The sequence below is a fragment of the Prunus mume genome, linkage group LG3 (genome assembly GCF_029339155.1).
Source record: "Prunus mume cultivar Tortuosa linkage group LG3, ASM2933915v1, whole genome shotgun sequence".
Lineage (NCBI taxonomy): Eukaryota > Viridiplantae > Streptophyta > Magnoliopsida > Rosales > Rosaceae > Prunus > Prunus mume.
In genome coordinates, this window is record NC_142700.1 from 20,720,501 (window position 1) to 20,791,799 (window position 71,299).

The 71,299-nt window shown below is 38.0% G+C and overlaps 5 protein-coding genes across 13 annotated transcripts in view; 4 read left to right on the forward strand and 1 right to left on the reverse strand.

The window, feature by feature from the left end:
* The first annotated feature begins 22,701 nt into the window (after positions 1 to 22,701).
* LOC103326841 (nuclear transcription factor Y subunit A-1) lies at positions 22,702 to 27,264 on the forward strand. Of its 3 annotated transcripts, none has more exons than XM_089048207.1 (6): positions 22,702 to 22,838; positions 23,257 to 23,567; positions 23,659 to 23,774; positions 23,947 to 24,018; positions 25,418 to 25,582; positions 26,473 to 27,264. In XM_089048207.1, the coding sequence occupies exons 2-6, from the start codon at positions 23,294 to 23,296 to the stop codon at positions 26,899 to 26,901; spliced, it is 1,056 nt and encodes a 351-aa protein (XP_088904333.1). In that variant the 5' UTR covers positions 22,702 to 22,838; positions 23,257 to 23,293; the 3' UTR covers positions 26,902 to 27,264. The 3 variants fall into 3 exon arrangements, with proteins under 3 accessions (XP_088904333.1, XP_008227314.2, XP_088904334.1); XM_008229092.3 differs by having other exon boundaries at positions 22,702 to 22,834; XM_089048208.1 differs by lacking the exon at positions 22,702 to 22,838 and adding an exon at positions 22,989 to 23,116.
* Positions 27,265 to 27,707: 443 nt separating this feature from the next.
* On the reverse strand, positions 27,708 to 33,105 carry LOC103326842 (translocation protein-like protein). Its single transcript, XM_008229095.3, has 5 exons — positions 32,947 to 33,105; positions 31,236 to 31,550; positions 30,339 to 30,540; positions 28,530 to 28,758; positions 27,708 to 28,201 (listed from the first exon to the last, which is right to left on the reverse strand). The coding sequence occupies exons 1-5, from the start codon at positions 33,043 to 33,045 to the stop codon at positions 27,922 to 27,924; spliced, it is 1,125 nt and encodes a 374-aa protein (XP_008227317.2). The 5' UTR covers positions 33,046 to 33,105; the 3' UTR covers positions 27,708 to 27,921.
* Positions 33,106 to 37,728: 4,623 nt separating this feature from the next.
* LOC103326843 (uncharacterized) lies at positions 37,729 to 39,220 on the forward strand. The gene is made up of 2 exons (XM_008229096.3): positions 37,729 to 38,180; positions 38,879 to 39,220. Exons 1-2 carry the CDS (start codon positions 37,868 to 37,870, stop codon positions 39,079 to 39,081), a joined length of 516 nt encoding a protein of 171 aa, XP_008227318.2. The 5' UTR covers positions 37,729 to 37,867; the 3' UTR covers positions 39,082 to 39,220.
* A 3,911-nt stretch (positions 39,221 to 43,131) lies between these two features.
* Positions 43,132 to 47,839, forward strand: LOC103326876 (calcium-dependent protein kinase 8-like). The gene is given in 10 exon segments (XM_008229128.2): positions 43,132 to 43,567; positions 43,882 to 44,482; positions 45,178 to 45,301; positions 45,430 to 45,573; positions 45,791 to 45,943; positions 46,027 to 46,142; positions 46,275 to 46,442; positions 46,684 to 46,777; positions 46,780 to 46,913; positions 47,574 to 47,839. Coding segments are annotated over 9 exon segments (1,599 nt in total). The 5' UTR covers positions 43,132 to 43,567; positions 43,882 to 43,972; the 3' UTR covers positions 47,730 to 47,839.
* Positions 47,840 to 52,763: 4,924 nt separating this feature from the next.
* LOC103326895 (protein DETOXIFICATION 42-like) overlaps positions 52,764 to 71,299 on the forward strand; it is a 21,271-nt gene continuing 2,735 nt past the window's right edge. The window contains exons 1-10 of one of the 7 annotated variants that reach the window (XM_089047703.1): positions 52,764 to 52,974; positions 53,299 to 53,523; positions 53,654 to 53,789; positions 53,887 to 53,983; positions 54,095 to 54,195; positions 54,512 to 54,675; positions 54,993 to 55,064; positions 55,152 to 55,268; positions 55,368 to 55,466; positions 58,387 to 58,697. In XM_089047703.1, the coding sequence (XP_088903829.1) occupies positions 53,434 to 53,523; positions 53,654 to 53,789; positions 53,887 to 53,983; positions 54,095 to 54,195; positions 54,512 to 54,675; positions 54,993 to 55,064; positions 55,152 to 55,268; positions 55,368 to 55,466; positions 58,387 to 58,467 (957 nt within the window). In that variant the 5' untranslated portion in view covers positions 52,764 to 52,974; positions 53,299 to 53,433 and the 3' untranslated portion in view covers positions 58,468 to 58,697. Of the gene's footprint in view, positions 52,975 to 53,298; positions 53,524 to 53,653; positions 53,790 to 53,886; positions 53,984 to 54,094; positions 54,196 to 54,511; positions 54,676 to 54,992; positions 55,065 to 55,151; positions 55,269 to 55,367; positions 55,467 to 55,592; positions 57,176 to 58,386; positions 58,698 to 71,299 lie in introns of those variants that run through there. The other 6 variants (XM_089047704.1, XM_089047707.1, XM_089047706.1 and 3 more) reach the window with 6 other exon arrangements.

A 71,299-nucleotide genomic window follows, 5' to 3' on the forward strand; every position in this document is an offset into this window, starting at 1 on the left:
TTAACCAACTGGGTTTTCTCTCTCCAAGCTTATTCACTCCAATGTTTTCTTGCTTCCATTAAATACAACTCCTTTTCCTTCAATAGTAGGGTTTTTCATCTGGGCTTCATCAAACATCTTTGTGGGTCACCACCATACCAAGGTTTTTGTGGGTTTTACTGTTTTTATTAGATCATTCTGGTTCTGCTAATTACTTCTTCTATTGGCTGCCATGGAAAATTAGGGAAAGGCATGTTTATTGCTGGTTTAGTGTTGGTGTCTTCTTAGTATTTCTGGGTTTATTTCCTTTTTTCTTTTGGAGGATAGAATTATCTCATTTCCAGTCTCCCTGAGCAGTGGGGTTTCTTGCAGTTGTTGTAAGCTTTGGTTGAAAAGGCTTTGCTTCCAAAGGGTTGTTTGATCATTTTAGCTTTTTGCCACTTTTTCAGTCAAATTTACTTGCTTTTAAAAGCATCCAATATAGATTAGTTTTATTTTCTTCTTTCTTCCTTCTTGGCCGGCTTCAAACTCTTCCCCACTTCAACTTTGTTTCTCTTTAACTAACTCCTACCAGAGCCTGCCTCATTCATTCACTCTTATATATCCATCCATGGCTCCATCTGCAAGAACAAGAGCGAAGACAAAAACAACAACAAAGGCAAGAAGAACCAATTTCAAGAAGAAGCCCGTCAACCAAAAGGGTAAGCAAGAAATTACTCCTTCGAATTCGCCTTCGAATTCCTCCTCCGTGGTCTGCGATGATCCTCCAAAGATCGAAGGCGGCGCAGATGATGTGGAGGGTCCTGATGATGTCTCTACAAGCGCTTGCTCCACACCAAAAGGTCAGAGATTTCGGATACCGGAGATTGTGACATGTCCACCGGCGCCCAAGAAGCAAAGAGTGATATCAAACTGCTTGTTTCGGAGATCTCCCATCGCTTTCTTTGCTCCCCCGGACTTGGAGCTCTTCTTCTACTTTGCAAATGGCGGTATTTCAGTTTAAAACTATGAGTTTCATGATGATGAAGTATAAAAATAATAATTTCATCAGTTTAAGAGATGCTTAATCTTTTACCAAATATATTACTTTTAGTTTAGCAAGTTTCTTCATATCATCTGAAGACAGTGTGGGATGAGATTATTTTGAGTTGGGTTGTTTAAGAAAGCAATTATTGGGTTTGCTTTCCTTTCCTTTCCTTTCCTTTGCCAACTATCTAAGTTGGGTTTTCAATTTTCTAGGGTTATACTAATCAGTAATTAAATTAGCTGGGGCTGTCCAACTAATTAAATTTTAGCCTTTTTGTTTTAAATGTAAGCTGACCATTTGGAGTTTGGTGAGTGCAAAATGTAATGGGTGGGTTTGAGGTTTGAGGTTTGAGTGTGGTTTTAGCTTGCAACCAATCATCTCAAGGCTTTGGTTTGTTAAGTCAACTTAAAGGAGAAGCATAGAGACTTCTTTTGTGTGTAAACTCCTCTTTTCAATTTATTGAAGATTGAAAGTTATCATGTGGGAAATTATACATATATATATATATATATATATTTGCACCTATTAACTAGTTTTTTATGCAAGCGATATTAGAAAAGACAGGACATGAATCGAATTTAAGACCTCAAATACATGATAAATACTCTTAATTATCTGAGCTACGAGTCCTTTTACGTGCCCATTATAACTAGTTGATATATGGGAATTTTAGAAATGGAATTAATTTGGGGACAAATTGGTATCAGCAATGTTGCATCATGACGTACGTCTTTGAATATTGGATTCCTACACAGGCTAATTTTGGAGTACTAATTTATTTAAATTCAATTAGTGAACCCCACCATATCTAATCATATATGGTGCCACTATTTGTTGTCTAATAAAATTATTTAGTCTATATTAACGGCTAGAATTGTAAACTGAGGGTCCACCATATTCTGTTGTAGAAAATTAGTGTCCTCATCTTCAGCCTTTTCTGTAAAAGACCTCCACAAAATGCATGCCTTCCAATATCACTTTTGGGCTGAGCTTGGACTTAATTTCCAACATTTATTTATTTATTTATTTATTTGCATAATGGCCTCTTAGGAACACAGAAGGGACAGTGGGTGTGTGTGTATGGGATTATAAATTAATTTATATGAATTAGTTTTATAATCTATTTTCAAGGGTGAGAGATCATGTTGTCAGATGATGTGGGTGTCGCAGCTGAGCCCGGCATCAAACAGAGAATCCAATGTAGAGACTCGTGCGGGTTCACATTACAGAATCTCAAGAAATTTCTCATCATTTTTTTCATATTTACTGTCTTACTTTATCCTTTGTGATAAGATTGTAACTCCATTTGGACACTAACAGGGAAGGGTTTATTCTCTTCCAAATTGTTATTATTATCTTTGATGTACTTCTCTTCCACATTATTGCCAACACTCAAGTGGCACCGCACAGTAATAATATCTGGACGTTCACATAAAATAGAATAAAAAAATAAAACAAAATTTTACGGCCACATTTAGTAATTATTTCATTTTTGTGTTGGAGATAGAAGGAAAATACATGTGAGAAATAATGAACGGGGAATGATGTGAGAGATGTGGAAGAAATGTATATGAAATAGTACACAAAATGAAAACTAAAACCAAACAACCCCGTTTGATAACCATTTTAATTAATGTACCTCACTCCATTTGGACAAAACCATTTCAACCCTAAACCCTAAATCTCATCCTCACTCTCATTCTCACTCTTGTTCTCCTCTATACTTTACCATAAAAAAATGAAAACTAAAAGCTAAAATTGAAATGGTTATCAAATAGGCCCTACGTTATTTTTAGTTTCAAGTTTCTATTTCATACATTTGTCATTCACTTGTTCATCCTCCCTCCCGCCATCTTTTTTCTTTCATCATTTCCCCCCTATGTACTTTACCATATTGTTTGGGCCAAAATTGACACCCAAATTAAAAGATGGAAGCCCAAAACTGTAAGAGTCAAACCAAGGCTCATCGAGCAAACAAAGTGATTTGGGCCTCACAGCCCAATATAAAAGGAAGAGGAGCCCAGAATAGGAACAATCCCACGTGACATCTCTGGGATAAAGAAAGTTAGCAATGGCGAAGTCAAGAATGGCAACCGCCATAGAAGAAGTGATTGAAGGGTTCATGACATCAAGTTGATTCAAGAATCAAGATCAAATCCCTTTATATATGTATATTCAAAGATTTTTCTTCATCTTTCAGAGAAGGTAATTCTCCCAAGGAGATAAGCAAGTTACAATCTCGAGAGGGATAAGCAGGAAAGGAGGGAGCTGTCCAGAAAAGGAATCAAACTAACCATCACGGGTAAAATATCACAAGGGGCACTGAAATTGGGAAAGAGATTAGGTTCCTTTTCAAGAAAATCAGGGAAGTGATTGCCTATCTGAGAGCCTATCTGCCAAAACTGAAGAAGAAGAGGAAAAGGGGGGAAATATCTTTGCCGCCCAATAAATAAACACAATCACCCTACTCCAGAGAAGAAACAGTTTGATAAATACAAGAAGGAGTGACTGGGAAAGGACAACCAAAAAATCAATCAAAAACAAAAACTCAAAATGATCACTTGATCTCAAAAAACCTTCAAAACACTGAAGCAACCAAAGCTCATTGAGCCAAGACACCAACACAAAAACCTCAACAAATTTCACAACAAATTTCACAAAGTGCAAGTCTCTAGCCCACTGAAGTCCTCGAGAATACTACGCCCTTTCAGATCAAGAAGCGCGATTCGCCCACCTCGAAGCTTCACAAAGCTTAAGGTACATTGAAGCTCGCCAGAATCAACCTTTGGTATCGATTTATAGTTGAAGCTTAGCAATCGAGTTGTCAACGGTCCAGTCCACCTGTACATTCCCAGTCCAGCCCAAGCGTCTCATCCAGCCGGACATTTCCAGTCCAGAGCGTAACCTTCCATCTCGGCGTAAATGGAGTTCCAACTGTATCTTCATCTCTCTAGCATGAGTATTTATTGTTATAGTTTTGTAAAAGGCATTCGCTTAAAAACATTTAAATTCCATCAACCATTCTGGCCAGAACAACCTCTTTATACTGAGATAAATTGTTAAAGTCCTCACCAGTCTGAGGCAAGAAAAGAACTTACTTGGGAGATATTCCTCACCCAAATTCACAATCGTTTGTTTGCAGAAATCAGAATTTGAAGTAAGCTATCTATTCCAAACTAAGTCTGATAGAATTTTTATTACTAGTAGTGGCACGCTCGCACACCAAAGAAAGCTAATTTGTTGACCAGTCTATGGTTCTCAAGGCAGTGGGGAACTTTGCCCTTCCATCACAGGAGTAAACGCAAAACGGGCAAACAATTTGGCACTTGCCAAATGGGACTTTTCAGTATACATTTTCTCATTGAGTTCTTTACTAGTCCATGAATACTGGAAGCTCTAGCAGAACCCACACCACGACATGGAAATAAACCAAGTGGCCCTCGGGAAGGATCGAATCGGAAAAAGTGATGCCCGGCATTCAAAGACATGGCAAAGACAGGAGCAGGAGGTCCAGGACCGGCTGAAGGATGAACTCGACATAGGAATCGTGTTACGACAAGAGGTCACAACACAAAGGAGCCAAGATACCTAAATAATATGACAGCCATGATGCAATGGCAGGTCAACAGCAATTCAGAAGGACCGAGGTCGCCATGGCTGAATTCCCAATCGATGAGGTGGTCCGAGCAACTAGACCTTCCCTATGGTCCCCACCAGGATTGGTATGGCCATGTCAAGAGAATCCTCTCGGTGCGGTGTAGCCGGATACTGTAAGCGGGAGAAATCCAGGTGGACACAGGAAGTGGTTTTTCCTGTCCATGAACGTCTGCCCTAATACGGCCGAAGCTCTGCGCCAGGACAAGTCCCAGAATCGCCGTAACCTCACCTTGTTCCGCAGCAAGCGGCCCCACAAGATCTCCCTATGAAAATTCTGCAACAAAGCAATATTACCCTACTGTGCCCGTAGGATGGACCCCAATCCATTCCCTCCACCGCAAGAGGAAGGAGAGGCAGAGGGGGAAACTATCCTTATGCTAATAACGATGAAATAGGCAGGGGCAAATCGGAGGAACCACCCAGACTGGAAGAGCCGGAGGAGCATGGGAAGAAGTTCGCTTAGACCATATAGGGCAGAACCACGATTTGCTCGGTAAACAGGACAAAACCCCTCCCGTTAATGCTCTAAATGACGTGGGGGCATTGCAGAGGATGATCAGGGAAATGATGGAGCCTGAAGCCAGGAGGGGGGAAAGGCCCACCTATAGGAAGCCATATCCACCTTACATCGATCAGATACCCTTGTCCCCAGGTTTTAAAGTACCAAACTTCACTTTATTCAACGGAGAGGATCCTCATGCTTCATCAGTTGAGCACGTAGGCAGATTTTCCACCCAATGCATAGCCATAGAGAGTAACCCACTGTTAAAGCTAAGACTTTTTGGGAATTCTCTCTCTGGACAAGCTTTCACTTGGTACACTAACCTGCCAGCAAATTCTATTCAGACTTGGGAGCAAATGGAGAGCGTCTTCCATGACTACTATTACAGGATTCAGCCAGAAGTCACCATCGGTGACCTTGCCGCTCTCAAACAGAGTGAAGATGAACCTGCCCAAGACTTTATAAACAGTTCAGGAATCTCAAAATGAAGTGCCGAATCCCCATCGAAGAAAGACACTTCATCCAAATGGCTCAGGCTGCCCTCAAAATTTCTCTGAGGAAAAGATTTGATGGGATGTTGTTTGGAGATCTGGCAGAACTGGCAGATAAAGCGCCAAGTACGAGGAATTGCTCAGAGAGGAACAGCAGAAGAGAAACTCTTCCAAAGGCACGTATTACAAATCCCCTTCTTCCTCAATACATATGATTGAAGTGGAGTCAGAAGAAGATGCAGAGGAATCGGAGGAGAGAGAGGTTGCAGTTGCGGAAATGGCAAAATTAAAGCATCCCATCAGTTGTAAAACCCTTACAAAGCCTCCAAGGGATCAAAAGCCGCCACCATTCACAGGAGGGTTCGTTCCAAACAAACCCATGCAGAACAAAGTATATTCTTTCGATCTGACCAAAGTAGATGCTTTGTTTGATGAAATGTTGCTACAGAAAGCAATAGAGACGCCTCACAGAATGCCCAAACCAGAAGAACTCAAGGGCAGACAGTATTGCAGATGGCACAATTCTTGGAATCATTGTACCAATAGTTGTGTTATTTTCAGAGATGTTATACAGGAAGGGATAACAGGAAGGCTGAAGCTAGCAGAAAAACCTTCATCCGTCACCACAGATCCTTTTCCCCCGCCACAAGTTAATATGGTCAACCTAAATTGGCCAGAACAAAAGAAGGACAGAACAGCTATAGAGGCTGACTCCAGTAGAAGCAGAATAGTTTCAAAGGAGACTATGGAAAGACCAAAAGCAACCATTTCAGCTGGAATAGTGCTCTGCAGCAGTGCAAGTGTGAGGTGAGCTGGAGGTAATCCTGGAAAAAGCAGGATCTGCCCACCAAGTGTTTTTGACCAGATTGGAACCACGCCCAGATAAGACCAGACAGAAACTACCCTAAGCCTGTCCAATCCAGCAGAAGAATGACTAAGCCCAAGGAAGAAAAATCAATAAGAGTGCCCATAAGTGATAAACCTTTGGCGGCCATCATTGAAGGCGGTGGTATTCTTCGGGAAAAGTGGCAGACCAACAATGGAGCCGACAAGAACCCAAAGGAGGAGGGTTGAGACGATCTGCACATTACTCAATAACGAGAAAACGCATGTGCTTCAGAGGTCAATTACGCCAAAAAAGGGAAAGAGCAAATATTTCCCCGCATGAACAAGCAATCTCTCAACCACGAAGTTGAAAAAGCAGAATCCTCAAAGAAACCTTCTATCCATTCTACCTCCGCCTCAGAAAATCTACTTAAAACTCCCCGACCAGAGGAAAAAACCGATCCTATTCCAGGAGAAGGGCAAGGAGACTGGGTTGAGGAATATGAAGAGGAGCAGCTGGATTATGAACCATCTACAGATGACCAGAATGCGCTCCTCGGAATGTAAGAACTAGGAGAATGGACGGAGGAGTATGATGGAGAACAGATGGATTATGACGAGAGAATTGGATGCGAAACGAGGCCTTCGGTGCAGAATTGGAGGACTTGTTACGTGCTGACCTAGGCATCAATATGGTGTTCATTCCGCGAAAAGTTCAGGCGAGAAGGACGAAGAGCACTGGACGAGCGTATTTTCCCAAGAAAGTTTTGAATGCAAAGTTGGCGGCGGAAGAAAGACAGCAAAAGCGATCCCAGAAGGAACAACCCACAAGTTGGCTACAGATCAGCTTTGCTTCTCCAAACCAACCAAAGAAATGGCAAACCACCTCAGACCCTTGTTTATAACAGCAAACTTTGGGGGTGTTCCTATTCCCAAAACTATGGTAGATGGAGGTGCAACCATCAACCTTCTGCCTCACAGAATGCTGAGCAAAATGGGCGAACAGAAAAGATTTAATTCCAACCTACTGACCGTCACCAATTTCGCAGGAGGCATCACCAAAACCCTTGGGATCCTAGATGTGGATGTCTTAGTAGGAAGCAAGAAGCTGAAGGTTGCATTCTTTGTGGTAGAAACTACCTCTACCACTTACAATGCATTGCTTGGCAGAGACTGGATTCACTGTAGTCTATGTGTTCCTTCCACTCTTCATCAACAGTTAGCTTTATGGAATGAAGAAGGCTACATGGAGATAATAGAGGCCGATCCACGGCCATTTCTACCTTCTGCCATGTGTTGTGAGGTAAGGTATTATCATGATGACCTTGGTCCTTTCACCTTCTTTGGAGTCAACCAGAACGGCCGCCCCCATGGTGTCACGGCCCAGAGGCTCATTGAAGAAGGTCTAACCAATTCCTTGAAGGATTGGAACAGACCTTTTGTTCTAAATTTTCATAGCACTAATGTCTAGTCCCAATCAACAAGAAAAGGATCGAGCTGCAACAATCCGGTCCATTACAAAAAGATTGTTGATATACTGGGAGGAAAGAAAGTTTTTTGCGCAGAATTCAGCCATCAATATGGCAGAATTCACTCATGAAAGCACGGAAAGCCGGGAGGAAGAGGAACTACAGGAGGAAGTGCTAGATTTTGCACCACCTTTGGATGACTCTCTGCAGAGGTAGAAGATCCTTTGCAGGAAATAAACTTAGGAACAGGGGAGGATCCAAGGCCTACCTTTATCAGCGCACTATTGAAAGAGCCACTTAAGAATGAACTCGTTGCACTTCTACAAGAGTTTAAAGATTTTTTGCTTGGCATTATCATGAGATGCCAGGATTAGACAGGGAATTGGTAGAACACAAGCTGCCAATCAAAGAGGGATACATTCCGGTCAAACAGGCCAGAAGAAGGATGTCCATGGACATAGAACTGAAAGTCAAAGAAGAAATAGAAAGGCTGCTCAAGGCAGGATTCATCAGGCCTGCCATCTATGCTGATTGGCTAGCTAATATTGTACGATTCTAAAAAGGAAAAGCAGGGGCAATCAGAATCTGCGTGGATTACAGAAACCTAAATGAAGCCTCTCCCAAGGATGAGTACCCTATGCCAATGGCAGACATGCTAGTAGATGGAGCTGCCCACAACCAGATGCTATCTTTTATGGATGGCAACGCAGGTTACAATCAGATCATGATGGCAGAAGAAGATATCCACAAGACAGCCTTCATGTGTCCAGGGCATATAGGTGCTTTTGAATACACTGTAATGCCTTTTGGCTTGAGAAATGCAGGGGCTACCTATCAAAGGGCAATGAATTCTGTTTTCCACGATATGATTGGACATTCCCTGGAAGTTTATATTGATGATGTTGTGATTAAATCACCAGAGGAGGGAAACCACATGACAGATCTAAGAAGAGCATTCCTAAGAATGAGGCAACATAAACCGAAAATGAACCCAAAGAAGTGCGTTTTTGGAGTTCAAGCGGGAAATTTCCTAGGATTCTTGGTCCACCAAAGAGGCATAGAGATCGACAAAAACAAAGCAAGATCCATCATAGAAGCTTTGCCACCTAGGAACAAGAAGGAATTGCAAAGTCTCTTAGGAAAAATTAATTTTTTGAGGAGATTTATATCCAATTCTGCAGGAAAGATCCAGCCTTTCTCTTCTTTGTTAAGATTAAAACAGGAACAAACCTTTAAGTGGGAAGAACAGCACCAACAAGCTTTTGAGGAAATCAAGCATTACCTCTCAAATCCACCAGTTCTGTCCCCACCAAGGAGAGGCAGACCACTCAAGCTCTATATATCTGCATCAGAAGTATCCATTGGAAGTTTATTGGTTCAGGATAACAAGGAAGGAAAGGAACAAAGGCGGTTTATTACCTAAGCAGAACTCTGACAGAAGTGGAAAGAAAATATTCTACAATTGAAAGACTTTGCCTAGCCTTGTACTTCATCACAGTAAAGCTCGAGACATTACATGTGCCATACACCATCTATATCATTGCCAAAACAGATCTGATCAAATACATGCTAACAAGACCAATGCTGAGAGGCAGAATTGGAAAATGGATCTTGGCCTTGAGAGAATTTGCCTTCAGATATGTTCCTCGAAAGCCGTCAAAGGACAAGCGTGGCAGACTTCCTAGCATCATCCCGGAGAGGAGATTGAAAATATGGACTCTTTAGACATAACAAATGCAGATCTATTGACCAGAGCTCACACATGCCTCAACAATCCTATCTACTCAGTTCATCTTGCACCTTGGAAGTTATACTTTGATGGATCAAAAACTGATATAACTTCAGGGGCAGGAATTGTCTTGGAAGAACCACTTGGAATCAGACACTGCTACTCTTTCCAATTGGATTTCCAATGCACCAACAACAGGGCAGAATATGAGGCCTTAATCATTGGCTTAGAAATACTGGTAGAACTAGGAATCCAATCTATGGAAATTCTGGGAGATTTCATGCTGGTTTTAAAACAAATTTCTGGGGAATACAAGTGCCTAAGCCCTTCTTTGGCTCGTCTACTTGGTGGCATTTAGGAATCTTCTTGAATTGAGAAGCCACTTGGGAACATATCCCAAGGGAAGAAAATTTTGCAGCCAATGAATTGGCCCTGTGGCAATGACGTACAAATGCCCGAAGACTGTGTACAAAGAATCATCAGTAGGAAAGAAAAGCCTACCATCCGCTCGACAGGGGGATGGAGATAGATGTCAACTTTGCCACAATCACTGAAGATGATTGGAGAAATCCTATCATGACCTATCTACGATATCCAACTTTGCCCTCTGAGAAGAGAGTCAGAATCATGGCTTTAAACTACCTTATGTGGAATGAAGATTTGGTCCGAAAGAGCAAGGATGAGGTGCTTTTAAGGTGCCTCGGAAAGAAAGAATACATGAAAGTTATGGGGGAAACCCATGAAGGAATCTGTGGAGCGCATCAAGGTGGGAGAAAATGTGCGTTAATTAGGAGATATGGCTACTCGGCCAACCATGATGAAAGATTGCATTAACTATTCCAAGGGGTGTGAATCTTGTCAAAGACACGGCCCACCAAAGGCTCCATCGGGTTCCCATGAATCCAGTGGTAAAACCATGGCCCTTTAGAGGATGGGCAATGGATCTCATTGGTAAGATCTATCCAGCCAGCAGCCAGCAGATTGCTTTATCATTGTTGCCACAGACTATTTCGCTAAGTGGGTGGAAGCCAAGGCTATTAAATCTACTACATCTCAAGATATCATCATTTTCATAGAAGAGCAGATTATCCAAAGATTTGGCATCACAGAATCAATCACAACTGATAGAGGATGCTCCTTCATATCCGGAGAAATGCCTGGACATGGCAGAGGCAATCAAAATCGACTGCTCCAATCCACTCCTTATTATGCCCAAGCCAATGGACAGGCGGAATCAAGCAACAAAGTGATCATCAACATTATCAGGAAAATGCTTAAGAAGAATCCAAACAATGACATGAGAAGCTGTCAGAAACTCTGTGGGCATATAGAACTTCAAAAGAGAAGCGATCGCATAACTCCCTATGCGTTAACCTACGGTCATGATGCAATTCTGCCTATGGAGATAGCTGTTCAGTCCCTCAGAATTGCTCACCAACATGACTTAGTAGGAGAAAACTACTCCCGTGCCATGCTGCTGGAACTGGAGGGATTGGATGCAAGCACTGACACTCTCAACAAACTCCTGGCAGGAAAACAGGCTGTATCAAGGGCCTACAACAAGAGAGTCGAGGAACAAGAGTTTTGAAGAAGGGAGATAGTCCGAAAGCAGTTCGCTTCTCGGAACCCATGTGGCGGTTATGGAAAATGGTCGCCTACATGGGAAGGCCCTTTCATAATCAATCAGATCCTCGGAATGGGGGCATACAGGTTGCAGGATAGGGATGGAGAAATTCATACGGCCCCAATCAATGGCAAATGGTTAAAAAAGTTTTATCCAACCATGTGGGATGCAGGCTGTACAAACAGACCCTGGGATAGACACAAGATTACACTAAAAATCTTTTGATTCCTTTCAAAATTACCCTTGTTTTAGATTTGTTTTGAGTTTGTCCCTTTGTTGTACTTCTACTTCTGTTTTCCGTTAACGGGGGAATTTACCACGCGCCAATTTAATGGCCATGTCATTTAAGTCTGAAACCGTTCCAAAACGATTCAGACTTAAGGGGCATTGTTTGGGCCAAAAATTGACACACCCAGCCCAGCGAAAATATGGAAGCCCAAAAATCAGAAGAGTCCATCCCAAGGCTCATCAGAGCAAACAAAGCTGATTTGGGCCTCACAGGCCCAATATAAAAGGAAGAGGGAGCCCAGGAATAGGAACAATCCCACGTGACATCTCTGGGATAAAGAAAGTCAGCAATGGCGGAAGTCAACAATGGCAACTGCCATAGAAGAAGTGATTGAAGGGTTCATGACATCAAGTTGATTCTGAAGAACTGAAGATCAAATCCCTCTTATATATGTATATTCAGATATTTTTTCTTCTGTCCTTTCAGAGAAGGTAATTCTCCCAAGGAGATAAGCAAGTTACAATCTCAGAGAGAGGATAAGCAGGAAAGGAGGGAGCTGTCCAGAAAAGGAATCAAGCTAACCATCACGGGTAAAATATCACAAGGGGCAGCTGAAATTGGGAAAGAGATTAGGTTCCTTTTCAAGAAAATCAGGGAAGTGATTGCCTATCTGAGAGCCTATCTGCCAAAACTGAAGAAGAAGAGGAAAAGGGGGGAAATATCTTTGCCGCCCAATAAATAAACACAATCACCCTACTCAGAGAAGAAACAGTTTACTATAAATACAAGGAGGAGCAGGGAAAGGACAACCAAAAAATCAATCAAAAACAAAAACTCAAAATGATCACTTGATCTCAAAAAACCTTCAAAACACTGAAGCAACCAAAGCTCATTGAGCCAAGACACCAACACAAAACCTCAACAAATTTCACAACAAATTTCACGATTGCAAGTCTCTAGCCCATCTGAAGTCCTCGAGAACACCACGCCCTTTTTCGAAGAAGCCGCGATTCTGTCCACTCGAAGCTTCACAAAGCTTAAGGTACATTGAAGCTCTGCAGAATCAACCTTTGGTATCGATTTATAGTTGAAGCTTAGCAATCGAGTTGTCAACGGTCCGATCCCCGTACATTCCATACCCAAGCGTCTCAGTCCGGCCGGGCATTTCAAATCCAGCCAGGCGAGAACCTTCCATCTCGCGAAATGGAGTTCCAATCGTATCTTCATCTCTCTAGCATGAGTATTTATTATTATAGTTTTGTAAAAGCGGTTCGCTAAAAGCGATTTAAATTCCATCAACCATTCGGCGAACAACCTCTTTATCTTGAGATAAATTGTTAAAGTCCTCACCGATGCGAGGCAAGAAAAGAACTTACTTGAGAGATATTCCTCACCCAAATTCACAATCGTTTGTTTGCAGAAATCAGTAACTTAGGCGCAAGTTATCTATTCCAAACTAAATCTGCTAAATTTTTATTACTAACAGTTGTACGTCGCATACCAAAGAAATGATTTGTTGACAGTCTATGGTTCTCAAGCGTTAGAACTTTGCCCTTCCATCACAGGAGTAAACGCAAAACGGGCAAACACCATATATAATTCTAGCAAAATAAATGAACATTAAAAACTGAAATGAAATGGTTATCAAATCAACCCTTACTAGTTAGAAATATATGCGTCAAACAAGTATTGTTTTGTTTTCAAAATCTTAGGACGATTTTGGGACTTCAATTATTTTTACCAATCTAGTTAAATGTCTATAATTTTTATTTTCATTATCCATTAACTCAATCCCATAAGAAAAACCTAAAGTTTCAACATTTAATCCCTAGGGAGATTCTCCAATAAGTATTTTATGTTAAGGATTGGTTACATACTTCTAATCTTAGCTGTTGGATTGCATTCATTAAATGTGTAGGTAGTCTCTTAAATATAATACAATGGCCGAGATTGAAAAGTATGTAACAATCCTTAACTTAAATACTTATTAGAGAATATCTCACATTACTATTACACAATACATGCATACTTGATGATATATATCTGGGAACCATTGAATGGTATACAAAATTTACATCACTAAAAATTGTTTCTCATCGCTTTTTTGTTTTTTTTTTTTTTTTTTTTTTGTCTTCCTTTTCTAATTCTATCATTTGGGAACCATTGAATGATACATCGATCAACTTTTTTTCCGAATTTTACATGAAATTATTCTTTTGGGTACCGTACTATAACAGGCTGGGATTTTGAATGTAATGATGCAACATATGTTGGGTAAAAAAAGTTGGGAAAATGTAGGGAAAATGTGCTTCTATATCTCTTCTGCTATAGACTATGATCGATTATCGTTCAGTACTTTCAAGAATCATATTCTCCAACCCTTTTTTTCTTTCCATAATTCTCCTTAGCTATAAATGAAGCGACGTCGTCCAATTATTATAGATTCTTTTGTGGCAAATGATAACAATCTCAAACCTAGACCAAAGTACCAAATAAATCTCAACTATGACTCTTTTTACTTCTTCATTTCTACAATAGAGCATTTTATCTATACATTCATGACAAGTCTTGCCCATTAATCCCTCATCTTTTCTTCTTCTTTTTTCTTTTTTCTTTTTTTAAATCTTGATATCTCCCAAATAAAGCGGTCACAATTATTATTTTTTTGACATAAAGGCGATAGTATTTTATTGATAATGAGGAATGAAACAGGTATAAAAACCAATCAATGTCTTAGAGGATTAAGCGAGTATCTTTACACCAAATTCAAATTTGGTCTTCAGATTATTAATGGTTAGATTATAAGGCTAATAAGTTTTGGAATAAGAATCCGTATGATAGTGATCAAAGCCAAAATGAGCCTTTTATGCCAAAAGTAATATATTTTGACTAGTGCTCCATGTGTCCTAGTAGGAAGTGCAATATCTTCATGTAATGACTTAAAAGTTACATAAGTGGCCAAAGCATATATAGCTTTGGACATAACCCTCAATCAATCTGTGGGATTTTCAAGGACTATTTAATTCAGAAGGAATTGAATGTGTGAAGGAAAATTTGCTTTTTTAAGAAGTCGCTTCTCATAAATGAAGTACTCACTTAAGAGAACCTTTTTATTTTTCCTTTCTTTCACACACAACTGTGGTCCCTTCTTTGTTTGGCATGATCATACCTGCATGTGTGCATCTTTAAATATTTATCTAGCATGGCCATTTCCTTGTTGTGTACATGCACGTATTATGTATTTGCTACACAGCCTTATAAATATGTATTATTAATTTTTTATATTATAACATTTTAGCTTTTTTTAATAAGGGATTAGAGAAAGGAGAAAGAGAAGACAAATGAGGAAAGGGGCATTTGAATTATTCCTATAATAATTTTTAGAAGTTGACACCAATCCATAAATGTATTGTGATAAGTTAAATATTAACCTAAATCATCTCGATTTAGGTCAGTTGGTTAAGGTGTTCTTGCATCCAATTTATAAAAGTGCGCATGTCGATTACACCAGATTAGTTGATTAGAGTAGTGTACTTGTGCCCTTGTACTCCAGTTCGAATTCCCCTACGTGTATAGTCATATACAACTCGTCTAACAACATAACACAATATATTTTATACACTACTTCCTATATTTTCATGTGCATCTAAAACATATTTTTTAATGGTTCATACCATCACTGTAAGCAGAGCTTATCAGAGAATACCACGTGGCCATAAGAGATTGGGCCCCCCATATACCGACTCGACCAGAGGTACTACCCCAGGTGTCGATCAAGGGCCTCCTAGCCGATTCTAATGGAAGAGTATGAATCAGTGATCGGGTATGCGAATACCAACCCGACCACTGAGATACCGTGTGTAACCAGAGGCGCCGACATTCTGGAGGCACGATCGGACCCATGTTGAGTCAGTCACTCCCTCCTTCTGATGGACAACCTGGCGATGAAGAGGGATCAATTAATGTACCTCACATCCAAAGCCAGGTGTCGCATTACCAATTTAATCCCTAGTATACAGCCTAGTGATGGAAATGGATCAATTAATGTACCTCACATCTAAAGCCAAGTGTCACTCTGCCACTTAATTCCTGTCAGACAACATGATGATCAGAAGAAATCATTTAATGTAGTCCAATCCCACCAGGGAGAAGGGGGATAAATATCTCCTCCTTAAATATCTTTATCCCTCCTTCTCCTCCTATAAATACCCTTCACCTATAGGCTATATCAGGACAAAGGTAATAAGTATTCTCACCTTAAAAACCCGTCATCCTTCTCTCCACCTCTAAACTGCTTCTGACTTAACCATCGAAGGGAGTTCAATTGGGAAAAATCCTAAGGTTTGCTCCTATTCTGATAACTATTTGAAGTGTGCAGGCCATCTCCAGAAGATATCTCAACTAGGAGATTAGGTGTAAGTCTTAACCTTAATCTAGGTTCAAGCCATTCACTCAACAAGAAGGACACACTGTTTACAATATTGTTTTATGGTTGAAACCATGAAAGCCCTGACTTAACTAAATAAGATGAAGCTTAATTAACCCAGTTAAAACAATAATCTTTTACAGTTTACAGCAGATTCGAAGCTGACAAATAAGATTCAAGTTAATCCGAGAACCAAACAATGTCATACGTGTGGGTATATAATTTCTAGAGAGGGGAGACAGAGACAGTGATGTAGGGTGGAAAATTGATTAATTGTTTCTTTTTTACTCTCTTAAAAGTGAAAAATGGAATAAAGTCGTACGTGTGGATTTTGACAGAGGTGAGGAGAAAGGGAGTAGGAGGGAGGAGGCAGGAAGACCTTGGAATGAGGAACCAAAAAGATGGATTATATGGCCCCCCTTTCATTATTTTAATTTAATTACTTATTTTTATACAGAATTTGCATTTGGATTGATGTCTCTCTCTCTCTCTCTCTCTCTCTCTCTCTCTCTCCTACAGTGAATGGAGAGAGAGAGGTTCTCTTTCAAATCCAATGATGCATATATCAAACACTGACTTTAGTTTTCTTCATTATAAAAAGTAAAATGTTAAATTATTAACTTTGGCCAACTTTTTCTAGAATCCGAGGTTGCCCCACTTCTTCTTTCACAAGGGAGATAAAACTACTTCTTTAACTTTTGGGTCAAACTAGTTATACAGCCAACAGTAAATAATATTCTTCCAACTCCTTACCTCTTGCCTAGTTTCATTTCCTCCGTCAATATAGCAGGGTCCACTCTCATGCAGTGGTCATTGCAAATTAGATAATTTAGTGATATTGTCTCAATTTGATTGGAGGTTTATGTGAAATACTTATTTGTGATATGTTCAATATGGAAATAAATTTATCTTCAGTGGCAGATTCATTAATTTTCTTTTCCTAAGAGGGGTAAGAAAACACTACTACTAATAGTACAAGATTAATCAACTCTTAAATGTTGAAAAAAAAAAAAATACTCGTCATATAGACAGATCCATGCACAAATTAGATAACACAAACTCTAAATGTTCTACCTAATCATCTATTATACGACACAATGAGAAGAATGAGAAGAGTGAGTCTAGAGAACAAGAAGAATAACATAGGCATGGGAGTAAATGATGCCCCCTTGCCTTAGTTTTCTTTGAGGAATTTTATCAAACAACTTGCCCCCATCCAACACAAAATTTCATGAAAATTTGGCACCTTATTTGGTAAAGAACATGATTGAGTGAAGGCAAGTGCCTTTACTGGACCCTTAATGGATCCACCAGTGTTTGTCTCTATTTGTGACACCATATTTTTTTTTAATTTTTTTAATTTTTTGTCAAAGTTAAAAAGGGGCAATGTTGGGTTTTTCTCTCTAAATAGGTTTTATAATTTAACACACTAAGAACCAATTAGAAAATAACAAATGACTAATTTTAGGGTTTTCTCTTCAAATAGGCTCTAAATTATTACCTACAAGAGTTCTAGATTGAAATTGTACAATTTACAACTATAATAATATTGGAATGCTATTCTCCGAGTATTCTTTTTTTTTTTTTTTTGCCAACCATAAGCTCGAGCTCGACTTGAAAAATCTCATTCAAGCTGAGCTTGAGCACAACTCTATGAGCTTTATTGAAGCTGAGCTTTTGAGAACAACTCTATGAGCTTTATTCAAGCTGAGTTTGAGCACGTTATTGTTCGGCTTGGTTCATTTACTTACACCCCTAAATGAGGGAAGGGAAATGAGTTACGGTTTGAACAAGTTAATGTTTCTATTCATTCCAATGTAAAAAAAAATGTAAATAGAGAGAGTTGTGGGTAGGAGATTGGTATATATATTATCATACAGACACGTTATTACTGTGCGAATACCATTATAAACAAAGAGGAAAACAGAGAAGCATAGTAAAAAATACATGTGTAAAAACCATGCAAATTTTTCTATATTCTTGTTTGGACTTGGGTGTGAAAGTGCATGGATTAAGGGAATCCAATTAAAGAGGATCCTATGCTTTGGTTAACTTAAAAGGGATGCATATTAAAAGGCTAAAAATAAACCCATTATGTTTTTATGGGGCGGACAGAATCTGCCAGTCGGTGGGCCGAGGTTTATAAAGAATACCCCTTCCTGGGCTTGTTCAAGCATCAACCAATTTCTTAATGGGGGAAATTATATATTAAATCAGACCAAATAAAATGCCAATAATAATAACATTTAATTAATAATGTTAACTGGATGTCCTGAAAGAGAATAAGAAAATGAATCATGGTGCAAATGCAACCCCATGCAGGTTGTAAAGCATGGTGCAAAGAAAAGAATATGCACAAATCAAAATGGTATAAAGACCATTTGCTAAAATTTGTGTCATCTTTTGTCTAAACTTGTACAAAGCAAAACATTTAGAGGTCGGCCGCCCCGATTCTTGTTTAAACTCTTCGTTGATAATTATAAGAATCTCAAAAGAGTTTACATTGTAATGGTGGGGAACTAATGTTTGCTTTTGTTGATTCCAACATATACTAAAAATCATACTGCAAATTCATTACAATTATAATTGTTCTCGACGAATTTCATATTTTGAAATCGTTGCATAATAGCTTTGGCATCTATACTATTTCTCAATATATGTAACCGAAAAATCCTTTATCCACTAACTCAAGCTTTGATTCTTTTGAAAATCTTTTGATAATGAAAAAACATATATGAACTAAATTTAAATTGAAATAAGTATGAATATCTTCTCAAACTTATAAATCAAAACAAAGTGGGCAATAATTTCAAAGTAATCAAATCAATAGAGAATCATACATATATATATATATATATGGAATAAAATAAAATTAAAAATTGACCAATAGAAGGTCACAATTGCAATACGGGATAGACAAATACATACTCAGCAAGAAAAATTGTAAGGGATAGACAAATATATACTATTGGAGAGGGGGCCGAGATCAAAGCAAAGAATGGAGAGGGGGCCGAGATCAAAGCAATACAAAGTAACCTAGATTACTTTGGACCTTTAGACCAAAGCAACATGAAATTTAGCACTCAACTTTACTTAGACTGCAACAGCTCATGAAATTTCAATCATTTGTACTGCAACCTTTGTATTATTAGCTTTCTTCACATAGATTATGTCTACCACTTAGCCAGGTTTAAGAATTGGAGCTTCCTATAAAATTTTGGCTTTTATTTGGGGGAAGGAGTTGACTGTAGGATATTTTCTTCATAAACACAGCTACAACAGTTTGCAATGGTTGATGCTAGTACTCACTGATGAGGATGATACATATATGAATAGCATAGCTTGTGAGCATACTCCCAAGAAATTTATAGCAATCTCATTCTTCTTACTTCGATTAGGCTTGTTACCTGGTGAAATAATGTACTCTAATATATGTTCCATCGAGCGCTCTAACACAACTCTACAAGATTAAACAACTTAGAATGTAATTGTTTTCATTCAAAAATAAAAAATTATATCATATTCACACTACCTTAAACTATTTCTACTTGTAATAAGTTCAGTTCTTAGGCACTCGAAAAAAGTCATCATGCACTCTTTGAATCCTTTACATAAAAAGAGTATATGATAATTTTCGGGTGAATATTTGTTTTTTTCACAACACTGAATCTTTTCCATTCTCATTCTCATACATTCAGAGAACATATAATGAAAATCTTATTTGACTCTCTCTAATTCTACTTTCTTGATTGATACTGTTACGAAAAGAGAGTGAGAAAATGAAACTTGGTGCCCAAACCCATGCATGCCAATGCCATAAAAAATAAAGAAAAAGCATGGTGCAAATTAAAGAATATGCACAATTGAAATGTACCTGAAAGACCATTTGCTAAAATGTGTGCCATCTTTTGTCTAACCTTGTCCTAAGCAAAGCATCTGGAGGGCGGGCCGACGCTCACTCAAGCACTTTGTTGATAATTATGGAAATCTGAAAAGAGTACTTACACAGTTACACTCAAATGGTCGGGAGGTAATTAAGGTTGCCTTTTTCTAATGTTTTTATATATATTATTTTTAACGTTGCTTTTGTTAATTCCTAGGCAATATATTTTTGTTTGCCAATAACTATAAGTTTATGGACATTAGAGTCCCCCCCCCCCTTTTTTTTTAAGTACAAAAAACAAATGACAAAGAGAATCACCGACGGATGACATTCCTCTGATCAAATAACAGTCTCATATAGTCATTATATTCAGTGGTGGACCTATTAAGGTATAAGGAGATGTAGTTGCATCTTTCCTCGTCTGAAAAGGCATCAAAGGTGCTACATATTGTACCTCTACCCAGCCATGGAGTTGCAGTATAGGTGTTCGACTAAATGCCTAAGAGAACTTGTCTTTTTGCTCGCTTTGCTTACCACTGGCTTTTAAAAATGAAAAAAATAAAAAAATCATGGCAAAATGAAGTCGTTTTGGACCAGGCTTTAAAAAAATAAAAACAAAAGGAAATTTGACATTTCGTGGGCTTTTAATAGGGCCTCCATAATTCCTTATTTAAGTGGGATTGAGAGTTCTCTTTATTTAATTGGGCTTTAATAAGACTTACACAATTCCTTATTTAAGTGGGATTGAGAATTCTCTTTATAAAAGTCCAATTTAACATTACCCAATTTTAACAAAGTGTGCGTGCATCACAAGAATCTTGCATTTTTTTTTTCTTTCTTGAGTACCCAATCCAAAGTAAGTCAAATGCATATTTTTTTTCTTCTTGAGCAAGACACCAATTTTGTATATTCATTTTTTAATAATATTTTTTTTCTTTCTTATTTAGCTCTCTCTGTATTAGTAAGATCAATAGCAAACTCGAGGAGGAGGCGGTTGCGCGACGTACGATTAGAGGTATAATTAAGTTTTATTTTTTATTATTTAATTGGTAATTTGATATTGATTTGTTAAACATGGGTTGTTTTTCAATTGTCTTTTTTTTTTTTTTTGTGTGTGTGGAGCTTTTGGCCTTTGAAAATTGCACGTCTCCTGAAAAATTCATAGATCTGCCAATAATCACACTTGGGATATTATGAACCAAACACAAAGATTTTGTTGATGATGACTCAAATTAGCAAGAGCACCAATAACCATATTCGTTTCATGAAACACATGCCGAACATCATAAATCTGTAAATTATGACATAAAAATACTAAACAAAATACAGAAATGAACTAAAATATATCCTTATAAAGATCATTTGCTAAAATTTGTGCCATCAATCTTGTCTTAACTTTGCTTAGGCCATGTAATAAAGAGCAAAGCATGGGGAGGGGGCCGATGCTTGCCCCCAACTAGAATTTATTTAGAAAAGAGATCAAAGCAACACAAAGTAACCTAAGATTTCTTTGGACCTTTAGACCAAAGCAACATAAAATTTAGCACTCAAACTTTATACTTGACTGTAACAGCTGCTCATGAAACTTCAATGATTTGCAACTTTGTATTATTAGCTTGCCTCACATCACATAGATCATGTCACCACTTAACTAGGGTTTAGGAGCACGAGCCTGGTTTTATCTTAGACAATTTGTTCATGAAGTTAATAACGTATTGTTGTAAAATTTTCAGTTTTCGTTTGAGAAAAAGGGAGATTTAAACTTGGAGTATTTCTAACAAAGTAAAAAGAGAAATACCACTAAATTAAAAACCAGTTAGTTAACTTTTTAACTTGGAGTATTAAGTTAAATGATGTACTGTTTAAATTCGTTGCTTTTGAATAGTCGGGACCCGGACCCCATGCTATTATTTATTTATTTTTTAAAATTTGGGGTTCCTAATTTCATTTTGTTTTTATTTTGTTAATTTAATAACCATCCAATATTCATCTTCATAATGTAATGCATGCAAATTCTAGTTTCACTACATTATTTTGCAATTGTGAATACATTTTGAACCCTAATTAAAAACATCAAGAAGCTCACGAATAGACCCAAACAAAAAATCGACCAAAAAGAAGACCCAAACAAAAACCGAGGACCTTATTTATAGACTTGAGCCAGCAATTTTAGCCCAAGCCAGTTTTAGGCCCAACCTCAAAAATCACACTAGGTTAGTTTTCGGACCTATTCGACCCAACGATCCATTGAGCCCAAATGGCTTCGGACCAACAAATTGAATTTTGACTAATTACTGTCTGGGCCGAAGATGGACCTAACCTGGCCCATTTGAAATTCCATTTACCTTTTTTTTTGGGTTGAAGTGATGATTCATGCCAAAGCTTAATTGTTCATTGGCTGTGGAACTCACAATCCTCACCAACAGGTAAGCCAAAACAGCTCCCTGGTTGCCTTCATACTCTTCCCAGAAAACGTCAAATTTTAAAGGACACGTGGCTAACGCTGCTGGCGATGCACCACCGCTGTGGTCCCCACCATTACGCCACGCGTTCCCCCGTCTTTGCCCTTCGGGTACGGGTCACGTGGGCCGTCTAATATTTTTAATTTGTTTATGTTTTTCTGGTAAGATTTTCTGTGATAACCTCACCCGGGTGGGCCCCAACCCATTCCATACCGTCACTTTTACAACCGGGAACCGGTTCTCACACGCTCCAGCCCTCCTCTCCTTGAGAAAACTCTAGCGTACCAAAAAACCGGTCTAACAAGTTCGCGGTTCAGTAGTGTCTACGTGTCTCAAAATAAAATTTCTAGAGCAATTAAGTGGGTCCCGAGGTGGGTGACGAAATCATAACCTTGGATGTGGAATTTAAATAGGGGAGCTCTTCTAGTACAGTTATATACTGTGAGATTATATGGAATTGCAGAGAAATTGTGAGATTCCGAGGCCCAAAATCTAGGGTTTTTATTTGTGATTGGCTTTTTCTCTCGGCAAGTAAGTCCCTCTAAGATTTTCTTTGATTTTAAAAAATTCGAATTTTGACCTTTCGATTATAAAATTGGAATTTATTTGTGTGGTTGATTTCTAGGGTTTCAAGAATTGGGGTTTTTTGTGTGTGGAATGTATTGATTTTTTAGGGATTATGATTTGGTTCTCTCTGTCTGTGTGGTTATGGCATGGAATTGTGTTTTGGGTATCTTTCGGTTTTGTGGAATTTGACTGTTTCTCGGGTCAGAGTTTGATTGTGCTCTCAAGAGGGGGAAAGAGGAGATTTTGGTATAAATGTTTGGTAACTTTATTTTATTTTCCATCCATTGTGGTCTTGTCTGTGGCTGCATGTTTCTTATACATTAAGAGGAACTCTCATATTTTGATCACTGACTTGAATTTTTGTTTTTTTATTCTCTTGTATATAGAACTAAGAGTTGGTGTCTATCTAAGGATATTTGAGGCATGCAGTCAAAGTCTGAAACTGAAAATAGACTTCATGCTGATCATCATACCATCCCACCAAACAGTGTTTATTCAGAACCGTGGTGGCGGGGTGTTGGCTATAACCCCATCTCCCCAGCCGTTACAGGGAGGAATGCATCCAACTCATCTTCGTTAGAATGCCCAAATGGTGGTTCAGAGTCCAATGACGATCGATCATTGTCCAATGATGAGCCAAATGAAGATGATGATGATGATGCCACCAAAGAGTCACAGATTACGTCTCCAAGATCAGGTAACAATTCCTACAATATCTGGTGATTTGGTATAAATGTTTTTTCACCTCTTTGTTGGTTTCACGTTTTAATATTTTATTTCAACTTCAGCTGGCAATGATGGGCAAGAGCGCCAAAATGTGCCGCATGTTGGATCTACTGTACCTACAGTTCGTGATGATTGCCTTGCGCAACCGCCACAGCTTGAGCTTGTTGGTCACTCTATTGTAAGTTCATTTTGCTTTGTTCCAAGATTTATTGCCTCCTGCATGGTGCAACTCCGTTGATAGTTCGTCAAATATTGAACAAGGTTCTGTAATTTTTAATTTAAAAGTGGGCACTTATACTTGCATGATTTTGGAATGTAAGATTCCTACCTTTCCCGCATTTGTTTTGTAGGCTTGTGCTTCAAATCCTTATCAGGATCCTTATTATGCGGGAATGATGGCATCTTATGGACATCAGCCTTTGGTATGTTAAACAGTAATATCCTTGAGTGTAATAGAATTCTACATGCAATGTTGGATTTGTATGATATTATCTTTTGTGCAGTGATGCAATGATAGAGTTTATGCAGATATCATACTTCCCTTATCCACTCTCTAAACAATAATTATATATCTATTTATATCTCTAAACAACTTCAAGGGTTGTTGGTAGGAGTATTTAAATTCCCTTTATTGTTTCTTTTCAAAACAAAAATATCAACGATGTTTATCATATTTGTGATGGTAGTGAAAGGGGGATGGGTACTTGAGGTTTATCAGGACTTGTAACTTAGGTCACCTATGATCCTATCCAGTTAACATTTTGGATGGGTAATTATTTGGTCTGATTGAGTAAATGAGGAAAGGATAATTTTTCCTTTGAAGTTGCTGCATTCTGTTATTAGTAGCTGAAATCTAAGTTTTGGTATGGTCTTTCGGGGTTTGAATTTGAAGCTTTAAGTTTAAAATATTACTGATAGGATACTAGTGGTTTTTCTTAATTTCTCTTTGTAGCTAGTATTTACTTCTTACTACTTCTATGGTTTGGTATTCCATTATCCTTATTAACCAAATCCCACATTGCCCATATGCTGCATGTTTTTACATCTCACTCTATAGGAAAATGATAATGATGATAATATGGTGGGAGTGAAGCACTAGCAACAACTTGCCAAGATATCGATCTTCTTTGAAAGCCCAAAGCCTGTTGGCAAAAATCCAATTTTAAAACCTTTTTATCTAAAGAGAAATATCCATCATACAAGAATTGAATTGGTAAAACTATAAAATAACTAGGTTTAAAGGTCAATTGAAGAGTTAGTGTCGACTGTTATTAAGAATCGGTTTAGTTTGGGTCTTGGAAATACTAAATGTCTAAGTTTGCTTACAGTCTCCTACTATTTCTTGAGTTTCTAGTATCTATTACAAGTCTGGGTATTTCTTGGAGTCTATGGGAGTTCTCTTTGAAGACTACAATTCTAAAGCAAATCAGATTTTGGATAAATGAAGTGAAGTGTTGTTGAAAGGCTTGGTGCCTTGATATCTCCGTCTGCACTTTCCCTTTTATTTCTATATCTCTCTAATTTGTCTAAGATTACAGCAGGCCTAAATTTTTTTCCCTGAACTTTTTTGACGACTGAAATAAAGCCTACCACAGTCCTGGGCAAAAGATCACCTTGTGTAGTCATACATCAAAAGATCACTTTGTGTTGTCATACATCATGGTGGTGCTGGTGATAAAAAAGATTAGTTATAATTTTCAGCCCTTTCAAGTTGTGTTTCTTTGGTATGATATGAACTTATTCTGGGGTGGATTTGGAAGGTGAACGGTAGTAAATATCTTGATATGTATGTAATGCTGAACATATGTTTCAATTGGTTAGGGCTATCCTCCTTTTCTTGGAATGCCACATGCTAGAATGCCATTGCCTCTTGAGATGGCACAGGAGCCTGTGTATGTGAATGCAAAACAATACCAAGGGATTCTAAGGCGAAGACAGGCACGTGCAAAAGCAGAACTTGAAAGGAAGCTAATTAAAGTCAGGAAGGTAGAAATTTAACTTGCAGACACAAAGCCTTTAATCCTATAATATACATGTTTTATTTCATATATGTGATGTGAATGTGATATGTGTATGAGTCATCGTGCTCACACGCCTATATTTCTACTTCTAATCCCATCTCTTCGGACTGTATGCATTGAGTCTGTTCTCTTTGGCTAATAGGAAGTATTGACTTTGACATAATCACAATTTAATTGAAGACTTCTGATCTTGTGCAATGAGCTTTGAAAATTTTCAGCTTACACACTGTGACGTGCTTAAGAAGTTGGTTCCAATATTGTGATGTGCTCACTTGTGAGCATATCACGGAAACTTACAAAGTTGGTGTACATATGAGTTTTTGGGTTTTGATATACCCTTCATATCAGGAAGGAACAACTTATTTGACTTGCGCACTTTCTAGGCTCTATTGCTTCCATGAACTTATTTGACTTTCTACTCTCTCTCTTACCAATCAAAGATTTGCATGCTCAAATTTTATCCCTTAGTGTTGATTATAATTGATTTTATAATCACGTAACAGGGATAAATATACATTTTAGTGCTGATTACAATTGAGTTTACTACGAAGTAGTTCAACGATTGTGTTATTGATATTTGGTAACATTTTAGTAACCGTGTTTGTCTGATCTGCTTCTTGTGAGATTACTGTTTACAATAACCATAGGATGTTTGTTGTAAGAGGCAGAGGATAAACAGTTGTAGATTTGGTTTTTTGGGGGAGATGAGTAGTATATAATATATATGTGTGGGTGTGATGATACTTCGGTTAACGAATTCCAACTCAAATTGTTAGTGTTGGTATTTATATTAAACATGAATGTATCTATAAGCCTAGCTGACTTTGGTAACTTATTAATTCTCATTTTCTACAGCCATATCTTCATGAATCACGACATCAACATGCTATGAGAAGGGCGAGAGGTACTGGAGGACGTTTTGCAAAGAAAACTAATGGTGATAAATCAAACAGCACTGGCCAAGAAAAGGGCACAGGCTCTGGTCCAGCCCACTCGTCACAATCTGGCAGTTCATCAGGTTCAGAACCCTTTCCCTCAGATTCTGCTGAAACATGGAATTCCTCCAATAGTCAGCAAGAAGGAAGAGGATCCCAAGTGCATGACGCGTACTCAGCTCACAATTATGCAAATGGCAGTGGCTGCTTCCAGACTCATGGTGGCTTGCAGGCTTCGATGTATCCTTCATACTCGGGCAAGAGAGGGGAAGAAGGAGATTGTACAGGCCAGCAACGGGGAAGCATCTCTTCGAATCAGGCCTCACAGAGGCGTCTTGCCATCCAGTGACTGGGAGGTGGATGCCAAGGTGGAGGATTGGACCCTTATAACAGAAAAAGGGTCGGTCCCCTGGTTATATCTTTGGCAATGTGTTTGCCAGGCGGCAATTCATTCTTGGCTTTGTTCTTGTGCTTGTGGCATAGATGAATGGCAGGAGAGTGATATGAATGGGCCATTTGGATTCTGTGAAGTCCTTTGATGCCTGAGTTCATTACATCCTTCCTATTTTTGCCTGATGTACAGAGTAGTTTTCAGTAATTTGAAGTACATATGGAAAACTGAAATTTAAACGAATAGTACTCTAGTTTAATGTATAAACCATCGTGTGTATTATGTTTGTCACCTTGAATTTGAGCTGTGTGGTTGGCGACATATTGTGGTTTCTTTTGTTTTCATATGTGGATTATTCTCCTGCATGCTTGAGGCATGTGCAGACTTCAACGAAGTTCAAATGTCATCAGATCCGATTTTAGATTAGTATTAAAATCGAATCATGATTGGCTACCCTGTTATAAGGGTAGGCTAAATTGCATATAATTGTCCTAACGAGAGGTGCATCAACCAGCTGGTGTACTCGGAATATAAGAAATCGGAATATATAAAAAACAAGACCTATTTCTTAGAATCATTTTTATAATTGGCCTAACCGGAGAAGTGTTTCTTAGAATCATTTTTATAATTGGAGACTTTTCAACCAACACAGATTATTTTGAATTTATTATAAGAAAAATGTAAGAAAAGTTTTGGAAATAGAAAAATAATACTTTCTTAGTTTTCTATCTCCATAGTACCAGTATACACGATGCTTTGCAATCTGCAAACCCAAAACAATCCCCACTTAAGGAGTCAATTACTAAACTTTATAAATTTTTCTCACACAGATTCTTAATGGACCTTTATAAATCCGACAAAAAGAGCACAATTTTGTAACTAACTGCTTTATTGTCGGATACATTGTTTTACACTCGAATTTAAAGACAAGGGGTAAAGAGAATGCGATGTGTTCTTTAGGTATTGCATAATTTATAATCATATATCATGTTTTTGTTCACCGCTATTGTCTAGGTTTTCCTCACTATTGTCTAGGTTTTCATCACTGTTCTCTAGATTTTCACTAACTTCTGCCTCATGCTGCTCTGTGATAGTTTCTGCACCCATGCCATCAGGTGGTGTCACACCTTCCTCAGTTGCATTGCTTGCCTCTGTCGCATTAACTACTGGTTGCAGATTCTCCATCATCCCAGAAAGCGCCAATCTTGGAGACCATTCAAGAACATCATCAATTATGTTTGATACACGTTTCTGATACCTGCAAGAATATAGAGTTTATTATTAGTACGTTTGGCAAGGCCAAAAAGCAAAGAACTGGTTTGGCAAGTAATCAGGCAAAGCAGTGTGTTGCACTCATAGAGCAAAAGATCCGGATTAGGGATCCCAACAAATGATCACAAATAAAGGGAAAAGGTATTCAAATTATTCTAAATCTGAAATTTTCGAAATATCATCATGCTTAGCCAGCCACAATTTGTCCCCCCAAGCAATAACGTGACTTTAACCTCGTAGTATAGCATGCCAAAAGATCAGCCTCAGGCCGTCAAATGCCATTTTGGTATATATTTAGTAGAAGTAGAACTCACCTGGCTCTAGCAGCTTCATCAGGAGCATGATGCCTCAGTAGCAATATGACCAGCACTCCAACTGCCGCATAGAAAACTCGTGTTGTCCACTTTGGTCGCTCCTCCTCATCTTTCTTGGGCCAGAAACGGAACAATTCTCTCAAAGTAGCTTCCTCGGCGAGAATGTTCGGGAAAAACCAAACTCGCTTCCCCAAAATAATGTATAGAGCTCCAAATATTGCACCCCTCACTGGAAATTAAGAAAATGAAACAAAAAAAAAAAAAATGTTTATGTTGAATATGACAGGGAACAGAGCATTACAAGAATAATTATTTGCACAAATAACTCTGGAATCTTGAGATTTAATACAAAATATAGGAACTACAAGATCACAGAAAAAGCCAACTGAAGCTGGAAGTCAACTCAAAAATCTTAAAAAAAATTCTTGAGGTTTCTAAATGCACATATAATGAATACTCGAAAGATGATAATCAATACAAAGATCTGCAAGTCTGCAAGACAGAAATTTTTAAGTCTTTTAGGCCAAGATGACGGCAAATCCAGATAATAAAAACAACTGTAACTGTAAGCAGTAGTTATGGGACTCTTATAATATGTGTGCAACTATACTTGAACAAAGAATAAGATTTGAACCTAGGATCTATGGCATCCCCACCCTATCCCAATTCCATTTAAATTAGAACTCACCAGAGTCTTAAAGGTATATTGACATTGAATTTGGACACTAACGTCAAATAAAAGAAATTGTTAGCTTATAAAGGTTCAAGTCTGAGAGCTTTCAGTACAGAACATTGAAAACTGTAAGATGCAAGATTCTTGAACAATAAGTGTCGTAAGACTGTAGAGAGGCAAAAGGCTGCAAATTATTTACTAATACTTTGCAATCGAGAAATGGAAAAAACATTGGTAGCCAAGGAATCCTAAAAACAATACAAGCTAACTAGCAACTGTGCATTTTGCTGAAAACCTGCAATAAAAGTTTCTGCCAATCATTGAAAAGTAGCACTGACTTTCTTTCACAGAGGAGGGTTAAAAAAAATGAAAACAAGAAGATAGTCCCTCGTACAATAATTTGATCCTCATAAATAGGCAAGAAACATTTCACAAAAGGCGAAAGGGACAACAAACAGCGTAATCCATAATGCAGAGGTGGTGGTGTGTCCTACTTAGTTACAACCCTGATCTTAAGAAACTCTGCTGGACTTAGGCTAGTACCTGGGCCTTAAAAAATAACTAGCTATATTTCTACCAATGCTATCAAAGTAAGAGTACTTTCCATGTTCCCCATTTATACTGCAGACTTAGGATAATCTACTAGATTCAGAATTTAATGAAAAGGAAAATTCCAGAAATTCATGCCTACCTTGAATTAAAGGCGACACTCTTTAAATGATGGTGTAGTCATTTTCTCACAAGAACAAGGAACTGAATGCATTGACAAAATAGTATTAAGCAACAAAGTACTAAACGTAACTGCATCTACGTATCCTATTAAACCTATAGGAATAGTTGTACAAGCATGTCACTAACTCTAATACAGCCTGACTTTTCTAAATAAGTTAAACAACCTCTAACCAATATAAATGCCAATTTGGATGTCCAAAAAATGACTAGTGAGCAGAATTTTTCCTATAACAAAGGAGCAAGTGCGATAAAATAGTGCAGCTTTTTAAATAGGGGTGAAAGGTATAAACCTAATTGTTTTTTTGTTTTTACTAGTATCCACATCATCTTTAAATAATAAGATTTTAAATGAAAAAATTTCACGGTTCACAACGAAGACATAAGCCCAGAAGTTCAGAACTTACAAACAAGTAGAGAAAGAAACAGTAGCAGGACCCCGAGACATGAGTAGAGTATTAATAGCTTGCACCGATGGGGATATACAGGAAACAAGCAAATTGCCAATGTCACCACTGGCCAGAAAAATGAGAGAAGCGTCTGCCAGAGAGGCCGCCGTTTAACAAAAGTCCATGCAAAGAAGGCGTCATTCTCAGAAAATACTTGGTCCTGCAAAAGACGTCAAGGAATTACTAAATTTGGTGTGTGGTGCTTAAAAGCATACATGAAGAGAAGGCATAGCACACAGAAAGAGAGGGTTAAAATATTAATAAACTTAATCAAAGGATAAGTTTCATACATTTTGGATGGCACCATTAAGTTATTTCACCTTCATAGTTTCAAAGTTTTACAAAGAAGCACAAAAACAATTCTGGTTCACACATGCATACAAAGTGAAAAAGATAATCTCATTTCAAGAAATTATGAATATAGCATAAACAGTATAAAACAAAAACATAGATATCTAAGGTGAAAGTAAAAAGGACACAACATTATCACCACATGAATACAAGTATAAAGTAAATGTACATAGTCTAAGCATGGTCATGAAGACCATGAGCACATGGACAAAGCAGATATACTGAAACAGAAAAACCCCATTTATTCATCTTAACCGGTCCCGAACAAACAAAAAGAAAGCCTTGTCCAATCTAAAGTATACTATACAAACTGTTTTCACCAAATATAAGCCTTGTCCAGTGTCCAATCTAAGCCTTGTCCAGTGTCATGATTGTAGAATATATGGAACACCAAATATAAAAGGAGTCCATCACAAACATGAAAAGGAGAAACTAGTAGGCAGAGCCTGGTAATTGCAAGGGCAGCAAGTTACTAGTTCAAAAGCAATTAAGAGGTTAACTTACTGGAAAGATCTCCAAATGTGCAGGCCATGTAGACAACTTTTTCTTTCCAGGGCGAAGGGTTTTCACCACACGATCACAGCGAACTAGAAGATTCTTTCCCAGTAAAACATCAGCAATATCTTCAGCTTCTAGATTTCTATCTGATTCTAGAATATCTTTGAGTTCAGGATGATTCCTCAAAAATCTTACAAAATCCTTCCCCCTGAAATATTCCACTCGTGTCTCCTGTAGAACAGCCCACCTAGACACCAAATCCTTATGGTCTCTCACCTTCTCTGCAAACAACTGGAACACATCCTTCTGGATAGCTTGTTTCTGAAAGAAAGTCAAATGGCAATCAGAAAAACAAGGAAAATACAAGCAGGCTACAAGAACGCAAACCAATTGGCCAAAACATATCTTCCTTGAAAGAAAAAAATCCAAAACATTATTGGACAAAAACAAGCATGAAGCCAAAAATATATATTCAAAAGAATTAAAATTCGTTGCCAGTATCACCATGTAGGACACCATCTAAGTCTGCAATGCAAAATATCTCCAAATTTCATTATGTGAGCTATGTACGATTTTTTTTTGAATTAGTCTCAGGCTCTTTCACCCTAGAAACTCAATTTTGCAAGATACCTAGAAGACTAGATGTTTTGCTATTGCAATCTAAGTCCAATATTTTGCATGTTCGGCCAAAAGAACATAATAGAAACACAAAGTTATCATGTTGAAGGAATTCAATTCTATCGTAGCTTAGAGTAAATTACAGTATCTGAAAGATAAATAAGAAATCCTCCGCTTACAATTCCCTCCAATGATATGGCTCAAAGTCCTACATTCAAAAAGTTCCACTTTGGGTAGAAAATACAAACATACTAGACTCAGATATTAATTACAAAGGAATGTCCTCTGGGAATTGTTTTAACTTAATGTAAAGATGTACAGAGTGATCAAAGGAAAGCACGTGGTCAGAGTTTCTCTTTTAGAGCTTTCCTGGAATTAGAGCCCATCTATGATTTCTTTTCTTTTTTTGGTTCTAATCTATGATTACTCTCCATTGCTCACACAACACTAGGTAAAATAATTCTAACAATTGTTCATGCAAGAAACAGGAAGTGATCATTGACCATCTTGTGATCCATCTTGCAGTAGCCTCTTCCGCTCTACCGCATTCTGTTTTCCTTTGCCCAGTAGACTTTATTTTTTCTCCTTTTTCTAGGCTAAACCATGTTGCTAATTAGAAAAGCCCTGCCTGTCCACTACGCTAAAGATGCCAAAAACACAAAATCAGGACAGACCAAATCGCACATATTTCAAAAGCTCTACCCTACACAACAAAATGATCCAACTTTCCATAACACATTCTTGCACCCTGAAGTACCTTCGATAACATTGAAGCAGACCCAACCCTAGTGACGATTTCCCCAAATGGGTAGTCATAATTGTTCCAAAATATGCCCCTATAATTCTAATTTACAATTTTGCATTTCTGAAACAATTAAACACATTATGTTCAAAACTTTCAACTAGTTTCCTCTCCTACCCTTTTCAGCAACCCAGCAGAGCAACAAAAAGACCAGTGCTTTTCACTACACATTATTGCAAGTAGTACAAATCAATCAGCAATTTGCATTACCCAGATATATACAAAATTCAATTGGGTATTTCATATAGATGAAACCCTAGATCAAGGATGAGAGAGAATCAGAGAAAGAGAACAAACCCTAGGAGGGGTATCAGAGTTGGAATCTCTGCCGCCGTTCTGAATAGCGCCTGATGACCTTCGCACCCTTTTCTTCTCTGCCCCTCCTGCTTTCTTCATTTCTTCAATACCTTTCTGTTTTTTTTGCCTCTGTGTCTGTGTTTTGTTCTGAAATGTATAGAGAGTAAAAAAATAAAAATAAAAATAATAATTACGTCTTTACATTAGGTCGCACTGTTTCGTTTAAATTGGTGGAAATAATTACTGTAAAATGTAATTTGCAATTGTATTTTTCTTTTCTTTCATTTTGGCCAATTTGTGTTTTTCTTTTTCTTTTTTTTCTTTTTGGCTTCTTCTTATATTACGTGATTTCCTTTTGTTTCTTTTTCTTTTCTTTGTAAGTCTGTAAATAAAATATAAAAGGGAAAATAAAAGAAAAGTTTATGGTGTTTGTGTTTAAATTTTTTATCTAAATATTTTATCTTAGAAAAAAAAAATTAATTTGACATTTCTTCTAACAAACTACCACTAGGCTAAGAATTTAATCTTTGGTAACACAATCTTCATGCATTTAATGTTAGCAAAAATTGGTAACAGCATATAATGTTGGGTAGTTAGTGTGTCTTATGAGTACTTATAGTGTCTTAGTCGAATACCTTCATGTGTTATAATTTGTCTAACGTTGTATAATATAAGCGGATATATATATTTATATTATACTTTAAAAGTGGCCCGCATCGACCATGTTGGATCCAGAGTTTCTGCATCTAGTTCGGTGCATTTGTGTGCATTTACTAAAATCTCGACCATTTGATTATTCTAATTATATTAATTCATCCACATTAGCATTGCTATAGTATCTTTAAAAAAATAGATGTTGTACTATATCACCCATTCTCCATCTTTAAGAGCATTTTCAGCAGCCCACTCGGGCTCGGGGGAGCCAAGCGACTTCCAAAGCAACAAGTCTTGGCCCGGCAATGTGGGGTCCACTTGCTGGCTGGCCGGCGGAGACAACCGAGCGAGCTGAGTGCAGCCGACGTCATCGCGATACGGCGTGATGTCAAGATTCATAAATTTTTTACGTTAGCGCGTGCAATGCACGCGCCAACGTTAAAAATTCAAAATCGCGTCGACTTTTGCCAACGGTAACGCGCGACATGGCAGCCTCTCATCCTTCCGATTTCACCTTGTCACCAATCCGCGGCAAAAAATGATGAAAAAAATCGTAATTTTTTTTTTTAAAATCCCAAAAACTACTGACTTTTTTCTATAAATACCAACACCTACTCTTCAGTTTTAACAACAAATTCTCATACATCTTCTCTTTCTCCAACTATTATTCACTTTCTATTCAATATTTTCTTCACTTTTTACTCTAAATTGTTTTCATTTTCAAGTATAATTTTTCTCTATCATTATGGCTTTTTCTCAAGAAACCGGAGGGGCATGGAGCATCATGGAAGATGTCTTGTTGTGTGAGTGTTGGGTCCAAATTAGTCATGATCCCATATCGGGTAATGAGATGAAATTCAGTCAAATGTGGAAAAAAATTCTTCACGAATTTGTTGAAAGATCGGGTTCCACCCGTACGGAAAGCGCATTGTCAAGTCGGTGAAAACTTCTCAACAAAGAGTTGGGGAAATGGAGAGATGCCCTCACAAAAGCGATGAATAACCATGCAAGTGGGGAAAATATAAGCGATGAGGTAATTATTTGTAATTTTCATTTTATTAATTTTAATGTCCTATTAATTTTAATTTTAATGTTTCTTGCAATTGGTATATTTTGTTAATATTTCTTGTATTTCCATATGTATTTAAATGTTTCTTGCATTCTTTATATTTTGTTATTATTTCTTGTATTTCTAATATTTATATAAATGGTTGTTGCATTCTCTTTTTAATATTTCTTGTATTTCCATATTTATTTGAATGTTTCTTGCAATTTTTATATTTTTTTTATATTTCTTGTATTTCTAATATTTATTTGAATGTTTCTTGCATTCTTTATATTTTGTTAATATTTCTTGGATTTTCATTCATATGTTTATCTTTTTTGCATTACCAATATTTTTTTAAAGTTCCTTGCTTATTCAATTTTTTATATATAGATTGTGCAAGCTCAAATGTTCTATGGTGCTACTGGACAAGGGAAAAAAAATTTCACCCATACCTAATGTTGGGAGGTGGTGAAGCATTGTAAGAGATTTAGCATTATTCCAACGGCTCCAACGGTGGTGTTAAACGAGACGTCACTTCATGATTCACAAGCTTCGGATTTGCCTATGGAATCCCCTATGAGTGAAGACTTACCCATTCAAAAGGAGCCGAGGCCTATGGGGAGGAAGGCGGCAAAGGCAAAGAGAGGAGTTAATTCTATGAGTATTACCTCTAAATTTTTGGAGAAAATTGCAAGGCAAAGCGCCTTGAGAATTGAAATAGACAAGAAAGTCCAAGAAGATGATAGGGCAATGGCAATAGAATTTGCTAAAGAAATGGAGTATGTACGCAAAGAAATGGAGTATCAACGCAAAGAAAATGAACAAAAGAAGGATTGGGAAACGATGGCCATGGATACAACCACATGTCTCCTGAAACAAAACAATATTGGAAGCTAGAACGAAAGGCTATTATGAGACGAAGACTTTTTCGTGATGATGGACCTAGCAATACGGATTGGTTAAATGATGAAAACCCTTAAGTTAGTTTGCTTGCCTTTTCATTTCATTGTATTTTAATGTTTTGTTTTAAAAATTAGTTGGAATTCATGTATTTTATTGTATTAGTAGTATTGGTTTTCTTTGAGTTACCAAAGAAACTATTAAATAAAATTCCTTTTTATTCAAAACATTCAATACATAAAAAAACTAACCACAACCAAAGCATTAAATTTGAAAATCTGAAATTTGAAAAAAAAATTTATCTGAAATTTGAAACCGAAAATCTTATCCGAATATTTTATCAGAAAATCTCATCCGAATATATTGTCCAAATTAATTGTTTAGGTAAACAAATTTGTGAAAAAACAAAAAATTGAATAGTACCCCCCTTGCCATGGCAACTGCTGGAAGTGGAACTTACTTTTTGCAAGACACTATTCACCTAGCCCCCATTGCCATGGCAAGATTCCAACTGCTGGAAGTGCTCTAATGAGCTCAATCTTCCCATTCCCCTTCCCCTTTCTCCCTCCCCTCTTCTCTCATCAAAACACTTCTGTGACTCTCATCTCCATGGCTGTCATCTCTCCAGCGGTCCAACCCTAATACCTCCAGAGTCCCATATGCAAACATAAAAAAAAAAAAAAAAATCACGTATGTACTGAATTATAAGGCAAATAAAAGCAAAATCAATCAACAATTCGAAAGGATAAAATGAAAAAAGCTGGAGAATTGGGTAAGCATCAATAAGTATTTAACCGTACTCCAAATACCATACAATAATTTCTCACATTTTAGCTTGAATTTAATTTTATTCACTGTATTTTTATTTTGTCGAAATTTGGTCATTGCCTTTCATGTCCTTACCAACTTAAGGACAATCTTTAACTTCCACTAATTGAACTATGTTTCTATGTTTGTTTACAGGTTTTTGAGATCTTTTGCCCCAACCCATTGCCGATAGTTGCTTCTCGGCATGTGGTCTCCACAACCCCAAGCGGATAATATTGTGCTACGATGGAGCCGATCCTGGGAGGGTTCCAAAATGGTGAGGGTGGGGGCTAGGTAGAAGTCGTATTTTCCCCTAAAAATATATCATGACACATGATCAATTTTGACGAAAAAATAGCGATGTAGGACAAAACATGAGCTTGTTCCTACGAAGGAAATTTAGAAAAAAAAAAAAATTCAAAAGTAGAAAATTTGGCTTCAAATATGGAAAATAATGCTTCAGCATTAATTATGGCACTAGGAAAATAAGGAAAGCATATCGTTGAGATTTTCTAATTGATTGAGGAAGCTTGAAGCAATTATGGATTATGTCAAGTTTTATATATTTAGAATAAGTTATCTATTATGATATTATTTTCTTGATATGATTTTAACTAGGATTTCTATTAACTTTCTTGTTAGCTAAGTTTTAGGAATATTCTAGAACCTAGGGCTGCCTATAGTTCTAGGGTTTTTTGGTTTTTCTACTTAAGCCAAGTTATATTTGTACATTTATTCATATTATTAATCCAATTTAGAGACTTTTCTCTATTTTCTACTAGATTCTAGTTGCTGATGGATTTCAGTTTATCTTCTTAGGTTTAGACATTTGTCGATCTGTGAACTGTGCTTCCATGTAGCGTCAAATAGACAAAGTTAATGAAAATGATTCAAAGCACAACGCAATACCTAATTTGAGGACGACATCAACTATTATTAGAATACGGAGTCGACGAAAATGTCCCAAAGTGCAACGCAAGACCTAATTTGAGGATGACATAAACTACTATTAGAATTCATGAATAAATAAATAAATAAACAAAGCTAATATCATTCAGAAATCGTTACTACAATTGAACTGCACTTAGAAATATATAGTTTAGTTAGCATATGACAATGACATGATGTATTTTTTTCTATTTTAACGTGTAACACTTAATTTTGTGTTTTTTAATTTTTTGGTGATTTAATGTACAACCAAAGGTTATCGAGCTCAAATTCTTGGGAGTATAGGCTTATATTATTTTTAATATAAAAAGAAAAGCAAAAGGAGTGTTGTAAGTGGAGCCCAGAGGTAAAATCAGAAATAGTAGTGTTGAGTGTATCAGTGGTTTGACTGGTGTGGTTGAGTTCAATTTTCTGTGATGCTTTCGTATTCAATCTAGTTTATAACAAAGGAGAAAATAAATGAATAAATAACGCACTCACTGCCAAACCTGTGTTGGGTGGGTTTATCGTTAAGCTCCTGTGAGCTGTGGCTGTGGCTGTGGTTTCTCTTATTATCTCATTCAAATGCTTCCTCTGTATTCTGTTTCACTTCACAATAAACCACCATTATCCCTGCACCCGTTTTCTCTCACAAACGAACTTATTAAAACACACATTTCTGAATTGCCAGTGCCTGGGAATGGTGTTTTCAAGAAGAAGAAATCAAACCCATGTTACAATTCTTCTTCTTCATCACCTTCTTTTATTGTTTATGCGGCAGAGAAGGAGTCACAGCAATTTGAGGTAGACCCAGATAAGGCCAGAGAAGCTCTTAAAAATCTTGACCAGCAGCTTCAATCTCGCTCCCAAAGACAAGCCCGCCCTCCAAGGCAAAAGGGTACTCTCTCTCTCTCTCTCTCTCTCTCTCTCACACACACACACACACACACACACACACACAAACACAAACACTTTGTACGCAATATTGTGAGTTTGATGATCATGTTGCTCTGTCTGTCTCCAACCAATTTCTCTACTGCACCGTGCCTTTTGTTCATGTATGAGTTAATGTGCTGATATTTGAAATTTTCAATTACTTTTATTTGTACCAAGTAACAATCCTAATGTGATTTAAATTACATATGGCTTTGTCTATATAACCAGAGATAACAAAATGAAAAGCCAAAGAAAACTTATGCTTCTTTGATGAATGCCCAATGTTGGAGAAATTGACCTTATTTGGTCATGCACCTAGCATGTAACTAGAGCAAGTTATGCATGAACTTTTCTAGACCATGATTTGTTTCCACCCTTCTAATCGTTTGCACTCTATTGCTCGAAACCGGATTATTATTCGATTACAGTTAAAATTAAGTTAATCTTCTCCAAGACTGTATTTTTCTAATATAGTTTAGGGTTAATTACATCAATTATCCCGAATTTTGTACCCGGGTTTCACTTTAGTCCCTCAATTCAGTTATTGAATTGTATAGTACTTAGAGTTGCAAAGGAACTATGAAGTAGCATTTGTAATTTCATAGGGCAACTAATGGGATGTTGATCTTATGATGAGAAGTGTTTTCAACTGAATTGCAGCACCGGATGTGAGTTTTGCAAGAGATCAAACAGAAGATGAAGAAGTTCAGGAATTTTCAGGATCTTTCTTTACAATCACGGCTGTTGCTGTCTTTGCTTTCACTATTTTCTATAATGTGTTGTTTTACACTGTTATAAAACCATCCATAGATGGACCAGAGCAAGCTCCAACCACAATTGTTCAAAGAGAAATCCCAAAGTAGCAGTTTTGAGCCCCTGCAGGAAATTTATGTTCAACAAATAAACAGGTTCTAGCTTGAGTTTTGTAAAGGCAACTTTCTGACAGAAATGTAGTTTATGTAAAAACAATTCTGAGAAAGAAAAAAACCAACTTTCAGATTTTGTGTTGTTTTGGTTCTTAAAAAGAGGCAGATCTCTGCTAAACATAAATATGAAAAGTAGGTAATTAGACCTCTGAAATCTTCATGCAATCAACTATGCCATGATTGCTGAATTTTCCTTTTTCTTTTCGGTTTTGGGTTTTTGGTTTTTATGCCACGATGTCGTTTTATGGAGAAAAACTTAGGGGGTGTTTGATATCCTATTCAAATAGAGAACTCAAGAACTTTGATTTTTCTTCAAAACAAGGAGTTCTTAAATCTATTTTTAAGATTCAAAAACTTGTTTGGTATGTAACTTGAAAACTGTTTTCAAATCTTAAAAATGTGAGAACTTGTTAGAAAAAAAATTGAAAGAACAGATATTTTTTGTTTTTAATAATTGGGGTGTTTTTTTTAGTTGTTCTTGAGTTTGAGTTTTTAAAAATAGGGCTACCAAACAAGTTTTCTTTGTTTTGGACTCAAATTCTGTTTGAGTTTAAAAAGTTAGATTCAAATTGAATACCAAACAGGCCCTTAGTTGCAACGGAGATAGAACTATTTTGCTATGCCGGCTAATAATGCTTATGCCATGTGGAGTGTTATCACACATATTTATTGGTCGGAAATAACAAAATAGTGTTATCCCCGTTTCATAGAAGTCTTTCTCCGTTTTATGCTTTCATTAAGTTATATTTCTAATAGGTTTTTTCTATCACTAATGGTCCCTGTGGTTTGCCAAATTATCACCAAACATTATTGGTCCCTTATGCTATACCTCACACATCAATTTGTTCCCGCTGTCATGTTCTCTCAAAATTTTCCGTTAGATTGCTGACGTGGATTAAACAATGTTTTAAATATTTTGGTTTTATCACAAATGTTCCCTGAGGTTTGCGAAATTATCACCTTTGGTCCTTTATTTTTTTTTCCTGACATTATTGGACCTTATGTTACACCTCACACATTAATTTGATCCCACCATGAGATTTCGTTAAATTTTTTTGTTAAATTGTTGACATGATACATATTGAAGACATGTTTAAAAAAAAAAAAAAAAACTTTAACATTTAAATTTTTTAAAATTTTTTAATATAAAAAATAGACATAAAAATTTCAAAACATAAAATTATTTTTTATTCAAATCCACTTGGCATGTTATTATTGGGCATGTAGGCTCTACATACATGTCACGTCAAATTCGTTAAATTCTGTTGAAATTTTCATCAATTTAACAAAATTCCAATAGAACCTAACGGATTTGACATGACATGCATATGGAGTCTACATGTCCAATAATAACATGCCAAGTGGATTTGAATAAAAAATAAATTATGTTTTGAAAATTTTATCTAAAAGATTTTAAATGTTAACTATTAAAAAAATATATATAAATGACCAATAATGTCAGAAAAAAAGAGAGAATAAATGTGATAATTTCACAAACCTCAGGGACCATTTGTGATCAAATTCAAAATGTTTAAAACATTGTTTAATCCACGTGGCATCCACGTCAGCAATCTAACGGAAAATTTTGATGGAACCTGACGACGAGACCAAATTGATATGTGAGGTGTAACATAAGTGTGAAGACCCGTATTTTAAACGGATAAAAGAAGATATTTATCTTTTGGATAAACTTAGACGATATTATCTTTTTAAGATATTTATCTTTTGAATAAACTTGGATGATCTTATCTTGTTAGGATATTTATCTTTTGGATAAACTTGGATGTTCTTATCCTTTTAATATTGAAGTTTATCATATCCCTATAAACACTATAAATAAGAGCATAACCTTATAGTTTCAAAACTTAAGAAATTAGAAAGAAGGAGAGAGAGTGGTGATGAAACGCTTGGAGTTTGGTTTTGGGTGATAGTACATAAAGATAGGTAGATGGGTTGTCTTGCAAATTTATTTTAAGGGCTCTCATTATCGAGGTGAGTGGTTCATGTAATGTGTTCTAAAAGTTCTTATTTTGTGATAAAATATGAAAACCATGAATTATTGTGAATTTGTTCTATTTACAAATATCTCTCTATTTCAAGTCCAGCATGTCTAATTTGGTGCAATCTTTTACACACACACACACACACTATATATATATATTGGAATATTTGTGAAGTATGTATTATTCATGGAACATAAGAACTTCAATGTTGGCGTATTCAATGGATAGACGTACCACACGGGGACGTAAGGCAGTGAGGCCAGTAAAGGTCACGTGGTTGGTTACATGCTATGAAGGATAACCGAAATATGAAGAGATGATGTGATATGATCTGGACTGGTGTATCTTTTCGTGATATTTTATAGAGTGTGCAAAATGACATTACTTGATTGACATATTACATTATCTACTCACTGTGCGGTGGTTGCTCATCCCTCATCCTGTTTAATTTTTCAGATAAATTAGTGGGCAAGATAATGACTAAACCGATTGAGGCTGAATTAGATGAGAGTGATAGAACTTTATTTATTTATTGTAAAGTTGTAAGATTTTAAATCTATTTTTATAAGATAAGTTTATTTTAAACTTATGTTTCGGCATATTTCGGTTTATTTTTATTTTATTTTACTTTTTATTTTCTCACGCACCGGGCGCGGAGTTTTCACCGACCCTCGGGTCCGGGCCGTGACAATAATAATGTTAGAAAAAAAAACATAAAAGACCAAATATGATAATTTAACAAACTCCGGGACTATTTGTAATAAAAAAAACCATTTCTAATATAATAATTCAGCGGATCATGGACATTTGTCAACATGGCCCCAGACAACCTCATGGTCTTTATCCATCTCTCATACGCCCGTTGTTATCCATCTTACTAAAAGAGCGCATCACTCACAACTGAAAAAACTCTAGAATATGCCTTATATAGTTTTTCTTTTGTCAAAGTTAGGAAGTGAAGTGGGAAACGCCCACACCACTCAAGTGAAGCCAATGACATTTCACTTTGGGTATACAAAATATCGTAAACCTTTTACCTCTACCTACTATCCATTTTTTTGTCAAATCGGGTGAGCTGCAGGAAAGGAATCCTGAAATTCACAAACCTCCAAGAAATATGACACGTTTCACATTGTTTCATCTACAAAAGAAAGAAAAACTTCGAGATTTTAAAACATTTGATTCCTCATAAGATACTGTTTACCTTTCTTATAAGGAAATACTCATCCTTACTGCGAATCATAATTTGACATGTATGCAAAAATAATTCATCTAAATCATAAAAATAAATTTTTCTGCACATATATCACACTGCTATTTGCTGAAATATAAAAACTCCTACTTGCATAGTAAGGAGGGAAGTATTTTCCTTCTAGATACCGGTCCTACCAAACCTACCACCCAAATTGCCGTCACTAAAATCCAACCCAACCACTCTGAGCAACGACTAGAAAATCTTTGCAAAGAATATATTCCCTCCTGTCAATTGCAATTAATAAACAAATACCATATAATTTTTTTCACCTAAAAAAAAGACATATGGATTTACAGACTATACACCAATAATACGGGAAGAGTGGACTCTACAAAAATTAATTATTGGTAGCCCTAGGATTATTTATTATTGGACACGTGGCATCTTTACAGTAAGTTGAGTAGGTTTGGGAAGGATTGGATTAAGACATGATCCATATCTCCCCCCCGTCCACAATACAACCATGCTTTACTAAATATTTGGAGAGGGTGGTTTTCTTGTTTTTAGAAACCACAACCAACTTCGGTTGAACTCTTGGGTGCAACCCAACTGTCAAAACTAAAAATAAACTAACAATCATTTAGTTAGCAATGAATTAGTTTACACTAATTACAATTAGTTAGCAATGAATTAGTTTATAAATAATAAAAAACACACTTTTTCCAGGGAAAAAAAAACAGTTTTGAAGTAATATATATATGTTTGATGAAATTTGTGGGAATCTGTGACTTGTAACTTTGTAAGGTTAGCTGGATATTTTGGGAAGAGAGGAAAAAAAAAGGGGAAAAAGAAAAAAAGAAAAAGGGAAAGAGAAAGAGAAAGAGAAAGAGGAGGTTTGTTTTCTTTTCTTTTGATGGTTGACTCCCAAACAAAAGAAAAAGGTTTGGATTTGAAGAGAGACAGAGAAAAAGAAGAGAAGGAACGGATTTAGAGAGAGAAACAGAAGTCTCTGTGAAAGAGCTTTGACTCTCTCTCTCTGCAAATCCATGGCGTATTCACACCTTCAATTTGTCCTTTCACATCCTTGACCTTCAACCCCAAATTATTAATTTCTAGAATTAGGTTAGGCTCTTTCATCTCCAAATCTCATCTGGGTATCCTGCAAAATCTCTTCTCAATTTCCTGGAATTCCCAAAAATCGTTATAAAAAAAAAAAAAAACAGAGGTGAGCTTTGTTGTTCTCCAACATTTTGATGTTACCTTCATTTCCTTTGAAAAGAATAGAAATTTGGACCTCTTCCATTTTTGTCTTCTTTTATGTAAACTGTTTTTTTTTTCTTCTTTTCGATTTCTTAAGATTCACTGATTTGTGGTTTGTTTCTATAAAGAATCTGCATTTAAGATTTAGAAGAAACAAAAAATCTCACTTTCTAAATTTGCTTTCTGACAAAACAAAAGCTTGGAGCTGAAAATGTTATGGGACTCGCATTTTGGATTTGTCATTATGATTGTCTGATTTCTTTCTAATTTCCTGAACAGGATTTCGATTTATTGACCTTTCTGCTCAATTGGGTCCTCTTGAAATCTGAAGAAAATACTGGAAATTCTGAAATATTTGAGGCTCTGATTCATGGGAAATTGCTGCGTAACTCTTGGCACACCTGGCCAGAACAAGCAGAAGAAAAACAAGAAGAAACCCAATCCCTTCGCTACAGATTTTGGTGGCATTAATGGAAAAGATGGTGAGGGCAAGCTATGGGTCTTGAAAGAACCGACAGGTCGAGACATTTCGGTCCAATACGATCTGGGTCGCGAGCTCGGCCGAGGTGAATTCGGAATCACATATCTTTGCACAGAAGCTTCCTCTGGTGAAAAATTCGCCTGCAAATCGATATCGAAGAAGAAGCTGAGGACCGCTGTGGATATTGAAGACGTGCGGAGAGAAGTTGAGATAATGAGGCATTTGCCTCCGCACCCAAATATTGTCACATTGAAGGACACCTATGAGGATGAAGAAGCGGTTCACATTGTCATGGAGTTGTGTGAGGGTGGCGAATTATTCGACCGCATTGTTGCTAGGGGTCATTACACCGAACGTGCTGCCGCAAGCGTAATGAGGACCATTGTTGAAGTTGTTCAGGTTAGATTTGGCTTTACTAGTGTTGTGTTAATTTGGTTTAAATTTGGATATGGTTCAGAAATTTTATAATTATGTTCTACATTAGAATTGTTATAAAAGTGTCGTATGGCTTGTGTTATATTGTGATGTTCTTGTTTGGGGGAAATGTGAGATAGAGTACGTTGGTGCTATATAACATGTTGGTTTTGTTTGTGTTATAAGTTTGTGATGCTTCTTCTTCTTATCATTTACACTATGAACTTTAAATGGTAAATTGAGAAACAATTGGTGAGTTGAATGTTTTCCTCCATCCTCTTATTCTCTATAAGCACTTAGCAGTGCTGCTATGTATTTTGTTAATTGGTTTGAGTTTCTCGTTGTTGATGTTGAAAGTAAGTTTACTATGCCAACGATTTTGGTTTCTACATTTTGTTTTTATTGGCTTATATTTCGTTTAGGTGATATGCCAGTTATTTGGACATTTGGATGATATAATATGCTGGACCGTGTTATTACTAGAATATAACTAGTTCCTGTGCACTGAATATACTTGTCTCTACTATCACATAACTAGTTTCTGTGCATGTTAAATTAATTATCTGCTGCTGACACTTATTTGATCTTCATTCATGTTCTGTTGCTGGATGATGATGTCCGGTCTTCTGTGATGTCATTATGAAATACTCTGGTTTATTTACTTGCATTTTACATTGCAGATGTGTCATAAACATGGAGTAATGCATCGTGATCTCAAACCAGAGAACTTTCTATTTGCAAATAAGAAGGAAACAGCCCCTTTGAAAGCAATTGATTTTGGATTATCTGTGTTCTTTAAACCTGGTATTGCACTGCTTCATTTTTCCTGTTTAATAATTTTCCCCCATTCTTGAACTTCATATTTTAGCATCCTTATATCATCTCTACATCTGGCGTATGATAGTGCAGCTAAAGGTTTCTATATTCTGCAGATGAGCAATTTAATGAGATAGTTGGAAGTCCATATTACATGGCTCCAGAGGTTCTGAAGCGCAATTATGGACCCGAGGTTGACATCTGGAGTGCTGGAGTTATCCTGTATATTTTACTTTGTGGTGTTCCACCTTTCTGGGCAGGTTTGTCTCTTTTACCAGTATTTATATTTTGATTCTTTACAATTTGTATAGGAGTTAAAGTGGAAAAGGGATGTAGAAAATAATACTCCCATTGGAATGTTTTGCTTATCAAATATCTCTGATTGAGATCATCCTGAACAAAATTGTGCCTGCTGGCGTACTTGCGCTTATATTATTAGTATTTGCTTCTCATAGTTTCAAAACTTTTTCCCTGTAGAAACTGAACAAGGGGTAGCACAAGCAATTATTCGATCTGTCATTGATTTCAAGAGGGATCCTTGGCCAAGAGTTTCTGATAATGCGAAGGACCTGGTGAAGAAAATGCTTGATCCTGATCCAAAAAAGCGGCTGACTGCCCAGGAAGTGCTTGGTAATTACAGTAATATGATATCTTATACAATTGAAAGATTTATTGCCTTATATGACAAGTTTTTACCAACTCTTTCTGTGCAGATCATCCTTGGATACAAAATGCCAAGAAGGCCCCAAATGTCCCACTTGGTGAGACTGTGAGAGCAAGGCTGAAACAATTTTCCATAATGAACAAGCTGAAGAAAAGAGCCCTTGGGGTAATGTTTTTTAGTTTACTTTTCATTATGAAGTTATTGATGTCCCATAGTTACAGAAATGTTGGCTCCTTGTATCTTGTGTGAAAGTTGCCCTATATGCTATGTCTGAACTTTTGAATATTTTATACATAGGTTATAGCTGAGCATTTGTCAGTTGAGGAAGTAGCTGGCATAAAAGAGGCATTTCAAATGATGGACACTGGCAACAAGGGCAAAGTAACCATAGAAGAGCTTCGAAGTGGTATACAACAGCTTGGGCAGCAGATTCCTGATCCAGATCTTCAAATACTAATGGAAGCTGTAAGCATCAATTTGTGCTTGGCCAACTTGTCCTTACTTTTAACCGTGGGTTGGATGATAATATGCCTAACTCTGCATCATGTTAAATCTTGAGAAGCAAACTAAAACCTGAGCTGCAATATTCATTGCAAGGATTCAGCTAAAAATAGGAATGTAAAGAAGTTCTGGCTGGGGGTTGAGTATCCCAATGAGTTTTAGGATTTCTTGAACTGATCAACTGATTGATTTCTGATTCCTACAGGCTGATGTTGATGGCGATGGAGCTCTGAACTACGGAGAGTTTGTTGCGGTTACAGTTCACCTTAAAAGGATGGCCAATGATGATCACCTACATAAAGCTTTGCATTCTTCGATCAAAACCAAAGTGGTTTCATAGAAATTGAAGAATTGCGAAATGCTTTAAATGATGATGTTGATGCAGGTGGTGAGGAAGTCATCCATGCGATTATGCATGATGTGGACACAGACAAGGTTAGAATCACAGTTTTGAGACAATTAACTTCAAAAAGTTTTATCCTTAATCCAAAAAGATTCTAGAAGGCTCTATTTTGATGCTAATTATGAATCATGATATCATATTTCAGACTTTCACGGTCTTTCTGGACATTTGACTTCCTTTCGAGATTTCCCCTTATAATACCTTGCCATGTATTGGTTTTTGAACTGAGGCTAGATCATCTTAGCTAACTTTCCTTTATCTTTTTGCCTATTGATGCTAAAAATTGTCGTATTGTGAAAAATACTTATCCTGAGTACAGACTGGTTCGGTTACTCCATATTCTCTTCCTTCTCTGGAATCATTGTATATTTTTTCCCTTCGATTACGCACAAATGAGGCCAGTCATGCAAACTGCAGGATCACCTCTTCTTCTGTCACTTTTTTATTCCGCTTTGTTGTTTGTTTTTCTTTGATCAATGATTGAATATCACCCTGATGAAAAGGGTTGACTTGTGCAAAATGTCTTCAGTTTGTAAGATTATGTTTTAATTACTCTTGTTATGTTGCATGCATCATTGTTTTTATCGAGTTATGCTTGTATGTATCCATTTCGTTTTGTTATGTTTTTAAATTTGGTGTTGTGCATGTATCATTGATAACTTGAACTGCAACTTGCTTGTATCATCTTGTAGGATGGGCGCATAAGTTACGAGGAGTTTGCTGCTATGATGAAGGCTGGTACAGATTGGAGAAAAGCATCCAGGCAATATTCACGGGAAAGATTTAACAGCATAAGCTTGAAGTTGATGAGGGAAGGGTCTTTACAGTTAGCCACTGAGGGTAGATGAACCAACATTCTTTTGTTCTTTTTTACTTTTTTACTTTTTTGAACCAATATTTATTTGAAATTAAATTATGTTTAAAAAGTTAAAAATTCCTTTCTTTGTTGGCGGGCTTATGAATTCTCTTCTGTTTCCCCATTCTTTTTCCTTTTTCTTAAGAAAACTTGTAATGTGGAGAGGATCAGAGTGAGGGTCTTAGCGTCTTTTTCAATAGCTAGGATTAGGATTTTTCTTTTTCTTGAGGTAATTGCAGGAAAAAGGAAAAATTAGTTATAGAGGGAAGTTGGTGAAACTTATTGTCAACCTCAAATTCAATAGGTGGTTGTAAAGATGTGAATTAAGGCTTTTCCACTAAAAGGATTGTCTGAAGTCTATAATTGCTTAAATGCGCTCTTGGAATTTTTAATTTCAGCCATTAAACTTGTAGGATTTTTAAGACCCCAAAGAGAAACGACAACTAACTAATATAGATCAAACGAGGCCTAATGGCGCCTAATAAATCATCTACCAAGAAAGAGCTAACCCAAACAAGAGCCTCATCCAAAATAACAAAACCCCTAAATCCAAGTTAAAGCTCCAGTTAGTCATACAATTAGCTACAAAATTCATTTCTTTGTAAACATTAGCAAGGTGACAGTTGCCAATACGCTTCATAAGAACACAACAACTCTGAACTAATGTAGCAAGAGGGTGACAACTCAAGGTACCAATTTGCTGAACAAGGGAAACAACAACTGCAGCATCCCTCTCAATAAGAAGATTAGAGATACTTTTATCCCAGGCTAACTGGAGCCCAAAATACAAACCCCAAAGCTCAACCTCAAGGATCTGCCCCTTGCCTAAATTCACAGCAAAACCACAAATCCAATTGCCATCAGCCCCACGGATCACTCCGCCAACACCAATACAACTTGAGGTTGCTATCCTAGAACCATCCGCATTCAATTTAAACATACCTAAACCAGGAGGCTCCCATTTGGGTAAAAGCTGAGCTTTAGGACTCACCTAAACACCCACCTGAGAAGCCTTGAACCAATCCCTCACAGCCATAGAAATAGCCTTAACAGGATCAGCACCAAACTCATCACAAGGAAGAAAAATATTATTATTCCTCCATTTCCATAGGTACCAACAAGTGAAAACAAACACAGCTGACCAAGGCAAACCACCACCCCAATTAGCTTTAGAAATCAGATTAACTTTAAGCCAATGTATGAAATCCTACTTAAAAAAAGGAGGAACTAGTCCAGGAATAGAAAGAGCATGCCAAACACTTTGTGCCCTTTCACAATCACGGAAAATATGCAACACATATTCCATAGGCCAATCATATAACCCACATAAAGAATCAATAGCCAGTTGCCGCCTCACTCTATACTCATTAGAGAAAATTTTATTTTGGGACGCAAGCCAAAAGAAGATTTGCAACTTAGGAAGAATTTTCAGCTTCCAAAGAAAAGCCCAACTAGACTCAGGCCAAGAAGGTCCAGCAAAGAACAACTTATAAGCACTCTTAACAGATTTGATGTTGTATGGACATGGAAATAGTCTTCTAAATGTGAAATTTACTGATATATTTATATTTTGGTGTGCTCACAAAATAGAAGAAAAAGCAGTGAATGAGGTATTTCCGAAAGTTCTGAATAATTATATAAAATGGTGCAAAAACACTCTAATGTTTCCCTGTTACTTCATTATTTTGTACACTGCTAATTGGATATATACTTTTCCATAGTTTAGGAGCAATTGATCGGGACAAGAAGCTTTTTTTGATTTCTTTATACCCTCTGATATATGGGGCGTGACGTGAAGCTGCAAATGTCCGCTTTGCAGTTTACTCTGCTCAGTTCATTTAATGAAGCTTTACTGGTTTATTTTATTTTTTAATTATCTTGTCTTGTTGTAATTTGAGGGGGGACCCAACTAGTCCCAAACCCACTGGACTACAACTCATTGCTATTATACTTGTAAAATTTTTGAAGCACAAAAGCCTTTTTATCTGTCACTAAATATGAACTATTTATACCTAGATTTGCCAACTCTATCGGATGATCTTCAATTGTTTAGATGGGTTTTGTTTTTCCTTTGCTTTTTATATACTAATCTTCAATTGATCTTTAATTAGTGTAATTCTCCCTAGGAGAAAGTTGCATCAAATTCTTCTAGAATACATTCGTAGACTTAAGTTCACTATTTAATTGATGATAAAAAGTTACGGATTTTGAACATATCATATCAGCAGTCACGTGCGGTCTAGTATGCATTAAATTGGAGACTAATAGACTAATTAGACCTCTAATTGGAAATTATAACTTGTTATCCATTAATCCATGATAGTAATAACAAAGAGGCATATGAGTAATTTACAAACCAACCCAACCCTACTGAAATGGAATGCTTCTTCTTCATGGATCTGCTTCTTCTGCTATAAAGTAAAATAAAGTATCTCTCTCATCGGTCAGAGTCATGGAATTGTATTTTGAACTCTTTATACAAAGATGAGAAAGGACAAGTCGTCCTATTTTTCTATACTTTTCCTGCAATTCCTTTTACGTGTAAAATCTTACACAAAGTTGATTCCCTCCTGCTATATATCTGCCCAAGCCAAGGACAACCAATAAACAAATATAAATATCAATAATGCAATCAAACAATCGTTTTAAAGTCCCATGGTCCGTCTCCCTCCTTTTTGGTACAAAAGAGTAATTAATTTTTGTCCCATTTTTTCCAACATGAGTTATAAGTATAAAAGTTGAACCTTGCTCGTGAGTTATATATCTTCGCATTCACACCCTCCCTCTCTCTATAAGCTCTCTCTCATTCCCATCTTCCAGTACCTCTCTCTATAAGGTTTGTTGTGGTGATTTTGACATACAATTTTGGTGTTTTTTATTCTGTCTCCAAGGTTTGAAATTGCAATATCTTCAGAGTCTTATGAATGGACTATTTGATTTTTAACTCCAGTAGATCATATTGTTTACACTGATGCCTAGTTTATTGGCTCCATTCCCATCTTCCAGTACCTTTCTCCCCAGATGTATGTTCTGACAGGGCCGTCCCTGAGATTTTGAGGGCTTGTGCAAAAACTTAAATTAGGGCCTCACATAATCTTATACGAAAATACTATAAATAAAAATTTATCATAACTTAATGTTATAAACAATTTTTTTATAACTAAAAGTCACCATCAATAAACATGTAATGACAATCATAAATCCAATTCATAAAAATTTAAATGTTTTCATTTGATAAAATTAAATGAAAACAAAAACATACCTGACTATCCAAAAATCAATCACATTGTATTTGCTGTCTTTATTTGAAGAATTAAAACTATTACAAGAGCTTTTTCCTCAAGAAAAAAAAAACACAACTAGTACAATACTAATGTTGAAAATTGATTTTCTTGAATTTTTTAAAAGAGAAATCATTAATCAAATGTTGATAATTGAGTTTTTCAAGAAGAATATATATACTCGGGTGGTTAGCTTCCATGTTTCCATTTTTTTTAAAGGTGTTTCTATTTCTTTTTATAAATAATTCTGTACCGCTTCTTGTTATAATGCCAAAAAAATATATAAAAAGACAAACAGCTAACTTCAATAAGAATCGAACTTGGGCGCCTCTCTTGAGTGGAAAGACGCTAGAAAGCCAACTCCACCACAAATGCTTTTGTACAAATGTTTAGCACACTATAGTATACATACAATTCTTATATTATATATATAATATAAAGAATTTTTTTTTCAGGCCCTCAGGAATGGGGCGCATGTCTTCACAACTTGCATCACCAGGCCGCCTGTGTCTTGACTATTTATATGTGTTTTGGTAAGATGATGGCAGTTATTATTGCGGGTTTCATATCGATAACGGTCGTATTGGTGGAGTTATGAAGAAGGCATTGAGAGAGGTTATAAAAAAGTATATTTGAGCATGAGGCTCTCACCAAACCAGAACATCATATTGTGTGATGTTCGCACTGCATGGAAATGTCCCATCACCACAATTCTTGCTAAGGCCGGTCTGCTGGTAAGATCTTTTTCTTTTACTCCCTCATCATCAGACATCAATATGAACTTGTGGTTACTGGATGCTCACTTCCTATTCTGTGAAGTATCTTTCACTGCCAATTGAAACTTTTCAACTCAGTAGGACGGAGTATTTTATTCAACTGAGATGCTGTCTGTCTGGAAATGGTGCTATGATTTATCTGCATTAGATGGTGATGTTTCTACTGCTTTTGCGGTAATCTAGTGTGGAATCTAGGCTGCAAATTATTTTCTCGTAGGATCTAGTGGGGGAAATCATGTGGGCTCCACATGATATTCTCAAGGGATATGCTCCTTTTATTCTCAGTTTGAATATTTTAAACTCAGATAGTGGTCAGGACTTATGCAAACAATTATTGTTTAACTTGTTTGGTCTTAAATTTCTTGAACTGTTTGGGTTGTGTCTATTATAGAAACGTTTTTTAGGTTATGAATTTTCATCATTGGGGATACTACTGACCAATTCTGATTATGGCAGCATCCTAGGTTCGTAGACCCTCTCAACCTAACTGCAATGGCATGCCTAGCCTTCCCATTATGCCCACTGGTAAATGGCGGATCCAGGATTGTTACCCTATGAGTTCATAATGTTAAAGTTTCGATTTTTTTAAAAAAATGAAACAATGCAAAAAAAAAAAAAATTTAAAAACAAACCAAACTTATTCCAACTAACAAAAACATCATTCAATACTCATATATGTATTATGTAAGTCATAAATTTCATCAAAATAATAACACAAACCAAAATAATAAATAAACTCACCCAAAAATAATCTTAATAATAAAATACCATGAATATTAAAAAAAAAAAATAAGGAACACAGTAAGTGTTGAACCATTGACCTTTAAGGTCCATTTCAATTTAAAGACCACTACAGTAAATGATATTTTTATGCTATTATACTTCTAATATTATTTAAGTAAATTATAGGTCTACTCAACAGTGTCAAAATAATATTTAAAAAACCCTAACAAATATCTTCCTTTTAAAAGAAATTTCTGTCGGTGGATCTTCTTCTTCCTCCCTCTCTCTCTCTCTCTCTCTCTCTTTCTTTTTCCTCCCTATTTCTTCTCCCTAGCAGTTTGCATCTTCTTCTCCATGGGGTCGACGACCCCATTGACCCCATGGTGGATCCGCCACAACTGAAGCTGAACGGGGTATACCTGACATTCTTAAGCGGGTTCGAGCAGTATTTGAGAAGGTATTACCATAATAACAAGCATGTTCCACGAAACACTAGCTAATAAAATGTGGAAAATCAAGATCATGTGTGGATAAGGAATCAGAATGCATGTAACAAGTGTAACTTTTGAATTTCAGGTTGGTCTGAAATACAATGAATCTGTAGTTATAAGGGTGATACTGTTTTATTAATTCTCTGCAAGGATACTTGACACTGTTTGAATTGCTTCTGCATTTCATCATTTATGGGCACTTCTGGAAAATGGTTATCTTGATTTTCGAGTTGAATGCTTGGGTTCTGCGAGCAACAGAATTATGAGTTAACTCTACATATAATCTGCAGGGGCTGCAGCACAATTTGTGGATTCTTGTCTATAAACAACTAGTTCAGTAACCGTCCCAGTTAAAACCCGATTCATTAAATCAGCTATCTAACCGATGGCTGAAGAAGAGGTACATCCCGTCAGCGTCATCAGCAATGGTTATTGGCAGCATCCTTGGCCTCATCCAAGCCATATTCCTCATATCAGCAGCAAAACCTCTATTGAACTTTATGGGGTTCAGTTCTGTAAGTTAATCATCTTTATGCTTTTATTTTATTTTTCATTTTGACATACATTTTACTTAAGAGTTTGTTGTACCAAACGCTGAAATACTACTATAACTTCTAAGAACAGAAAGAACTATTGTTTGTTTAGGATTCCCCTAAGCTAAAACCTGCACAGCAGTACTTGATCCTGAGGTCGCTTGGTGCTCCTGCAGTTCTTCTTTCACTGGCTATGCAAGGGGTCTTCCGTGGGTTCAAGGATACAAAAACTCCTTTATATGCAACCGGTATACCTTAATGAAGCTGCACCTTAGATTCGATGCCATCTTTTTCAAATAAATATAGTCTTGATTGTGTTCTAATCAATTGTCTGTTTTAATCTAGTGGCAGGAGATGTAACAAATATAATTTTAGATCCAATATTTATGTTTGTTTTCCGTCTCGGTGTCAATGGTGCAGCTATTTCTCATGTTATAACTCAGTAAGTTTTATCGAACTCATCTCCATATGTTTTCGGTCCTCTTGTGGGTTTTTGTAGAATTCTGCACTCTGTGTACCAGCGTGCCTCTTATCATTGATATGTTCAATATAGGTACTTAATATGTGTCATACTCTTGTGGAGATTAATGGCTCAAGTTGATCTATTACCCCCAAGTATCAAACATCTCCAATTCGGTCGGTTTCTTAAAAATGGTGAGGATTTAATTCTTTAATAGGCAGTGGTGACACTTTCATGCATGTTTTATACAATCTAGAACTTTGCTTTTGTTCTGAGGAGCTATACTCCTTAGGCCTTGGTTTTAGTGAGCAGAAAACGTCGGAAGCATAACTTTAAAATGCTGAGAATATAGCGTAGGAAATTTGAATAACATCCACTGAAGTATTTACTAACATGATCGAAATAGGAAGTTCTTTCTAATTTATATTTATATCTGAATAAATTTCAGTACATGTTGAGAGAGAGTAGCATGAATTAGTTGATACCCCATTAGTCCTTTCTTCACTCCAGGTTTTCTTTTATTAATGAGGGTCATTGCTGTTACATTCTGTGTAACTCTGGCTGCATCATTGGCTGAGCGGCAGGGACCGACACCAATGGCGGCATTTCAGCTCTGCTTGCAGGTTTGGTTGGCAACTTCCCTTCTAGCTGATGGACTGGCTGTTGCTGGACAGGCTGGAAAACATTACTTTAATAAATGAAACTACTGCAATGATACACCAGATTAGTTTTGAGATACCCTGTACTTTAAGACAGAGGCCAAGAAGATGAAAATCACAGAAGCACATTGTTTGATCAGCAATTAAATTCTTCTTAAATTTTTTGTGAAACTGAATTGAACTTTCCTAAGCTCAAATCTTGCTGCAGTTTTTAAATCAATAAAAGAACTTATTTTAACAGCCCCTATTTTGTGTATGTGTATGACATTTATTTCAGTGTTTCCGTTTCTTTTCTATGGACTGAATAGGTTATAATCCCTTCCCACTTTCAGGCAATACTTGCTAGTGCATTTGCAAAAAAAGACTACGACAAGGCATCAGCCACGGCGTCACGAGTGTTACAGGTGTTTACTAATATTTCTGAAGTGTCAAATATGTGTTCCATGTGATGTTGGTTTCTCTAAAAATTCATAAATACATTTAAACCGCAGTTGGGATTGGTTTTGGGGTTGATGCTTGCAGTCATACTTGGAGTAGGGTTGCAGTATGGGGCAAGGCTATTTACAAAGGATGTCGATGTCCTACATCTTATCAGCATAGGCATTCCGGTGAGCCCCTTTCTCTCCAAAAAACAACACAATATTTCAGGTTACATTTCTTCGATCCCAAATGACATTTTGAACTAACTGTCTTCCAATTCATATCAGTTTGTTGCAGCTACTCAACCCATCAATGCCTTGGCATTTGTTTTTGATGGTGTCAACTTTGGAGCATCTGATTTTGCATATTCAACTTTGGTCAGTTCTGTAAGTTAATCATCTTTATGCTTTTATTTTATTTTATTTTTCATTTTGGCACACATTTTACTTAAGAGTTTGTTGTACAAGTGCTAAAATAACTTCTAATAACAGAAAGAACTATTGTTTGTTTAGGATTCTCCTATGCTAAAACGCACTGCAGTACTTGATGCTGAGGATTCCCCTATGCAGCTATGCTAAAATATCTTCAACATGAATCTGCTTATCACCGTAAGTGCAATTCTAGATCAACCACGCTCTGCGTACTCCCAAGTAGATAGACTCCATATAATTTCTGATGTTCTAAATTTTGTGGCATCAATTATTGTATGAGTATATCGGCACAAAGTAGCTTGACTAATGAACATGACCGACAAGTCATTGTGCTCCTACAGGGATACCTAGTGGTGAACGAAGAACCATTAGCTATAGTTCATTTGGGGATCGACTTAGTTGATGATTATCCACATACATCCATAATGGTCTGTATACCCTTGAACGACGACTCTTACATTGTCCAGCCACACCCCCACCTTACAAAGACCCTCTAGCTTCGTTAGAAATGTTGACTATATGGTTCATTGGCAATACCTTAATTCCAACCTTTGTGAACTTGCTGATATTCTCAAGAATCTGTTTCGTAGTCAAACACAAATAGTACGAAAGTCGGAGTATTGCCATAGCATGGCCATGTTTATAGACGAGTGTGATTGTCCTTGTCCTTCTGATTTGGTACATAGTCAAAAATTTTGCTCTTTATGTCTATTTTTTTGCTTTAATTTCAAACTAAATATCTGTTTCTCTGTTTTTTCTATTGAAGTTGGGAATTAAAGCAAAAGAACATACATAAAGAGAAATTTTTTTGACTATGTACCAAATCAGAAGGACGAGGACAATGACACTCGTTTGTAAACATGGCCCTGCAATGGCAATACTCCGGCTTTCGTACTATTGGTGTTTTGATTACGAAACAGATTCTTGAGAACATCAATAAGTTCACAAAGGTTGGGATTAGGGCATTGCCAATGAACCATGTAGTCAACATCTCTAACGAAGCTAAAGGGTCTTTGTAGGTGGGGGTGTGGCTAGACAATGTAGGAGTCGTGGTTCAAGGGTATACAGACCATTGGGGTTGTGTGTGGGTAATCATCAACCAAGTCGATCCCCAAAGGAAATATAGCCAATGGTTCTTTGTCCACCACTAGGTATTCTTGCAGGTGCATAATGACTTGTCAGTCATGTTCATTGAGTTAAGCTATTTTGTGCCGATATACTCATACAATAATTGATTCTCACAAAATTTAGAACATCAGAAATTATATGGAGTCTATCTACTTGGGAGTACGTGGAGCGTGGTTGATCTAAAATTGCAGTTACGGTGATAAGCGGATTCATGTTTGAAATCAGCTCAACTCTAGTATTTTCAAACTCTCTAGTCTAGTCTCTTCATATATATAGAATGAGAATCTGTTTGTTAGTGGGCATATCATTTACATGCAATTGAGATTTTGTTTCCAGTCAAAGATACTACAAAAAGGCATGTAATGCAAATGATCTGAATCAAAAAGCTGCTAAGATATGTTTGTTGGAATAAATTTGTCATAGTTTTATTATGTCTATGCGATATGTCGTTTGTATGGCATGAGAACATTGTGAAGGAATAATGTACGACCCCCATATTTGGAGAGTTATTTTTCTATATATGGTTTTAAAGCCCAGGATATGAATGCCTTTAGAACTTGGAAGCTATAATGAATTTTCTAATTGCTTAAATTCGTGTTTTATGTAGTTTGCCTTTTTCTAGCCCCCATTTGGAGAATATTAATGCTTTTTGTTGAACGGGAATATGGAAATTATATCATGGTATGTAATTTCAGTCAGCAAACACATGGGGCAGATGGGGGTTTTGATTTTATCCATTGGTCAATTGCTATATCAAGTGATAATGAAACTATTATTCACGTGCAAAACATCTTTACATTCTTGTGTAAAGTGGTTAGTAAAAATAATCTCATAGTTATTGTTAGGCAGATGACTCATTGGTTGCTTATATGGATAGTACGTTGAAGTACCAACAAGTTTTCTACAACATAAGAACTTGCATCTTATAAATGGAGCAATTACGTTAACTGTGTTTTTAATTTAGGCTTTTTATCACAAAACGTTCATCAGGTTCGAAACTATCGATTCAGTTGCATCCTTGTTTTTGTATCACTCATGGTCCTTAACGTTAATATGAGTGCTTTTAAATAGTCCATCTGTTAAAAAAATTGTTAAATCTAGGGATATAATCGTCAAATCAATCCAAAATTATAATATATATATATATATATATATATTTATATTTATATACACAAGTCTAGAAACTTGTAACCATAACAAGGATCGGGGAAATACTAAAAATGAGGAAATTTGGAATGTCCGCCGCAATTGGCCAGAGCCCAAGGCGTGTATAAGTCTGAAGTTGATATGGAAATTTGACTTTTAGTGACAAAAAATTTGAAGAACATTGTCGCAGAAAATGTGTAGCCACGAAAAATCTGATCAACATCCGTCACTAAAAACTTTTGGTGACGAAAAAACTTCAAATTTCTGGGCAAAACGGCAGCTGGGTTTTTCGGGTTTTAGGTCCTTTTTTGAGCTTCAAATCATCCTAAAACATAATGTAGGCCACCTGAGACCCCCAAACCTGGTCCAAATCATCATAATAACCAATATAAACATGTCAGTGAAACAAAGGGTTAGAATTTATTTATGTTGGATGACTGCCAAAACCTTTGAAAGTAATAATATGTTGCACTTTGAAGTATGAAATTTTGCCGCTACAAAATGATATGATGCTATTTTTATTTTTCTAGTATGATATTTTATTTGGTAGTCATGTTTTGCTTTTGATTTGATATATGTTTTCTTTTCATATACATCTTAGGTATCCATTGATGCGATCAAAGAGGCTAATGGTCTTACAGGGGATACAATCTATGCTGGCAAGAAGCTCATCATTCCATGAATACGTTCCGTCTGTGTCATTTTCGCATAACTCATTTTAAGAAATTTTTGAGAAGCAATGCAGTTTCCCTTGCAATCTCGAGTCTCTTCACTTAAACGCAAAGAGCAGGCATGGCCTTGTAGTTTGGACATTTCTTGTTTTGATTATTGGTTTGGCTATACTGGAGTTGTAAGCAGTTTTCAAAACGACACATTGTGTTGGATATCCAAATATAATTGATTTGACGATTATATCTCTGGATTTAACAATTTTTTTTGACAGAGGGACTATTTAAGAGCACCCATATTAACATTAGGGACTATGAGTGATACAAAAAAACTTTAAGAATGTAATCTGATAGTTTCATAAATGTCATGGCCGTTTTGTGATAAAAAGCCTTTAATTTAGTGCGGTGATTTCTCCACTCCTTTTTCTCCTATTTTATCCACTTACACTCTTTTTATAACTAAAAAGAAGTGTAAGTGGATAAAATAGAGTAGGGAAATCATTGCTCTTAATTTAATGTTGTCTCTTTTTACACAATAAAAAGGCTTATCGGTTAAGATTATGTTTGGGCCCCTTTTTTACATGACCAAGATTTAAGTCATATTAGGCCAAATTATGGCTTGGGCTTTAATAGTAGTCGAATATCTTGGCCGATGACATACAACTTTTCAACAACAAACCGACCACAAAAACCCTTGCTTTTTCAGTCAAAAAAAAAAAAACCTGAAGTCGACTTGCAGCTCTCATCTATGAGCATTTCCATCATGTCATAATATTTATATCGGATAAGATTTTTTGTTTCAAAATTCAGATAAATTTCAAATTTAAAATATATTTCAAAATTCAAAATTTAGATAAATTTAAAATGTCAAATTTCAGATACATTTCGAAATTCAAATTTTAGATAAATTTCAAATTTCAAATTTCATTTGAATTTCGAATTTCAGATAAGATTTTCATCCTCTAAGATTGCACAACATGTCATATCTATTTGCCTAAATTTTTCTATAAAACTAGAGGCTCAGCTCATACCTCACACACCAGATCTTTTCTACATTTCTATTTCTTAGATTTTAGATTTCATTCTCCATTCTCAATGGCAAACATGCAAGAGGTTTTGGAGAGGTAAGAGCGAGAAACTAGAGAAAGAATGTGTAGACGAGCTGCAAGCAAAAGGGCGCAGAGAGAACTAGATGAGCAACTTGACATAGCAGTTGCTTTGCTGGAGGAAGAAAACCAGAGCCGTCGTGGTTCACGAGAAGGCCATGGCCCGAATGTAGACATATATAGACATTCTCGGGGTAAGAATCTTCTGGAAGATTATTTTATTCCACATTCTCTGTACTGATGTTCATTTTCGAGCGAGATATAGAATGCAACCTCATTTGTTCAATAAAGTCATGCATGATATTTGCAATTATGATGAATACTTTGTTCAAAAGAAAAATTATGCTGGAAATTTGGGACTTCTTCCGAGCAAAGTTCATAGCTGTGATACGAATGTTGGCGTATGGGTCATCCGCTGATCAGTGGATGAGATTGCTTGATGGGGAAGTCCACTATTTGGAGAGTTTGGTGCGATTTTGTGATGCAGTGGAAACTTTGTACACAGGGACTACTTGCGCAGACCTCGCCCAAGGACTGTAATGGCTTCGACAAAAAGCTGAGTCTTGTGGATTTCTTGGAATGATTGGTAGATTGATTTGCAAGCACGCAATGGAAAAATTGTCCAACGCTTGGCAAGGGGATTATGGAAATAGGAAAGGGCAGAAATCGATCATACTTGAAGCATTGCTGATTTTGATACATGGGTTTGACACGCCTTCTTCGGATTACCGGATCTCAAAACGATTTGAACGTCCTGGGTCAATCCCCTGTGTTCAATGATGTTTTTGAGAGGTGAAGCCCCAAATATCACATATGAAGTCAACAATACCGTCTACCAGAATGGGTATTATCGAGTTGATGGCATCTACCCGAGGTGGATAACATTTGTAAAATCAATTCCACATCCCTGATCCCATAAGCAAATTTTTTTTGCTGCATATCAAGAGGGGTACGGAAAAGATGTGGATAGGTGCTTTGGTATCCTTCAAGCCCGATGGGCTATTATCAGGGGCGTGGCACGTCTATTTGACGAGGAGGTGCTTAGGAGTATAATGATGACTTGTATAATCCTCCACAACATGATTGTGGAAGATGAGTATGATTACGATGCTGATGAAGTATATGAACCAGATCCTATGAATACGGCCTTAACACGAATTTATGAAAAACCCATGGAGCCAAATGGAGAACCAGTGTAGCATGAACCATTGGTTAGAGACGGTAGTTTCATGCCCTGTATGATTGATCGCTACACGGAGATGCAATCGTCGTATATTCATGAACGCCGTCAAATTGACTTGATGGAGCATTTATGGGCCGTCAAAAGCAATGAAGATGAATGAAGTGAAGTGAAGATGTTTTAATTTATTGTATTTATGTTGTATTTTTAGTTATGCTTTGTTTTTTTAATGCTTTGGTTGTGGTTTGTTTATTTTTTATGTTTTGGTTGTGGTTTGCTTTTTATGTATGGAATGTTTTGAATAAAAAGGAATTTTTTTGAATATTTTCTTTATTCATTAAAAGGAAATCAATACAACTAATAAAATAAAATACATGAATTACCACTAATTTTTTAAACAAAACAAAAAATACAGTGAAATGAAAGGCAAGCAAACTAAGAAATGAAAGGCAAGAAACTAACTTAATGGTTTTGATCATTTAACCAATCCGTGTTGCTAGGTCCATCGTCACGAAAAAGTCTTCGTCTCATAACATCCTTTCGTTATAGCTTCCAAAATTATTTTGTTTCAGGAGACATATGGCTTGTATCCATGGCCATGGTTTCTCGATTTTTTTTTTCAGTGTTTTGTTGGCGTACATACTCCCTTTCAGTGCGTACATACTCCCTTTCTTTTGCATATTCTAGTTGAATTGCTCTATCGTGCTCGTGTTGTTTCATGTCCATTTCAATTCTCATAGCTTGATGCTTTGAAATTTCCTCCAAAAATTTAGATGCATTCTTGGTAGAATTACTCCATCTTTTCGCCTTCGCTGCCTTCCTCCCAATAGGCCTTGGCTCATTTTCGATGGGTGAGTCTTGACTCATCGGGGAATCCATAGGTGAATCCGATGTGGGTGTCTCATGGAGTGGCGTCTCGTTCAACACTACCTCTGGACTTGTTGGAATAATTCGAAATCTCTTACAATTCTTCATCACCTCCCAACATAGGGTATGGTTGAAATTTTTTTTGTCTTGCCCAGTAACATCAAACCACATTTGTGCTTGCATAATCTATCTATATATATATATAATGGAAATGCAAGAAACTTTAACAATTTATTAGAAATGCAAAACAAAATATAAATATTGCAAGAAACATTCATATTAATATTGAAAATTCAAGAAATATTAACAAAATATATAAATTGCAAGAAACATTTAAATAAAAATTAATATGACATAGAAATTAATAAAACGAAAATTACAAATAATTTACCTCACTGCTAAGGTTTTCCCCGCTTCTATGGTTGTCCATTGCTTTTGCCAAGACATCTCTCCAATTCGCCAACTCTTTATTAAGAATTTTCCACCTACTAGATAATGCTATTTCCGTACGGGTTGAACCAATTACCCTTTAACAAAAATTCAGATGAATTTTTTTCCACATATGACAGAATTTCATCTCATTACCCGTTACGGGTCAATGACTAATTTGGACCGAAGACTCACACAAGCTAACATCTTCCGTCATGCTCCATGCTCCTCCGGTTTCACTAGAAGAACCCATAATATGATAGAGAAAAATACAACTTGAAAGTGAAAAAAATATTGAGTAGAAAGTGAATAATAATAGAAGGAGAAGAAAATGTATGAGGATCTGGTGTTAAAAGTGAAGAGTATTGGTTGGTATTTATAGAAGAAAAAAAAATCAGTATTTTTTTGGGTATTTTTTTATATTATTTTTTATTTTTATTGGGAAAAATTGGCTGCCATTTGATTGAGCAAAATTATGATCGGAGAGATCGACGTCAACTCATTCGCAGCCGGAGCCTCGCCAACCTTCCTCGCACCAGCCCGGCATTGGGTCCCACTTACCGGGCCAAATTTTGTTGCCGAAAACACCATTTTGAGCTTCCTTGCGCGCAACGTTAAAAATTTTGAGAGCCTGCGTTGACGCCAACTCGCCCGCGGTGGAGCTTGGGCGCCTTCCCTCGGACCAGCCTAGTTGGATTCCATTCCTTGCTTGGGCCAAATTTTGTTGAAACACCATTTTGCTCTCCCCACCCAGCGAAGCGCGCCAATCCTCCCTTGCGGAAGTGCTCTATGAACCAAAAATGAAAACCAATAAGGCCCCACACGCATCCAACTCTCCGTGTCTAATTTATTTTTGGCTATTTTTATTATAGCAAACCAGCAGCCCAATTTGACTATGGTAAATGGATAAAATGGTAAAGCGACATCCCCCAGATCCAAGTATCCAACTTTGCTTCCGCCATACATGCTTTTCATATTAACTCCACGCGCCTACTCCTCCTCAGCCAGATTCTGACGGTCTTCAAACTCCCTGGCGAGCACGTGACATTGCAAGCGTCGTAGCATGTGACAAAATTAAAAAAACCAAAAAAAACACTATAAAACTTTAAAGGAACGAAATGAAAAATAAAATAGAAAAGAAAAAGCGTTTTTTTTTTTATTGATAATCTTTTGCTTCCACCCGCCGCTCTTCACCACTCAATCCCACTTACTCAACTCTCTTCTCACGCTCTCTCTTCAACCTCGTGAAAATCGTTTGTGCAAATAATCTCACGGAGAATATTCGCTTCTAGATCCTTCAACCTTCGATCTTCCTTCTATCTCTTTCTCGATTCCTGTAAAACAGATTGGAGTAAATAGACCACACCCGGGGGGTGTTAGCCAAAGGCCCTCCGATGCCTAAGTTAGTTCGAGTGTTTGTAGGAAAACAATAGCTAAGCAAAGGGTGCACAGGAGTGTTTATGTAGGGTGTGAACTGCAACGGCCGTGTGGAGAAAATATGGAGAGTGGAGAGAGAGAAAGAGTTTGGTATTTTTCTCGGGTATAAGGAGTAGGTTTTTATGTACCTTAAATGATGAATGAAGTCATCTATTTATAGAGCCTCTGGCTAGGGTTTAAGTAGAGAATATGCTGAGTTTATTCTCTACCCAAATTCGTAGGGGATTGAGTCTGACTGAGATAATATTCGATTTAATGATATTATCTCTTTTATGGAGATAATATCTTAATTAAATGATATTATCTCTTTTATGGAGATAATATCTGAGATAATGACATTATCTTCTCTTTATTAGGATAATATCTTAATTAATGATATTATCTTATTAAATAAAGATAATATCATGTTAATTAAGATATTTATCCCAATTAATTAATTGGCCAGATAAACTGGTTCAATTAATTAATTAAAGAGATAATCTTCTTTCACGTATGCGTTGTGATTGGAGGCGAAAATATCTGCTCCCACAAATGCCCCCAGCTGCATGGGGCTTGTGTGACATGTAGGAGATGAAATTTTTCGGGCTCTCCAACTGAGTCCGGCTTTCTTGTGAGTTGGACTCCTTTTGCATCGGATTCTTAATTGGTGTAGGCTTCATCGTTGTTGGAGTTGGATTCCCAGTAGGAAAGAGCTTGAGATTCTTTCTTGACCAGGGTTATCCAACTTGTATAAATACAGGGCTTCTCTTCACTCTTTCTTACATCGCAAACTTAACTTCTCTACTTTCTAGCTTGAGAAAGATCTTGGAGAATTTTGTACTGCTTGTCGAAGAGAGGAGTTGCCGTGCATCCCAAAGTAAGTCGAGTCTGAGCGGACGATCGGGAGGAAGTTGGTGGATTGCCCCTGCTAAGGATGTCGATAGATGGAAGCAGGATGGTCCGAGCCTTGATGATTTGCCTGCTGGACATGAGGAGTGTTTTGCTAAACTCCCTAAAAGAGGAAGGCGATGTCGGCGTCGTCTTCGAGCTCAAGCTCGATGAGGAGATCGATATGCCTCAGTAAAGTAGTCGTATGCGATCTAGCACACTTGTTGAGAGGCAAAGAGATGCGGATGCTCCTTTTCGAAATTTGAGTCGTTTGTACCAGTCGAAGATTGGAAGTCGATCTGGGCAGTCTGCTCATCCATCCAACCATCATGTTTCAACTGTTGAGTCACGAGCAGTCAAGCATGAAGTGGATTCATCGTCGCCAATTCCTTTGGAAGTGAGGTTGACAGAGACTAAGAAAGTAAGAGAGTCATTTGCTCAGGCGAAGGGCTCTTGCGTCGGCAACGTGATCCCAAGGTGGATAAGTCCACCTTGCGAGAGGATGCAAAGGTGTCTAATCTGCTCAAGATGAACTTTACATCAAGTCCATCCACTTGTCCGAAATGTTCATCAATCCACAGTCAGCGATCTTGGTACTTTCCAAGTCTTTCCTTAGAAAAACAAAAGGAAACAACATTTCTTCTCCTTCAAAAAGGAGGTGGGGCAGCGTGGAGGATCGGAGGTGGAGCTGTGAGAGGTGGGCCGATCGACGACCAGACAGACGAGGATCTCCGGCCGGCGTCTCTCGAGTAGATGAAGACATCGAGATGCTCTATCCAGTTGCCCCTCAAAAGTGGGAGGCTAATGTCTTGGAATACCTGAAGGAGGCGACGTGATGAACAAGTGGCAAAGAAAGAATGGCGGGAAGATGGAGCGAGGAGGATGCAGCCGATGAGGTGGTGGTGACGCATAGATCAACCATGTGGAGCTGCTCAAAAAGCGTGGTCGATCGGCGAAGAGGTCAGAGATCGAGGATCTCCTGGTTGGTGTTTTGAGTAGAGCTAGACTCCTTTATTTCTTTTGACTTTTGTAAGTACGCTTCGTTTCAATAATTGGTCTTGTTTGACCATCTTCTTTTGTTTGAACTTGGCGGTTGGTCGCTTGCTAGAAAATCTCACTTTTATTTCAACTTCAATTGGCATATTATCTTGTGAACCGCCTTAAGTAACCGCTAGTGTCTTGATTGCACATCTCCTTTTGAGATTCATGAGGTCGTGGTTCTCTGAAGGACTTTGACGTGTTCGATATCTCTTAGGATGGCTCCTTAGGAAGTTGGCGAATGCCCTTAAGGGGTTCAGGCGGTTCTTTATATCCCTTAAGATGGCTTATCAGCCTCAAAGACGCTTATGGGAAATCGTGTGACTATCTCGCTTCCTTTAGGAAACGGATAGAACCTCGACCCGCGGGAGGCATGGGACCTCCTTTAAGAAATCCTCAGCACCTCGCCTCTTAGCGCTTTTTAGAGAGCCACGCGTCCAAACAGACGGTCGTCGCTGCGCCTCCAGAAGGGCGACGCTTATGAGCAATCGTGATGACTATCCCGCTCCCTTAGGAACGGAGAGGAACCTGGATACTTCCCGGAGGCATGGAGACCTCCTTTTAAGAAATTCCTGGCGCACTCGCCTCCTTAGGCGCTTTTTAATGGGTTGCGTCCTCCAGCGGAGGCGCTTTAGTCGCCGCCTGCTCTCCTTAGGGACGCTCCTTATGGGCAACTATATGACTATCCTTCCCCTTAGGAAACAGATAGAAACTGATACCTCCCTTAGAAATTCTCGGCGCACCGCGCCTCCCTTAGGACGCTTTTTATGCTGCGCTCCGAAGGACGCTCGTCGTTGTCGTGGTATTTCCTTCCTATCCATGGTATCTAGCGTGTAACTTCCTCGCCCCCTTGACCGGTGATCACATAAGGGCCTTCCTAATTGGGTTTCATTTTCTTAGACCCTTGTCTTTGTGCAGTGATGAAGGCCTTTCTTAGCACAAGGTCGCCAGTTGAAACTGTCGATCTAGCTCTTTTGTCGTAGTAGGACTTCAACTTTGTTGATAGGAGGCGACTTGATAATGGCCTTCTCACGCCGCTTCAAGTAAGTCAAGGTTGAGTCTCATCCGCCGAGTTCTCGCTTATAATCGCCGTAACTTCAATGCCTATAGAAGGGACATGACGGAGGAGGAATGATCGCCAGCCCATAGGCAAGGGAAAATGGGTTTCGCGAACGACCTTCGCTTGGTGGTGCGATAAGCTCATAGCACTCCGGAGTTCGCCCACCCATTTCCCTTCTGCGCCTTCTAGCCTTTTCTTTGCCAAGCCTAATATGACTTTGTTGGATGCCTCACCGCCCATTTCTGTGGATACCTTGGAGGACAGTGTTGCTTGATCTTGTATTTCGCAGAAGGCGGTGATGCTGCCAATGAACCGTGAGCCATTGTCGCGACCAACGACAGGGCCGAAGCGTGATGATATTTCCGACGAATCGCCCACATCGGCTTTAGTAGATGATAGAGCTCGCCTCGATCCATTTAGTAAAGTAGTGTGGCGCACGATCATCATTTCTTTCTTGGGCGCCGGTGGCAAGGGACCCACTAAGTCGATGGCCCATTTGCATGAATGGCCATGGACTGTTTTGCGGATAAAACTTCGGTAGTAGATGGGATCGGCAGTATGTATGCAGCGATCACATTTTGTATTGGTAGTCGTGGCGCATGGTAGGCGAGAAATAGCCTCGTTTAGAGTTTTACAGGCGAGTGACACGCCTCGAGTGGTTGCCACACCGCCCGTTCGTGAACTGAGAGAGGACTTCAAGTGTTTGAGGTACTTTATGCAGGTAAGATGATAGGGGGAGTATGATCTACTGGATGAGCTTGCTGCCGTGCATATAGTATCTCGCGCCTTCTTTGGACCTTAACCGGACTTTTCCAAGTGGGAGGTTTCCATTCACTAAGTAGTCGATGGTCTTGCCACCTGGGGTCCTCATCAATCTGCATTAGTCGATCGGCTCTATTTCTTGATGCTTGGCGGTCAAGGTGTTCAAGCAGGATGGGCGTCACTGAGGCTCGCCAGGTGTCGATCTTGATCCTAGGCTCGCCAATGCATCGCATGAGTGTTCTCTGCCAGTGGAACTTGTTGGATGGTGAAAGTAGGGAATTCTTTCAAAGTCCTTGGACTTTATCAAGATACTGGACCATTCTTGGATGCTTTGCCATGTACTCACCTGAGGCTTGATTCGTGATCAGTTGGGAGTCGAGTAGATGGGCGGTCTCTTGATCGGAGTTCCGTAGCTAAAGCGAGTCCGAGTGCCTCGGCATTCGTTGTTTGAAGAAAAGCCTAGTGTGATAGCTTGTTCCAACAAGGTTCCGTGCAGGGGTGATTATGGCGACTCTGCTCCGCTCTTTGTGATTTGATGATCCGCCACATGCCACATATCGTTAGGTAGGTTCGTCGGTAGGAGTGTCGTCCGCTTTCCTTGTTTTTCGACCATCTTCTCTTCTACTGTGTCGAGTAAACTACAACAAAATCTGCTAAAGCTGGGGCTTTTATAGCGATCTCTCGTATTAGGTAGGTCAGAAATCGTCTTGGCCGAGTTCGATAGCCCATTTCATGAGTCGTTTGAGAAAGCGTAGAAAGAATTATGGATCGATCTCAAAGAAATTCATTATGACAATTATCGTGTGCTTGATAGTAGGGCCTTAACTTTCTCGCAGAAACCACAAGCGAAAGAATGAGCTTCTCCATTTTCGGATAGCGAGTCTCTGCATCGAGGAGAGCTTTTGAAGTGTAGAATACCGGATGTTGTGCCCACAGCTCTTCTCGGATGAGGTGACGTGAGTGGGACACCGCTAGGTAGATGTACAAGTCCTCGCCTGGTATCGGTTTTGAGAGCAATGGAGGTGAAGTGAGGTAAGTTTTCAAGTTTTGAAAAGCTACTTCACACTCGTCATCCCACTTGTCTTTGTGTCCCTTCTTCAAGGCTTTGAAAAATGGCCTGCATTTGTCGGTAGATCTAGAGAGGAATCGGTTGAGAGCTGCCGTCCTACCTGTTAGACTTTGTATCTCCTTTGTTGTGGCATGTGACTTCATGTTGAGTATAGCCTTGATTTGATTTGGATGTGCCTCAATTCCTCTTTGGGTGACTAAGTATCCAAGGAATCGGCCGGACGAGACTCCAAATGTGCATTTGCTCGGGTTCAACTTCATATTGTATTTTCGGAGTAGTCTGAATGCCTCGGCAAGATTCTTGATGTGGTCTGCTCGCTCAGGAGCTTTGACTAGCATCTACGTAGACCTCCATAGTCTTGCCGATTTGCTCCTTGAAAATTTTGTTCACCAGCCTTTGGTAGGTTGCCCCAGCGTTCTTCAGCAGGCATGACCTTGTAGCAGAGGTACCTCTTTCGATGATGAAAGAGGTCTTTGCCTTGTCGTCTTCATGCATCATGATCTGGTTGTAACCGGAGTAGGCGTCCATGAAGCTTAGCAGTTGATTGCCGGAAGTTGAATCAACGAGCTGGTCAATTCTCGGCAGTGGAAAGTTATCTTTAGGACATGCCTTGTTAAGATCGGTGCATAGCCGACGCACACTCTCCACAGGCCTTTATCTTTCTTTGCTACTAGAACAACGTTCGCCAGCCATTCTCGCGTATGAGACTTCTTCAATGAAACCGCAGCTAGAAGCTTGTCGATCTACTTCAATGATGGCGACCCGCCGGGGCGGTTAAGGCCGCTTCGCGCTACATGTGCTTGATGGTCAAGGGTTGGCGTGTAGGCGGTGGCGGATGATCCGGGATCGATGCGCCGTGCATATCGGATGGTGACCATGCAAATACGTCTTTGTTGTTCCGGAGGAAGGCTACAAGCTCGCTTTTCCTCCGGCTTAGGCGCGAGCCGATCCGCGCTACCGTTTCTCCGCTTGTCGTGATCAAGGGGTACTAGCTCAACGCCCTCCCTGCTTCCATCCTTCTTCGGGATAGACCTCCGGACGGATTCCTCGACTTGGTCCTCGATTCTTTGATTGCTATTGGGGAGTAGTCATTCCTTTCCTTTTGGCTCGCCTGCCGCCGTAAACGGACCGCTTTCTCATCCGCTTGTTCTACTCCTTTAGATCCGCTTGATTCACACGAGTGCAGAACCGTGTTTGCTTGCCTTCTTCACCTTGAGCCGAGCATTTCGCCATTGCCTCGATCATTGTTGATTTGGCGATCCCACCCCAAGGAATGGGGTAGCTAATCTTCTGATGCGTGGCGAGGTGATGGTGTTGATCTTGCTGATCCATGGTCTGCCTAGAATGCCATTGTAGGGTGAGACTTCATCAATGACCATGAACGCGTTTGCGGAGCCGATTACAGTGAGGCGAGACGCCGAGCTCATCGTGCCTACGGTAACCGTTGTTGCTCCATTGAAGCCAGCAGTGACTTGGCTGATTTATTGATATTTGCCTCTAAGCCCATCCGTTGATAAGCTGTCACAATTGTAGGATGTTGGCCGACCGCCTCGCTCGCATGGATTCGGCTACGACCATGGCCTGAGCGATTTGAATTGCTGATGACAAGAGCGTCATTGTGTGGTAGATCAAGGCCAATTAGATCTTTCTTTTGGAAGCCGATTACAAGATCGCCTTCTCGCTAGCGGAAGGTCGGTTGAGACTTGGAAGATCATATTGGCTTGTTTGATCTTCCTTTTTTTTTTGCCTGGTCAACCCGATTCCTCGAGTCGGCTAGGATTGTGTTAATCCTTATGACCTTTGGGGTGGCTCTTGGCGGTGTCGCGGTCCTCTATCCGTTTGATGGCTTGCTTAGCGATGAATTCCGCGCAGCTGACCTTCCTCACGAGTTCTTCGAGGTGTGCTTTCTGGGCAAGCTTGTTCGTAGTGTGTCCATGCGTCCCATGGAAGGCACAGTATTTGCTAGTATCCTCCTGTCTGGATCTCCTTTCAAAGGTGGCGGTCTTCTTACCCAAGGTTTGTTTTTCACTTGGGCTAGGATTTGATGTATAGGGATAGTGAACTTGGTGTAGTTCTCTCCGCTCTTAGCGTCCTCTTGTGGGTGTGACCTGCGCTTGTCCTTATTCTTGTTTTAAGTCCATCGCTTCTTTGGCTCGCCACTTGGTCGCCGATCTCCGCTCGCTGGACTTCTTCGCGGCAATTCGATCATCATCCTAGAGCGCGAAGCGCTTTCTACGGCCGCGAAGACCTCTGCTAAAGTCCGGCTGGGAGTGATAGTCACCGCTCACGGTATAACTCGTGTTCTACTGGAAGACCTTTCTTGAAGGCAGATGATGCGATTTGGTCGTCGCACCCTACGATGTTGGCCTTTTCTGCTTTGAACCTCTTGATGTAATCTCGAATGGATTCGTCGGGCTTCTTGCGTAGGTTGAACAGATGATCTGGGTTCTTCTTGATCGTCCGATAAGAAGTGTATTCTTTAGTGAAGACATAGGCAAGTTCCTTGAAACTGTTGATCGACCCAGACGGCAGGTGTGGAACCACCCCTGATCTGCCGCTCGCAAGGTCATTATAACGCCTGCACATCGCGGCGCCGTCGGCCTTGTGGAGGATCATGACACTTTGAAGTGTTTTAGGTGGCTCTCGGATCGGAATCTCCTTGAAATGCGTAAACGAAGGCGCTGAGAATCGCCGGGAGCACCTGCCGATTTCGGGGTGAAAGGAGTAGAGATCGCCTGATCCATCTCCTTACGTAGTGCATCCTCGAGGTTCCCGCTAGTCTTCAAGTCTCGAAGTCGGTCATTCACAAGCTTCTCAACGTCTTCCGCGCGCATTGCTGGTCGATCACGCTGGCGACTTTGCGATTCGGGCGACGATTGACCTCCTCGTTGGTCCGCTGGTCGGTCCTCTCGTCCGCTACGCCTAGGAGGCGGTTGGTGGATCGCGCTATGGGATTTTCGCAGCTTGACGGCGAGCAGGGAGTGCCTCTCTTCACGATCCTCATTGCAGGGTTACCGGGTTGACCTCCCTG

What these genes read in the sequence shown, in the direction of transcription:
- LOC103326842 (XM_008229095.3), bottom strand. Translation starts at nt 33,045, where the DNA reads ATGAAGAAAGCAGGAGGGGCAGAGAAGAAAAGGGTGCGAAGGTCATCA. An exon ending in ACTCTGATACCCCTCCTAGG is followed by an intron (nt 31,551 to 32,946) that starts GTTTGTTCTCTT and finishes ACTTTCTTTCAG; the next exon opens with AAACAAGCTATCCAGAAGGA. An exon ending in GATGAAGCTGCTAGAGCCAG is followed by an intron (nt 28,202 to 28,529) that starts GTGAGTTCTACT and finishes ATATTCTTGCAG; the next exon opens with GTATCAGAAACGTGTATCAA.
- LOC103326843 (XM_008229096.3), top strand. Translation starts at nt 37,868, where the DNA reads ATGCTTCCTCTGTATTCTGTTTCACTTCACAATAAACCACCATTATCC. An exon ending in CCGCCCTCCAAGGCAAAAGG is followed by an intron (nt 38,181 to 38,878) that starts GTACTCTCTCTC and finishes ACTGAATTGCAG; the next exon opens with CACCGGATGTGAGTTTTGCA.
- LOC103326841 (XM_089048207.1), top strand. Translation starts at nt 23,294, where the DNA reads ATGCAGTCAAAGTCTGAAACTGAAAATAGACTTCATGCTGATCATCAT. An exon ending in GATTACGTCTCCAAGATCAG is followed by an intron (nt 23,568 to 23,658) that starts GTAACAATTCCT and finishes TTTCAACTTCAG; the next exon opens with CTGGCAATGATGGGCAAGAG. An exon ending in AGCTAATTAAAGTCAGGAAG is followed by an intron (nt 25,583 to 26,472) that starts GTAGAAATTTAA and finishes CATTTTCTACAG; the next exon opens with CCATATCTTCATGAATCACG.